The sequence below is a fragment of the Lucilia sericata genome, unplaced genomic scaffold (assembly GCF_015586225.1).
Source record: "Lucilia sericata isolate MDLA Ls3-8-SP2 unplaced genomic scaffold, ASM1558622v1 Contig000077F_arrow, whole genome shotgun sequence".
Classification (NCBI taxonomy): domain Eukaryota; kingdom Metazoa; phylum Arthropoda; class Insecta; order Diptera; family Calliphoridae; genus Lucilia; species Lucilia sericata.
Window position 1 is genome coordinate 612,395 of NW_023994110.1, and position 54,881 is coordinate 667,275.

Below are 54,881 nucleotides of genomic sequence, written 5' to 3' on the forward strand. Positions count from 1 at the left end.
ATTTTTATCAACAATCTGGCAACATTTATTTGCAAACACCATCCACATAAAAAGCAACTCTGGTTTTCGCCGTAATCTTCGTTTACTTTTACACGATTTTCCTATAACAATTTTTTTTAATTTTCCCGTCAGTAGAATATTTTTTGTTATTCGAATGTGTTGGAGCCTGCGAAAAAATTTAGATTTTTTGGGAATATATTTTCTCAATTTTGTTTTTAAAATGCAGTTTTTATTGAGAAAATTCCAACCAAAGCCAATTTAAAATATACAAGCAATTAATGAGCGCTGTAGAAAAAAATATCTATAACAAATTTGCCGTTTAAGAATTACGTCTGCATAAAAAGAATTAAAAAAGTTTCGATAAATGAAATAAAACTGTATGAAAAAAAAACTATGCAAAATTCTTATTTTGTGTTCCAGAAAATGATTTTTTGTTAGACAAAAAACGAAGTTTTTCAAATAAAAAGTATGTATAAGTAAAAGAAAATGTGAAGAAACCAAAAAAAATTCCATTAAAATAAAATGGCAAAATAATTTTGAAAATTTGTGACGTTTTTATTAATTTATAAAAATATTGTTTTTGCAAAATGTGTACGCAATGTATATATAAATGTGTGAGTTATTACATGCATGTATGTATACCTGCACACACAGGCATACATACACCTATTTTTTCTCTTCCCCCACATCTGCTTTTCATCGAATGTTTGTTTTTGTTCTGTAAATGAGCAGTAACAATAACAACATGAACAACTAAAATGTAAAATTACTACAATTGCAATTAAATTGCAGAATCATTTAAAATATAATAAAATTGTTAATATTTTAGCAGAATTTTCTTTTTTTGCGAGACTAAAGTTGAGAAATACTTCTATATTATATGAAAAATTACATTGTTGTTTTGTGTATACTCAAATATCCTAGAAATTTTATCGACACAAGTACCAATAATCACCATCCACCACAAAATTCAGGTGTTGTCTTGGCAGGCTACCATAATTTCACAATTTGTTAAATATTTTCATTTCGTTTTCATTGGATTATAGACTTTTGTTGTAATGATGTTAATTTGTTTAAGTCTTATTTTTTAATAAACATCCATTTAAATTATTGCAGCCTTATAGTGGTAACATGAATTTATAAAACGACTAGAATTCTAATGGTGTTTCGAATATTTGAACTTTTGCAAAAAAATCGAATAGGTATACAGTGTCTCTCATAATTATTCGAATTTGGGTAAACTATAAAAAGAAACCAAATTTAATAATATATTTTGTGTGCAAAATAAATAAATTAATTTGTTATATTGTCTAGATAGTCCTTATGTTTGATATCACGCTTTTTAAAACTTGAAAAATTTGCATTGACTTAAATGAATTGAGCTTTTTTAAAAAAAGTCCGTGAAATTGCCTCACAAAAGTATACGAATTTTTCCTGTATTTCATATTTGATCATATTATACGCAACACAAATTTTAGAATCGAATTGTTTTTATGCGTAATATTGTTTTAAGGGGTTACTATCCACGGTAAGGATATATTTTTGGCCCATTTGGTCCACAATTTTGGGGAATTTGTACCCTCTTTTCATGTAATATCATTAAAATGGCGATTTTTGGCCATAATTTCTCCTTTTTTCCAGAGATAAAACAAAAATTTGATATTGGGACTTAAAAGACCCCTTGGGGTATCTAAAAATAATATTTTTTGTTACAAGAATCTGTATTTAAACGTTCCAAGATAAATTATTCGGATCATTCTTCTGTCGCTAATTCAATATATTGGAACTTAAGTCCATTTTTATAATACTAGGATCAACTATTTTCGGGGAAAGTTTTCTGGTATATATTCTTTTAGATATCAGCTTTTATACATTTTAAGTTTTCAATGTGTTGTGGAAGTGTACAACTCCAAAACATGCCTCGAAGAAGCACCATTCAAAACAGTAAAATCATTATTTTTATATACCAATGTCCTCCATGCTGCATGGCACGATATCATTATGATCACATCAAAAATGTTGATATGTGTTTAAATATTATTTACTATGATCAAATTAAAACCAAAATTTAGGACTTACAGTGTTATTGTAACGGGCAACATAAGCGTGAAAGTTACGAGTAGTAAAAACTGAAATCTACTATATAGGATGACATTTTGTTAAGGCATGTTTTGGGGTTGTATACCGCTATAATATATTGAAAATTTAAAATACATTAGTGCCAATATTTTCCGACAACTTTGTCGGAAAATATCGTCCCTAGAGGTACGAAAAGGGACTTATGATCCAGATAATTCAATTAGAAACTGAAAAACTATACCAAAAATACATCTTGGAACGTTGAAGTACAGATCCTTATAACAAAAAATATTATTTTTAGATACCCTATGGGTTCTATTAAATTCCAATATTAAATCTCTGGAAAAAGGGTGAAAACATACAAATATAGCCAAAAATCGCCATTTTAATGATATTACATGAAAAGAGGGTACAAATCCCCCAAAATTGTGGACCAAATGGGTCAAAAATATATCCATGCGGTTGATAGTAACCCCTTAAAACAATATTAAGCATAAAACCATGCGATTCTAAAATTTGTGTATCGTATAATATGATCAAATATGAAATACAGGAAAAATTCGCATACTTTTGTGAAGTAGTTTCATGGACTTTTTTTAAAAAAAGCACAACTAATTTAAGTAAATGTAAAGTTTTCAAGTTTTAAGGGGCGTGATATCAAAACTAAGGACTATCTAGACAATATAACAAATTAATTTATTTATTTTCCACACAAAATATATTATTAAATTTGGTTTCTTTTCATAGTTTACCTAAATTCGAATACTTATGAGAGACACTGTATATAAAATCTTCCTTACCTAAAGTTAAAAAATCGAGTTCCTAATTGAAGATTGCACAGGCCGACAATTAAAAAACTTTTTAAATAATTCCAGATTCCTAAAATGATAATAAAAAATTGTCACCCTCTAATTTTCCACATTTTGATCTCTTATTTCTCGTGACTGTATACTTGTGTCCCAAATATTTAATTGTGTAATTTTGCAGAAGTTGCGAATATTGACCGTTCGCATCTGGATAAATTTATCGCTATAGGACTACGTTAACTGGTAGCGCCATGGCTCTGAACGGGAAATGATTATTAAACTTTTGCCACTAAATTCATGATGTGGAGCACTTCAAAACATTTTCGGTTCGATTCTGCCTTATTGATTGTTGGGGTCAATGGAAACGAAGGTTTAGTGTTCATTCACTAAAAAAATTTCCAGAATTGGCAGGAACTCTGTGAAGTGTCTACATAGGGGATTGTTTTCAACATTTTCTCCATTTTTCTTAAGTTTTACTATTCTCTTTGAAACCAAACCCATATCAATAAACATGTTTAGTATTTAGTTATTTGGAGCCTTCCCTTGGGCCATACCAAGAGTAAATGTGACCAACACATCCGTAATGGTTCGTTTTTACCACGATACAAGCTTACCTTGCTTAAACTGAAAATTTACTTGCTCCATTGCGAATTTCAAATAGTGAGCCTGTTGCTTAAGTGATACCCGAAATATTCATACTATTTTGATGGGCATTACTACTGGATTGGGGTTTGGTTTCGTGTTAAAAAGTATAAAATCTTTAGAAAAACAGTTTTCATATTGTAAGTAGAACCTTAGATTGCATATTCAGGAAATCTTAGGGTGTAAACCACACTAAACCATCAAAACGCAAGATTATGGTTAGAGCACTGTTTGGGTTGATATAAATAATCATCAAGTCGGAACCGACAGTTGTAATACAGGTCTGAGTTGGGGAACAACTCTCGCGTCATCGTTTTTATTTCTTAAGGACGGTCAGGCCTGTGCTTGTTGCCGAGCTTTCGACAGAGTTACTTCTCACCCTGTACTTATTTAATGCATTACTTCGTATAACTGTTTCTAGTTATACGTTGTCTTCATTAAATTCGTTCTTTCCTTTTACCTCAGAGTGAGGTTATGTTCTTAACTGGTGGAGACCATATAATACTTTTGAAGAGACCATATAATACTTTAAGTTTGGTGCTGCAACTTCCTATATGAAGGTATAGGTCGTTTGATGGGGTTTCTCCGGACAAACGTGTGATAACCTGGAAATATGAGTGCTTAATGCACCGCCAACCTAATTAAAACCGCAAAAAAAATTCGGAACCGAACCGAAAATTTTTAGAATATGCCAATAGAATGTGCCAGTGCCACATAATTGGAATTGTATGAAAATGAAGAACAATTCCATTTTGTGGATCGAATGGAAATGATTACTTGGTTTTCAAATGATATAAATAAGACTTGAGAAATATATATTATAAAGACCCATATTTATAATGACATCAAAAAAAAAAAAAACGTAATTAACTCTTAAACGTAAACATATTTTTTTAATGATGGATGAGATAAATCCAAAATATAAGGAGAGAAAAGTGCTGCTGTTGGAATTAGATTTATATGGAAAACATCTAGTTAAACAGAGACTTTTGTTTTTAAACATATACATTTATTGACGATAAACCAATTGCCTAAAAATCACCTTCTGGCTTTATTTAAAGATCCGTTAACATAATAAAATGGCGCTTTCCTTTTTCAAAGATAAAACGCAAAAAATAAAGTTCGTAAACCCTAGCTACATATGTATGTATATGATAGCCTGTAAAATACTCCTTACATCCGAGCTAAATCTTTAATATGATTTTTGGCATTATTTGTCTTGACTTTTATCTCGATGGAGAAATTAATAATCCATTTATGCGATTTGAATTCTTTGTCGGAAGCGGTCTTGTATGGGATCTATATCTAATAACGGACCGATCGTTAAGAATTAAGTGAAACAATAATATTTATATTAGGCCATTGCGAAAGCCAAATTGGCGAATGCAAATACATAATAAGGGCTTAATGGTAAAAATGTAAGAAAATAAAATGTTTTTATAATGCCATTAACTATTACTTGTTTGCAATCTCTGTTAACAGTCACAACACCAGTAATTGAATCACAATTTCATATTTTAATTGCACCCACTTAAATTACTTAAAATTGAAATTTCTGTGACAACCCACGAACACGATCCAAAAAAAATTAAAAATGTACTAAAAAATATACAATTTTTTCCAACGCTGTCTAAATTTGTTTTTGCCTCTGTTTGCTCTCACAATTCTGTCTTTTGGTTTTTCGCCGTCATTGTGGTTGGTCGTCGGTTGAAAATAGCGTTTTCTGTGCAAGTACGAAATAATTTTTTTTCACCTAAATAAATACAAAAATATATGTGTATATATCAAGAAAAGATTACATGCAACAAATATAATCCAAATTACCAAAAATATATATTTAATAAATGCCAATAAAGCATTCTATATGGCCCACTAAAATAAATTGTCTGTGAAAAAGTAATCAAACGTCTTTGAAATTGTGTAACCACAAGAAGGTCGAATTTACAGAGAACTTTGAAAAAAAAAAATTAAATAAAAAAGTCGTACTAAAATAAAGTTTTACTGTTCCCAACAAAACGAAAAGAGAAATAATTTGAATAGAAAACAATAAATATAAAATATAAAAACAAGTGCAAAAAAATAAAACAAAATAAAAATATTATTTTTGAAGGGTTTTAAAAAGAAAACAAAAAAATAAAAATACAACCTTTTAAACACACAAACATACTAAATTATGTTTTAATTTTCCATGTGTGTTGTCATTTTGTTGTCCCACAGTGTGTGTGTAAACGAGTCTGTATGGGATTTTGAGTGAGTGTTAATACTAGCAATCATTTATTACTCAGGTGATAAAAATCGTGCAAATAAAACAAATAATTAATAATATTTAGTTTTACAAAAATATACTGCTAAACTAAATAAATATAAAATACACGTTTTTGTTTTCATTTTCATATGTTCTCTATTTTAGAAGTCATATAAATAACGAAAATTCTTTCTATTACCAGATCAATGTTTTCTTTTGAAGCAACAAAAAAGTCAAGTGAAAATGTAAACAAAGAAAAATAGAAACAAAGTGTAAATTAAAAGAAAGAATATAATTCTAAAAAAACAACAAAAAAAAACTACGCATATTTTCAAAAAAGTAAAAATAGTAATAACGCGCGCGCAACTTATACACAAAATAAAATACCTATTTTTTACCAACAAAGTTTAAGCAGACTGTCTACATCAAATAAAGAAAAATAAAAACAAGTAAACAACATATTTTTTAATAAAACATCTAGGAAGAATCGCACATTAAAAAATACGAACAAATTAATAACCTTTTAATAATTCGCCTCACTTGTCTCTCCAACTGTTCTTCTATATATTGAATTTTTTTTATCTACCTTAAATAATTGTCATCATCAAGTTTATTTTGTTGATAGATTTGTTAATGTGAATGTGAACTTTAGTGATGTGTAGAGCTCAATAAGAAAAATAAAAACAAAATATAGTGGGAGATAAATATAACAATAACAAAAAACCAATAATAAACACACAACACAAGTAAACAAACAAACAAAACAAAGTCAAACTAAAAGTAACATACAATAAAACACAAAATAAATAAAAACAATTGCATGTTAGGTAATGTTGTTTTTCTCTTAGTGTAATTCATAGTTTTTTTTGTTTTTTTCTCATTTCATTGCATTTTTTACATATGTATGTATGTATGTATATTTAATATGTTTTTATTATTATAGTTTTTTATCTTTTGCCATGCGCATGCTGTTCACATGTGTAATGTTTTTGTTTAAAGTCATTTTTGTAAATACACATGTATTAATGTATGTATGTATGAAGTATAATTTGTATGTATTTAGACTATGTACCAAAAATTATAGTAAATGTTTGATTTTTAGTTTATAAGAAATTACATGTACGTATAGGTATTTACTATAGTTCATATGTCTTATACACGATAAATAAAAAAATACAGTGAACTAATAGAATGAAACAAATTTCGTATAAATTAAATGTTAATTTTTTAACAATTTTTTGTTAGTGTTCGTTTACATGAGATAAATTCTAGTCTGGGAATAAGGGATATGCATACATATTTACATAACATGAAAATATTTCGGGCCAAAAAATGTCATCCAAATACCTCCCTACAGGAAATGGAACTAGTACCAAACTAGTACCAAAATCACCAGTACTAGTTCCCAACTGTAAACTTCCCTATACCATCTTAATGCTCAAATTAACATTGAGTATGTTTGAAAAATTACTAGTACCATTAGTTCTGGACTTATACTAGTACACTTGGATCCAATTGGGTCCTTTATAACCAGTTTATTACTAGTTCTAATGTTCACAAAAAGTCACCGTAATTGGTGATTTTGCTCCTTTGTAACCCTCCTGCTAGGTTCCAAGTAAAAATTACTACAAAATTAGTTTTAATATTTTTTTGTTTATAAAAATTCAATCAAAATAAAAAATTTTGTAAATATGTACATTTATACACATACCTACATACATATGTGTGTATGTACATACATATGAAAGTCATTGCAATTTTAAAATTTAACAGACGTACTTACATGGGCTCTGTATCCAACTATACCTAAACAGTCATTCACTATTAATCCTCTAATTTGAAAGGAAATGTTTGTAAATTTTCTTTATTTTATGCAAAATGTTTGAGAATTATATTTTCATAATTTCAATAATTTATTTTTTCAAACACATGTCAAAAAAAAAAAAATCGGTCTGCAAGTAATCCTCCTTTAACTACTTTTAGTACTAGTATTTTTCCATAAAAACTCTAACCTCTTTTGTACTAGACAATTATCGCTTCATTTCCTGCAGGGCTAACAACCGTTAGAATTTCATGTTTTATATCTAAATCCACTCAAGTCTACTTTCATCCGTTATTAACACATTATACTACTTTTAGTTATAATAAGTACTGGAAATGATAGAAATAGAAAATAATAGAAACGATTCATATTTAGTATTGAGCAGGATTCATAACTTTATATTTTTCGAATTTATTTTTAAACGTTTTAAGTAGGTATAAAAATATTTTTAATTCGTTCGATCCAACAGTTGAATCGGAGTTCCCATCTTGAAAATAATATAATAAAATAATTACTAAAAAAATTAAAAAAGTATTTATAAAATTAATTTTTGCTAAGATTTCGAACCGAAAGGAATGGTCCATCTACAGATAATGATATTCTATAGATTTTTAGCCAAATTTCAAACAATCTTTCAATATTTGGCAATTGAAATTGTTCTATGAATTTTAAAAGTCTGGGTACATGTGTTAACGAACAGATAGCATAATGCCATAATAATATAAATTTATCACAAAATGTTCGCTTAATGTCAACATTTTAAAAATTCAAAGACTCATAGGAAGATTACAGTTACTTCTAATTAAAATAAACGCGTAAAACCCGTTTTAGTATGTAAATATAACGTTATGTTCCCTGTGCAATGTCATAAATCGTTTCTGTTATTTTTTCAGTACCTACCTATATTACATAAATTCCAACTAAATACAAATGATTTAGAAGAAGTAAGAAGGGTTATACATGACCAGATGGTTTTGGAATAAAAGCGCGATCCGAATGATTAAAAAGCGGGATTTGAATGAAAATATGTATATTGGAAAAGCGAGATTTTGAAAATTTTCATTTATTAAATCCGGATTTAATAAAAGTTAATATCAAAACAAGTACAAACATTATACTCGACCAAGACGTACATATGTACATATATCGATATTAATATTAATTTTTAGAAACAAAATATTTTTGTCCAACTTTTTAACCATGAACATACAGTATTGTTCGAAACCTAAGCAACTTTTTTTTGGCATTTTTTCGCTGTGAGTTACAAGAAAATAATAACTGAATTAACTCCATAAATAGCTGTTCGAAACTTAAGCAACTTTTTGATCTTCTTATGAAAATCTTTGGTCCTTTTGAGTTCCAAACACCTTTATGGAATAGATTAGTTACTAGTGTAGTTCGTAATGAATCCCAATCGGATTTTAAGCCATTCGCCAGCTGTAATGTTTTCTAAAACTGCGAGTTTCGACCCAGCGCTTCAGAATGCCGAACAGCATCTCTAACGGGCTTGAGACAGGAGATTTTGATGGATAATCAAAGAATTTGGGTCCCATTATACGATAACTACTCTTAGATAAACTTTGCAAAAGGTTTTGGTTCATTATCATGCTGAAAATCGCAATAAAGTAAGTTGTTTTGTTCAATGTACTTAATCCTTTGGTTCATTTTGTTGGACAAAAATGTCCCAGAAAGTAAAACAATCCAATTTTATTTGTATTTCAACATCAGGACTTACTCTACTCACTAAAAATCTTGCCCACAACCTTAATTGTTTGACCTCCATGCTTTTTTAAGTCTTTAATGTACGATGATGTAACCGCATATGAATCCCGCAGTGACATGGCACCGAGTTTACTTAAAGAAATTCGATTTTTTAAAAAATTTTGTACAATTTTGGGTAGAAAATTGAAATAGATTAATAATAATAATCTATAATAATAATAAAAACAGTTTTATTTATAAACAGGTCCACATTTTCCTTCTTAAATTCAAACAGAGTATGCGAGGCTCAAAGGCTGAAGGAAATATTACAATATACCCTTTTAGTAAAGGCCTAATAATGAATGGAGAGCAAAAATTTAAGGCTGTGGCCACATTTTTTGAAGAGAAGAGTTAGTCCTGATGTTGAAACACAAACAAAGTTGGATTGTTTTTTCTTTTGGGACGTTTTTCGCCAACAAAATGAATCATATGATTGAGTACACCGAACAGAACAACTTACTTTATTGCGATTTTCAGCATGTACCAAAGCCTTTGGCAAAGTTGATCTAAGAGTTGTTATCGGGTAATAGGACCCAAACTCTTTGATTACTCATCAAAATTTCTTGACTCAAGCCCCTTAGAGATGCTGTTCGGCATTCTGAAGCGCTGGGTAGAATCTCGCAGATAAAGGTGTTTGGAACTCAAAAGGACCAAAGATTTTCATAAGATCAATAAGTTGCTTAAGTTTCGAACAGCTATTTATGGAGTCAATTCAGTTATTATTTTCTTGTAACTCACATCGGGTGGAATTTTTATTTATTTATTTATTTATTTAACAATATTCAATAACCTAGCCTATAGGCCATAAGCGGTTACAAATTTCTACTTCACAATAATTCTTCCAATACAAAATACATAATTATATATAAATAAAATTACACCTAATTATTTTAAAAAGATAATATACTATATTATATAGTTGCTTAGGTTTCGAACAATACTGTATATGAGCGGTCAATTGAGGTATAAAATTCGGTAGAGAGATTTTGGCTTGTAAGAAACTTACTTATGTATATCGAATTTCATAGCTAAACTCGCATTTTTAAGCCAGTAATGTGCGTTCAAGTTATTTTCTGAAGTGGGCCTTATGTGGGGGGTAGGATCAATTATGGACCGATTCTCATAAAATTAGGTAGAGAGATTTGTGCTAGTAAGAAACTTACGTATGTCTAATTTCAGCGCTGTACTCTAATTTTTAAGCCAGTAGTGAGCGTTAAATTCATTTTCTGAAGGGGCCTTATATGGTGTGTAGAGTTAATTGTGGACCGATCCTCATAAAATTTGGTAGAGAGATTTTAACTCATAAGAAACTTACTTATATTGAGTTTCTGGGATAGACTCGTATTTTTAAGCGAGTAATAGGCGTTAAAGTCATTTTTTGGAGGGGACAATATATGAGGGGTAGGGTCATTTATGGACCGATCCTCATAAAATGTTATATATTTTCCACTTGTATGGGCGCTATACGAAAATGTGGACCGATATTCCCCATTTTCAATACCAAACAAACCTTACCTATAAGAAATATAGGTATGATAAAAAAATTCTAATGCCAAATTCAAATTTTAAGTAGCAATCCTTCATTTCGATTTATTAAATTTTTTGTTGGCCTGTGTTATTAAAAAATCAGTGTAAATTAAACTTTTTATATAGCATTTTTTATATGTTCCTCGAGAATTCTGCCTAAAATCTAGGAAACATAGTGTATAAGAAAAATTTGATAAAATCACTCTGAAATATTAGTTAAAAAAATCAAAAATCAAAATGGGAGCACAAATAGAACTAAATTTTATCCTGATTGTTAAATAATAGTGTGTTCTGATAGGTCAGATACACAACACGGTCACTTTAAGTGAGAATAAAAGCAATTTTCCAGCTTTATAAGTTAAAAGTCATGGGTCCAAAAAGTCAATGTTCACTTGTCACTTAAAATAATAATTTTTTTAGACCATTAACTTTAAAAATCAACTTTGTTATTTAAAAAGTGGATGCCTACTTTTACCCACATTTCGAAAAATGATTAAAAAAATACTAGAATAAGTATTTTTGGAACTTCTTTGTCTAACTAAAAGTTGTTACTAATTTTTACAAAAATATTTGAAATTTATATTGAAATACAAAAACAATTTCTGATAATTTGTAACAAATTGTTGTTAATGAACAGACATTCTATTTTCTAACAAAATTTCTTAATTTGAAGTTTAATTTTTAAACTTTTAAATAGTAAATCCCAAATTGATTACAATAAAATTAAGGACAATTGATCTGTTAAAAGCGGGATTTGTTATTAAAAAGCGGAATTGAAATCTAACTCGGGATCAACCTTTAAAAAGCGGGATAATCCCGCTTTTGGCGGGATGTCTGGTCACGTTAGTTATACACCATATAAGAGTGAAGATTCAAAAACAGAGAAGCAAGAAAGAAGAACAAAAAAGATATCTTCAACATTGAAAAATATAATTATTTTCGCTTCTTCGGAAGTCTTTAAATATCACTTCCTCAGAAGGTAAAAAAAATTCACTTAGTGCTACCTTTGAATTGGTGATAAATGTTATTCTTTTGGAAGTACTTCGTTTTACTTTTGCTGGGTATTAACATTTCCAGATAATTTTTATTATACAGTATTGTTCGAAACACACATAAGTAACTTTTTCTGGCATTTCATGTTTAAATCCATTTGCTATAGAAAGGACAAAGAAGGCATATAGTCAAGGAATTTAAGGGTGTGGATGGGGAGAAGTTAGTCCTGTTGTTGAAATAAAAATTAAGGTGGGATTAGATTGCTTTCTGGATCAATTATGTCCAACCAAATGATGAATATTGTAGAGTATGTATATTGAATTGTAGATGTTATTTTGATTAGTTTTCCAGCATAACAATGACCCAAAAAGGATTAAAAAATATACCTATACAGTGCCGACAAAAAATATAAACAAGAACATTTTTCTGTGAAAAATCAAATGTCTGTTAAATTATATGTATGTATGTCAGAATTTGACGACATACATACATACATAAATTAAATAAACGTTCGGCTTTAAATTTTATAGAAATATTAAAAAATATGTAAAAGCTGTGATATACGGTTGTCAGATCTTACAACGTTGTCAGTAAAATGTGCAGAAAATGACTAACAATCGTGAGAACTTACAATTTTTCTTTTGAAATGTTGTCAGAAAAAGCTTTACGACAATGTTGCAAGACAAAATTTGTAAGTTGACACTGTTGTTAGACATTTTCTGCACATTTTACTACCAACGTTGTAAGGTCTAACAACCTTAACAACATAGCTTAATACGAGAATCTCAGAATATATTTTAATTTCATCTCAAGACAACAATTTAGATTTGTTAAACCTAAACCTAAAATACAATCATGTGATTGTATAACATTACATCAAAAATTTACTTTACAATATTAAATTTTTATTTTTATCGCATTCTTTCTAGATTTTAAACTTTGATGAACAAACAAAAAATACAACAACAATTTAAACACCAACGAATTAAATCAAATAAAAGGTTGAAGAAAAAAACTGAAAAGAAAAGGTTGCAATAAATAAACATTTTGAAAAAAACGTGAATATGAGTAGTTTTGTTAACGATAATGTAAGCGAAAGCAAAAAACAAGAACAACAAATAACTGAAAATCAAGAAAATAGTGAAGAAACAACTACTGAAACAAAAACATCAACAACAACAGCAGAAAAAAACAATCAATCTGAAAAAGCAACAATAAGTAATAATGATAATAAAGTTAACAACAAATCTAATGAAACAAACGATGAAAATAGAAAAACAATAATACATGAAAATAAAAGTGAAAAAATAAGCGAAGATAGAAAACTAACAAAAACGACAACAACTACAAACAATTTTGATAATAACGATGTTGTTGTTGCTACCGTCGATAAAGATAAACAAAAAGATAAACACGATGATGTTGCTACTGCTCTAGGTAATAATGAGAATTTAAATAAGCAAACAGACGTTAATAAATTGACAACAGCACAAATAAATACAAGCGCAGCAGCAGCATCATCATCGGCTGCCCTATCTGCCGCCACTTGTTGTCTCTCAAATATGCCAGCAGGCGATGTTGAACAACACCAGCAACAACAAGTGGCCACAATTGATAATAAACAAACGACCGCAACATCTAACACGCATAGCAATACGTTACCAACAACAACTGAAATCAGCAATGAAGAAGCTAACTCAATGAAGCAATTGCCCACTGAAGTAGAGAGTAATGTAAAATCATTGTCTACAACATTGCCTGCAACAGCAGCAGAAACAGCAACAGTAACCTCGCCTTTGCCGCCACTACCACCGGCTTTAAACACACCAATCGCTGGCTCCCATTTGCCACATATTTGTAGTGAACCCACATTTGGCGTCCAATTACGTAATAGAAATACAGAGGATCAGCAGCAGAATAAAAGTAATAGCCCAACAAAAGCAAGTGGCAGTGGTAACAGTGCTCGTGATTGGCGCCCAAATACGTCGGCCCTAAACTATAGTAGTGTTATTAAATCGGGCACCGTAAGTGCATCAGCCTCGCCAAATATGGTGCGTAAAACATCGGATTCATCAGTTTTACTACCACGTCGCGTGTCCTTTCCAAAAAGTGACAATGAATTGGTCACTGGATATTTGGAGCCGGCAAATCCTTGGGAACATGGTAAGTTGTTTTTTATCATTGAAAAAAGAAAAAACTTTTTGTTATTGGGTGACCTTTAAGTTATTAGTTTTTTAATTTATAAATTCAAAGTGATCTTAGGCAAAACGCATTTATGGTTTCATTTATTTTGTACTTTTGTATTGTTAAAAAAAATTTAAAGGAGAGCAAAGAAAATTTATCTTTTTCAAAGTTTTTTATTCACGAAGTCTTCATCCGTTTGGGATTTTGAAAATCTTCTAAAATATCTTCTAAATAATCGCTATAATTCGAACTATCTATTTAACATACCTATTAGGGTTACCCCTAGCCACCGACTATCCAGGTGATAAGCTATTTTAACATGTGATTGTCCTAAGAGGATGTCAATCGTCACCCCATAGATTACGAAGAGACAAAAAGCTTTAGCTTTCGCTTACAAAGGGGACACTAAAGTGACGATTATCTTCACCCTTGTTTACAAAGAGTACATCCGTAACAAAAGACGAATTAGAGACAACCAGGTGGTTAGACGTTAGTGGACATCACTAACATTGACTCTCTGTCGAACTGCTGGGATATTATGAAAAAAAAATTTGAGATTCTTAATTTCCGTTCGTTATATTGCAAACATCGTTTAACATTTTTATAAAATGACATGCGTCGGTACATATCCGAGTGGATATGCACCCCTTTAAGAATTTATTTAATATCGTGGATTCCCATATGGATATATTAAGATTTCTTTGAGGCAGTATCCAGGAACTGTACTAAGGAATATGTTTATTATCTGTTTCCTACAGAACTTTACTACTAGGGAATACTCCAAATGCATTTTATGATCAGGAGAACTTTCGTTTTCTCCTGCATTTCTCGACTCCAAGGTAACCGGCAAGACTTTTAATATACATATGTATCCCGCACGTATAAGGTCCTTCTTTACAATCTTATGATTACAGTGCCAAGAGCCTCGCAAAGTTTTCGGGTAATTGAAAGGCCCTATTTTTACTTTAAAGGCTAAGATTTTTACTCACAGTAGGTTTCAAAACTTAAGGAACTTTAAAGTATACCATAAATACTTGATTTTTAATTATAATTCTAGATAATGGCGATTTGAAACTTTCCAAATTCGAACAAATGAGAATTATTTGCTCTAATAACAATATTTGTAGATGTTTTAATGTGTAATAAAGAAACCTTTAGACATGTTGTCTTGCAGTATTGCAAATAAATAATTAAAAAAATATATTGTTACTAATATTCGCTTGTTCGTTACACTAAAATGCGGAAGTTTTTATGTTGTGGTCAAACATGTGTAAGTGTATTTGAGTCGTTTTTTTATATAAAATTTTTCACTTTAATCATTACTATCACTTTCCATATAACACACTTCCTGTGATTTATTTCAATTAAATTGATTTATTTATTGTCATTTATTCAAACTATGTATGCATTTTTTGTGTAATTTTTTTGCAAAAATGTTATTTGTTTGTAAAAATTCAAATACTTGCTGATTTGTGTATGCAATACGTCGTGTGTATGATTATAATAATTTCGTTTATTTCTATGTATGTACAATGTACATATACATACCTATGTACGTACATATATATTTTTTGTTTAACACAAAGATGACGTCTTCTACGACGACATGATGTCTCCTTTGTTCGTGCTATATGAACTTGTGTGTTATTTACCCATAGATTATTTCATTGCATATATACATCCCTAGTTTGCTGTTATATTTCGTTCAGTCTCATTCCGTGTGATGTGTTGTGGGTGTTTCTTGTGTACGACTGTTATTGTCGCTAAAACCCCTTGTTCTTTTGCCAATTTTTATATGTATTTTTTCTGCTATTTATTAATATTTTTGTTGCTTTCTGTTGTTGCCCCAAACAAACACCATTGCTGTATAATATGTTTGTGTGGCTGAAAATGAATCATAAATTTTGTGAAATTTTCAAAATAACGAGAAATGCATATAATATTTTTTAAATTTACACTTTTATGACTAAATAGGTGACATTTTATTAAATATTTATATTTATATTTTATCCTTAAAGTATATTTTTTTAATTATTTAGTCATAACAACAAACAAAAACGTTTGGTATTATCATTGCAAATAAAAAAATTCTTAAATGTCATGTGACCATACACTCAGATCTCATTTTATGTTATTTTACTGGGAATAAATTCAAATATGTATATGAATGCGGTTTTTCGATTTCATTTCTCATAATTTTGGAGTTGAAATTAGGAAAAGATTACTTATTTTTTTAAGGCTCTTGGGTGATGTCCTTTTAAATTCCATTGCTCGTTCTGAAGATATGATCGCCTTGGTTATTGCGGCATCACCACAAACCTGTCTGAAACTACACGTCCTGAAAACAACATCCACCTGTTGTTTTCAAGGTGTGAACCAACCCATAACGGCTTCGGCGGTGTGAACTGAAAAGTATTTTCGTAAGGGTCACGTCTCCGTTCATGTACTGTCCAATTCACTATCCTTGACCGTAACATCCGCATAGACCTTTCTGTCTAATTCTTATTTTGTTATATATATTTATATATATTTTGGTTATCATCATCCACCATCCACGCTATGACGGCATACATGGACTAACAAGTAACATACTACAATGTTCTAAATAGTTTTTAAGGAGCCAGTTCTTTGGTACAGTAGAAAATAATGTAAACAATTTAAATCAACTAAAAATAAAAAACCTTTTTATTGAAATAGAAAAGCATTTCATATAGTATGGATATAGTGAAAAATATGAAATATGTATTGCATTCAGCAGCAGCGGCTGTATGAATCGAAATATCTTGAATTTATCGAAAAATATTTTAAGAACAATTTTAATTAACCAACGAAAATTGTTCCACTAAATTGCTATGAATCTGAAAACAAGCCTTTATATTTGTAGAATAGTTCTAAAAAGATGTTTTGTGAAAGATCCCTAGAATTCTAAGGTTAGCAAATTTGAACAGTGTCAACTAAATAAAGCATCCACAAAGGCAGTTCGGAAGGTGACAATTTCTAATAAAAATCATTCATCTCAACGGCAAAATAGAACGTGAACAGTCTGTAATAATACCTTCAAGAACTAAGGACTGTTTCAGATAAAACTTATACACACCTTTTTAGCCAAAACTTATCCTTGGCCTAACAAATTATACTTTTTTTTGATCACGATAGCTTTAAAACATATGTCAGATGTTATCTTTTCCAAATCATTAATTTTCAACTATTATTTCGGACAGCAGCCCCTAAAGTTAAATACTCTGATTCTTTTGTGTGCAGAGACAATTTGGTAAATAAGCAAAAAAACCGAACCAAAAAAAAAAGAGTTCAAATTTTATAAGAAATACACTTGTTGTGTGATGGATGATAAAAACTTATGTACTGGGAGACTTTTTACAACTTCCTGGTCAAGATTTGAAAGCGGCTGATGATCTAAGTAATGCTTAAGAATAATAATCGGATAAAAAAACAAAAACGAAATTCCCCATGATGTTTCATGTGTGTCAAACTATTGCATCAAGGTTAGAACTATAGTTCTTAAAGGAAATGGCCAAAGCTTTATTATGAGCAAAAAAATACAACAAAGACGTACATTTTGAAAAAATAGGGGAAAATTAAGTGACAAATATTGAAAAACAATTTTATTCTTAAGTTGGGACTATAAAGCCCTTCAAGGAAATTGTATAAGATTTCTTTTAAGCAAAAAAAAAAAAAGGCCCATTTTGAAAAAAAAAAATATATATTAAATATTTTGAAAAAAAAAATATTTTTTTTAATATTTTTTTTTTTCAAAATGGGCCTTTTTTTTTTTTTTTTTGCTTAAAAGAAATCTTATACAATTTCCTTGAAGGGCTTTATAGTCCCAACTTAAGAATAAAATTGTTTAATTAAAAATAATTTTTTTACAAAAAAAAAAAAAAAAAAAAATTAAAATTAAAAAAATTTGGAAGTTAAAAAAATTGGAAAGAATGAAGAAATAGCTGTCTGAACTCCTTTGGATAGTTTTTGCTAGGACCAATAGGTGAAAAGTTTCACTCATTTGAATAAAACCCTGTATGACCAATATGTCCAACTTTAACCCCTTTTTATTCCGGCAGTTCTTACCCGATAGAGCTAAAAATTTGTGTCTACTATCCAATAGTACTATCCTTAGTGCAAATTTCGTCAAAATCGATTTTTTGAGTTGGGTTACTTGACAAGAAATGCCATATGTATATTTTTAATGGTTCAGATAAACAGATTTAAATTACGTTATCTACAATATTTTAATTTTCTATTTGTAAAATTGTATAGTTCTTTAAACCCTAATATCTGCAATTAAAAAATATACTAATATACATATATAAATTAACAATTTTATTTTGATAACCCTTCCAATAATAATTTAGTTAACAATAAAAATAATGTAAAGTTCTTAGAATAAAGGCAAACATTTTACTAAGAAGATGAATAAAAATTCTCTGAAAGAAATTTAAATTTTGAATTGTTCTGACCCTTTTCAAACAAATGAGCGATAGATAGTATATCTACATATATACATACGTATTTTTCAGTTTGTTTATGTTGAATTCAAGTTTTATTTTTCGCTCGCTGTGAATTTATATTTCAATTTGCTTTATTTTGGCCATATCAAATAAAAATGTGATGTCATCGACAGTAATTTCAATGACAAAAAGTGTAAAGAAAACGTAAACACACTTACAAAAAATAAAAACAAAAACACAAACAATACTCAAAAGCATATTAAAATAAAAAAAGAAAACAAGTAAATGTACGAGTTTAAATAAAAATTCGAACAACGTGCAGAATATTTTTTCTTCTTTTCGCTATATGCCACAAGTATATAGATATGTATGTATATATGTATGCCTGTATTTAGCTATATGTATTAGCTATATGTATATGCTATACACTACTTGAAATAAATATAAGTATCAAAATAATACAATTTCTTCTTTGCTTATATACATATATAAATTTAAACAGTTTTTTCTGGAAATCCTTCCATAAAAGATTTTATAATTGCTTCCTTTGCATTTTTGTTCGAGATGGTTCATTGACGCTTAAAGTGGGATATGTATTGGGAAACATTTTCTGTGTTCTTTAATTCTTTTTCTACAAGAATCAGATATATTTCCATGAGCCAAAGTTCTGAACAGTTTTGTGGATGGTACAAAATTGTCATTGTTATGTGAACACAAAATCGGTCCAGAAATATAAAGACAATCTGAGCTGTTTAAAAATAGGTAAATCCCCTTTTTAGACACTCAGTAATAAATATTTCTGTGTTTCAACCCAAATTATTTGATTGACTTCTTTTGACACAACTGCAAATGGCTTGCTAAACAAGAAATATTATCTCGTCCATCAGCCGCATTAACATTTTTACCTGGAAGTTGTACTTAAGCTTAATAATCCATTACGCAACAAAATTTTAGATCAACTCTTTCGCTCGTTTTTTACCGAATTGACCTGGACTTTCTAACTTTATACGACTTCAACACAGCTTTAGCTTTGGATATGCGTACAAAAGAGTCAGGCTATTTAACTTTTCGAACTGTTTCACTAATGGAAGTTATTGGTGCTCTTTTAAACAGATTTTCAACCTCTTTTACCTTCTTAATATCTGCTAGACCTTTTTTCTTCCCGTTCCTGCTTTTCTTTCATTACTTCAGTAGAGAAAATTAACCAAAATACTTATAGGGCAGGACAAAAGCAGTCTAAGGGTTCTGATAGGGATGCTTATGGGGCATTGCTCAGTTAGGGCCTTTGTCAGTAAGTAGGATAGTAATATACCGGAATATTGCAGGTTATGCAAAGTTGAGGATCGAGCATATAATTTGCCACTGTCCTAGGATACAAAATCATTAGCTAGGGAATAGGTTCCATGACGAACTGAGGGATGTTGCAAGTCTTAACCCTCGCAGTCTACTAGGTTTTGTCATGGAAATTAGTATTTTCTTCTACTGTGCTTTATAGGGGCATAGATATTCTCTCTCATATCGTGTAATCCCTTGCGAATAGACCTATCTCCATTCATCTACCCTCTTTACCTTTCTTCTTTCTTTCTTCTTTTCTTATAGTGTTTTGGTTTCTTTGCCTATCTGAGTGGATATACAACTTTTTATGGTGCATAACCCTTCTAAACCTAAACCCTCAGATCTTTTAAAATTTTTATGAAAATCTATATTTTTGAAATAAAAAATTTTCACGTTCTTTATTCTCGGAGTCCATTTTGATCGAAATAACATTTGTAATAGTTGTGAATTGAAGCATAAAACATTCAATATATTTTATTAAGCTAAATTTTAGAGGCACTGGATATTTTGTAAAACACTTCACAGGTCATGATATGGCTAATTATGTACAAGTGGATTTTAATAATTTCTTGGAACTATTCACATGTTTAAAAGTTACTTTATAATTATTTCAATGAGTGTATATGTATACATTCAATAGTATATATTGTACATATAAATATTATACATGCACAGGGACATACATATATGTTTTTGTTTACTTTACCCTACATTATATGTGTTGGCTACTACAAGTTAATATAGTGTGATTGACAAAACAATGGAAAGCTTTTTTTCAATATTCTTTCATATTTCTTAATGGAAAAGTACTAAGAAAAACAATTGATAAAAATATTAAATGATATTGAAATCTAGTTGGAATAAAAAATTAGTTAAAATTACATGTTTTTCTTTAGGTCATTTTATCAATAATTGTAATCAATATTTTGGCAATTGAAATTTAATATTCAAAATAAGAAACATTTCACTTGAGGTAACCTTTCAAATTTCTTTTTTGCTTTTTAGGGTAACATATAAATCGCAAATGCCTACTTCATTTACATATTGCTCTTTTGTTGTTGTCTCCTGTTATCATTATTCGTTATTTAACACTATAATTTTTTTCTATATCAAATTCTTAACTACTAAATGCAAACAAACCAAAAAAAAAAAAACAACAACAAATAGAATAAATAATAATATAAAAAACAAGAAATTAAGAAAATACAAAACAACTCCTCGTCTTTTTACGTCATTTGTTTGCTTTAAATGTTTAAAGTCAAAACAAATAAATTGTGAGTTAAATTTGAAAACTTAATAGTTACTTGATGTATACATAGAATGATAGAAAGATAGTGAGGAGGACAGATAAACAAATCGTGAGAGCTAAACACTCTACATTTACAAGTTAGAATGTGTCTGTATACGCCAGGGGTGGGCATGCAAACCAATTTCGAGCTCTAATTTGAAATCTAAGATAACTTATTAGGTAGGTCTTATTAGTCACTCCCATGATAGCCGGTTCTAAGCACCGGAAAATAAGTCTTTCAAGCCGGCCGTAAATTCCCTTTCAAACATCCCTATGCTGTGGAAACTGGGGATTACTCTGTATTTCGAGTTGAACGAAAAAGCTTTCGAATAGAGTTACAATATTAAACCTCAGGATACTCAAACATTATCGGATATACATATGTATCTACTACTTCAAGTATTGTCAAAAAACTAATCAAAAAGATTTCAATAAAAAATTTAGATACATATTTAAAATTAAACCAGACCTTTTCCCCGCGTTTTTTTGTTCGAAACTATTAAGATTAGGACCAAAATTGAGAAACTGTTTAGGAATTATTATTCTTATTTAGAAAACGTACTTACATATACATACATATGTATCTTACTTAAAATGTATGATCATTCTGCCGCACCTATAATCTGCAGCTCGCTTTCCATTCTCACAGTACAATTCAATTAGGAATTTCTTTAATTCCTTATAGTCCAGTTCTATGCAGAAATATACATATGAAAGCGTTTTCTATTTCGATAAAATTAATTTTATTAATTTTTAATTTTTTGACATTTTTTCAACTGATTCCAAGAAGTTGTTTCGGAACTAGTATGCGTTCCATTGAACTAATGTAGTAGCAATGTATAACTAGTTTCAAAGAAGTAGTTCCTTGAAAACTATTTTGAAGTATTTAAGGACCATATCAACGTTCCGAGGAACGGGTTCCAGAAGTAATGGTGACACCACTAGTTCCAAGGTTGTTGTTTAAGAATCTGAAGTGGTTCCGTTTGCACTCGTTCTAGAACTAGTTGTTTTTAGAACAAGTTCTGAAATTTTTCCTGGGTAGAAGAAAATATTTATTAAATTAATTATAATAAAAAAATAATCATATTTTTTACACACATTTCAAGAAATTTATTCGAGTGCCAAAGCTATCCATTCCTGTTATATACATACATGCGTGTTAAAACTATTAAACAAAATCGACAAATTTATTTAATTATTGAAATTTGTATTTTATGACCGCTACCATTATTACTATTTATTATTTGTTTGCTTGTTTATTTGTTTAAAATAAATATCTAAAATATTTATTCTACTCTTGAAATTTTATATGGTTTCCGAAATAAATTTTAATTTAATTGAATAAGTTTTTATTTCCAAGTTTGTTCAGTTATTAGTTTGATACTTTGATTATGTTTTCAAGTGTCCTTTATTTATTGAGTGTCCTTAACGAAAGTAGTACTTTGTGCTTTTTCTAAAAATATACTGTTATATTTTATTTTTTATCGAAGATAATCTAATGAGCAAATGTATGGTTATGTACAATACATACATACATATCTTTTTATATGAGATTTATGTTATAAATCGGTTGTTATCTATACATACAAATATACTTATATAAAAGAGTCGCGTTATTGACTGATTGATCGTCGCACAGCCTAAACGTTTGAATCTATAATCTAGAGAAGTTCGAATTTTTAGGGGGTAAAAAGGGTTAAAATCAGTAATTCCAGAAACAACAAAAGTGTTACATTTGTCGTTGTTTATTCAAAAAAATATGCGGACGGCTGTCTGTTACTTTTTCGTATTGTATTTTGGTACTATTTTTGGCCTTATGTATTTTTAAACCTCTGAACATAGAACATATCACATTTGAACGGGAGCAATGAGGACGACGCCAACGAATGTCCTACTAATTATAATGAACTGGTTGCCAGCTGACCTGATGGCGATTCAATTGGCCCTAAATTCTGCAATCTTACTAAACGTATGTGGTTCGTGGTCTGGCAATAAAGGCATAGGGCATACACGAATAATAAAACGCTTCGAATACTTGTATCTTTGCGAAACCTCATTTCGACAGACGCTTCCATATCCGAGTTCCTGCTAGGAATTCAGTACCCGAGTCCCACTCAACTATTAGTGTAACAAATGTTTACACTGACGGCTCCAAGAGGAGTGGAAGGGTTGGTGTTGGCTTTTACATTGAAAAATTTTGAATCAGACCCTCTTTTAGGCTACCTAATTATTGTAGTTTTTTACCGGCAGAGACTGGCTGAGTCGTGATATATGTACATAAACGGACAGCAAAGCTGCTATCAGAAATCTAGCGGGTATCTTTACGACATCTAGGTTAACTGAAGAATGCCGGGTATCACTGAATGAAATAGCGAGTCATTGCCAGGAATGGTGGGATGCGAGGGGAATATAAAATCGACGCATTTACTGGTACCTCCCTTACAAACTGTATGTCACTTGTTCAGAATATATGAAACCGCTCAAATCAGATGGTTCAGCGAAACTACCTGTCTCACTTCGAGGTTAAGCTTTCGCAGGAAATAGATAAGAATACTGGTAACAGTCATAACGGGACACTGTGCAATTGGCAATCACGACAGAATAATAGGTCTCGAATATAGAAACTCCTGTAAGATGTAATAATGAGGAGGAAGAGGAAACAATACCTCACCTCTACTGCTACTGCCTGTCATTCAATGGAAACAGATAACATTGTTTCGTCTTTGGTGCTCTATCTGGTTTGGATGAGCTATCTTGGATATGCCTTCAAATTATCTTAAACTTTGTGAATCAAACCGGTTGGTTTAAATCTGGAAGTAGTGAGTGGACTCCTACGACCTATAGTGCATCACAACGGGACCGCAATTGGGTGGACCCATGTGAGCTACTCATGATTGACTGAGTGGCTACCCTTTTTATCTAAACCTAAATACAAAGGGAAAAAGTTATTTTTTGTTTTTGCATGTGCTAGTTAGAAAAAATATGCTTTTAAATGTTTGGTTATGATTAAAGACGTGACAGTAATAATTTAGATAAATAAAAAGTCATAAAAATAATTTTATGTTACAAAACGATATCAAACAGCGTATGTTATTGTATGACCACGTGAATTAGACGAAAAATAATAAAAAAATACTATCAAAATGAGTCTAGTATTAAAAAAATATATAAAGCAAAATATTGTTTTGTCAATTGATACAATGCGAGAACAAATAAATACATAAATACTTAAGTAAACAAAAACAAACCTATTTTTCATTTAAAAGTAAGCGGACCCACAGAAATTTTGACATAAATAAAAAAATATATATATTTGGTATTCAACAGCTTTTATCTGAAGTTGTTATTTGTTTATTTTCAAAATTTATTTGTTTTTAACTTTTTGCTCTTTTTTTTTTTTTTTTGGTTTTTTATTTGTATTTTGTTTAAGGTAATTCCAGGTGCTATACAACGAAATGAAATGTATACATACAGCACGGTACAAAGCACATTAGTCTTTATAGTTCTTCTTGATTTGTTTTCGTTTTATATTTTTTATATAATAATAAACATTGCGGTTACTTATCAAAATATTTAATAATTTGTTTTTTCTTCTTTTTGTCGTTCTTTTTGTTTTCTTTTTTCTTGTACAATATTTTAAGCCAAATTGAAGAAACAATATTTGTATTTGCTGATTATTGTTGAGCGATAATGTCATCAAATATTGAGACAAATTATGTTTGAAATTTATTGTTATTTAAAAATATGAGTTATGTGGTCATAAGAAATCATTGACGTTTGAAAATTGGTCTGATATGTTAGAATTTTAATTTACAATTGCAAATTAGTAATCTTTGGGACATGATTTGACTTCCCATTTAAGTGCACATCCATTCGGAGACCATAAGTACTACTGTGATTCCCTTCATAGAGAGTGAATATCTAAAGATAAAGAAACAAAACACTAGAAGTAAACAAAAAAGAATGAAAATAGGTAGAGATGAGAATTAAATTGAAACAGCTCTAGTTCCTAAAGAAAGGAATGTGAGATAATCATAATCACACTACAAATGTCTAATTCATGGAACCTATTCCCCAAGCGTTTTAACCTGAGATTCTGTGTTCAAGGATGGTAACTTGATTGTCTCTTGTTCCTCTGCATCTTCTCATAACCTGCAATAGTTTTGTTTATTACTCTCCCACTTACTGACAAAGGCCCTAATTGAGTAATGCCCCATTAGCATCCCTATCAGAATCCTTTTACTATCCAATGTCTATCCAGTCCTATAAGTATCTGGGTAGCCCTCACATAATGTGTTGGCCATAAAGACTTTGATATTTTGCAATCCATTCTACTATTCCAGGACGGATTGATGATACCACGGATTCTCTCGAATAATAACCTATAATGGTGACAGAAGGTACGAATCTTATCTATCTAGGTCGTCGCAACCTCATTACCATGCACATTGCAGTAATCAGTTACATAATGTTCTTAAATGCATTTCTACATTCTACAACTGGCGAGAATGTACCATGTGACAATGCTCTGAGAGCAGCTTGACTATCGAGATCGCTAGAAACTCTGCTTGGAAGACACTACATTCGTTAGGTAGTCTGAAGGATGGTTTCATGTCGGTATAAGTGACATGGTATCCATCTTGGACCCGTAAGTGAAAACTGCACTATCAAACAGTCTTTCGAATACAAGCCAATCCTCCCCAGTAGGAAATTCTATCAGAGGTGTAGATATGTCCTTAAAAGTAGATTTACTTTGAATAGAAATCACTTAAGCGTTGTACTCTTTTTGATATTTCCTAAAATAAGCAAATATCGTGAAAAAGTGTAGAATAAATAGGATTTCCAGTACTCAAAATTTTGAGAGGTTTTTTTAATTTTCTGATTAATTCTGACTATTTCTAGCCAAAAGCTGTCAAACTGAAGAATACGGGAATATACTTTTATATCTCTCTGTAAATTGAAATTGTAATCGATAACTTTTAATTTGAATTATTGATTAAATATTATTTTTCAACTTCCGTTTGACCTATTGAATTATTATTATACATATGTATGTATGGGTAAAATAAATGTCAAATAATATGTACTTTAAAATTAAATAAGTAACATGATGCTGTTTAAATATCTTCTATTGACTTAGAAATTTTAATAAAATTGGAAAAGGTTTTCTTTGACGATGAAACTGTCTGAATGGAAAATTTATTAAAATTTATTTGCTTAACAAAGTAGGATATCTACACATTTTACATATTATCTTTCTTTTTTTATCGATTAACTTGATTTTTTTCTTATAAAATAACATTATTAAAATTTCTTCTATTTTCTCTATTTTACAGTTTGTATGGTTAAAAGTATTTCGGAAATTGCTGAATTGTATATAACGTCATGTCAAAAGCACAACACAAAACCATTGCAATCAATATTGGACCATTTAAAGGCAGTGGATCTTACCAAACAATTGAGGCGACAACCACTACTATCACTGAAGTCAATCAAATTGGCGCCAAGTGATTGTGAAGCATTAGAAGAAGTATTAAAAAGGGTAAGTTAAGAACAGAAAAAGTAGAAATAGTATGAAAAAAAGTTTTATATTATAAACTATATATTAAACTGGAAAAAAAGACCAGACAAAAAGTTAGACGCATAGACGTAATCATCATAATATTGTCGTCTTGGAAATGGAATTTTTTTTGTACAACATTTGAAGGATAATCATTTGTTATTGTCGGTGTGTGTGTATGACTATATGTCAACACCCTAAAATATTTTTGTATACAACATGATGATGTAAATACAAAATATAGAGTAATTGATACAAAAACAAAATATAGTCATGACCTAAAAATATAAGAAAATGACAAACTTAAGAACTAAATTTCTTATTTCTTATTACTTCATAACTACTGAGTGTGATTTTCTTTCAATGTTGTCATTAGAAAATGCAAATACAAAAAAAAAAAAAAAAAAAAAAAAAAATAATAATTTGAAATTTGTAGCTTAGAAGGTGATTAGTATGGAAATTATAAAAAACACCTAATTTTTTGTAACTTATAATCTTATTTTGTTTATGGATATTTTTAAAGTGTAAAAATATATAAAGGACAGCAAAAAAGACCAAATTTTTTCTTTTAATTTAATTTTTTGAAAACCTACGGTTTCCACAATTTATTTAAATTTTTTGTAGCTTTTTTATAATTTTATTAACATATTCATTTTAGAAGTGTAAAAATAAATTTCGAGATCCCCTTTAATTTCTTATTGCATACATTTGTACATATTATTTTTTGCACCCGTTAATAAATGGCAAAAAATGTGTCAAATTTAATCAAAATTCAGCACGAGATATGGTTGTTTAAAAAATGTATTCTTTTTAGATTTCTCACTTTTTATTTGAAGATTAGCGATCAACACGTTTAAGTTATGTATTAGAATTTATTTTATTGTGTATACAATTTTTTTGTACTAACAATATTTGCAAATAAACAATTATAAATATCCATTTATAATTTTTTTTCGTACGCTGTCAAAACTTAGATAAGATAATGTGTTTTGGTTATAGCTCGTTAACTATTAATGTACTCATAACATAATTTATATTAATTTAATTCAAAAAGTATTTTGAAGTGAGAAATTTATATCAGTTTTAACTTTAAATAAATTACATATCGATTATTTTCCTTTTTATTACAACAAAGTTTCAAAGCTTTTTACACCAAAGTTTACATGTTTTTTGTGAGAAAGTTTAAACTAGATAACAATAATAACGAGGAAAATTAATCCTATAATTAATTATTAATTATCGAAAGTCCGCCAATTTAATGTTAATTTTCATTTATATTTTCACAACATCCTGCGAAAAGAGAGCTGGTTCTTTTTACCAATCGATTTAGGAAAAAAATAGAATTACATAGGATAGATGACGTCGATTTATGTTTAATAAAGTTTTTAATAGAACTAAGTATTTAGGTACCTTCCCCGATAGCAAACTTACATGGCGGAAAAGTTCTCTGAAGGAAATGAAGAAAGGGTTCAACGTCTACTATAGGTTCAAGAATTCCATCGGAAAGAATTGTAGCCTGCAACCAGATATGGCGAACTTGATTTACACATCGGTTGCTAAGACTATTCTTACTTATAGATGATTTATATGGATGGAATAGTAAAATGGAATGCAAAGTTTAAGGCCTTGTATCCAAGATTTGATTTAACGGCAACCAAGATTATGAGATTTCAATTAGAGTTAGAAAAATACTATACTGGACTACTGCAGATTATGCGAGGAAGTTGAGGAACTTGAACCGATTGAGCAGCAAACAATTTGTCATTGTACTACAAAACAGTGGTTATTGCTGAATGCAATCCATGCAATAGGTTAGGATTTATCAGGAAAATAAGCTAAGTTTTCGATTTTAAACTGTATCGAGAGTTTTGATATCCTCTTATATTTCCATTGCATACACATTTCCTGAAAATGATGACTAAGAACGTATGGAATTTCCTTACTCACTGTCTCTTCTTTGTGTATTTTCAAAAGACAGATTAAATGTCTTTTGATCTGGATAAAGGGTATCACAATGTAAAACAGCCGCCTTCGAATGGAGTTGCTCTTGCATACTCCTTCTGACCCTTAACCAAAAAACCAAATAATCGAGAAGTCAAATACAGAATTAGAAGATTGATTTTTATATAATCACTGATCTTTAAGTAATTCTTAATTCAGTTACTTTTAATATTATTTATAAAAATATCGAATTATACATTAATATATATAATTAATCTGTTTTTAATATCATAATTTCAGGTGCAGTACAAATCAATAGATCTCTCCGATTGTAAATTGGACGAAGCGGCGGCCAGTGCCCTTTTTGATATGATTGAATATTATGAGGCTGCACATGAATTAGACATTTCGTCAAATGCCGCTGGCATGACACATCGAAGTTGGATATCATGCACTTATATGATAAGTCACAGTCAGGAACTGCAGGTGCTAAATGCAGAAGGCAATCCAATATCAAAACTAAGTGCAGATCTTTTAGGAAATGCTTTAAGTACTTCCAATTTGCATACGTTAAAATTAGAACATTGTGGTTTAAAAGGGGCACCGTTGAGCGGTTTGTGTAAGTAATATTGATTAACTTTTTCTTATGAAATTCAGTAATTTATTTAAATATTTTAATAAATTAATGATCTACAGGTTATAAACTTTTCCACAATAAAGTTCTAAAAGAACTTTGGCTGGCACATAACGATTTAGATTGCCATGATGCTGATACAATAGCGGGAATGCTGAAATGTAATCATTATATAGAGCTAATCGATATAAGCAATAATAATATAAGGGACGAGGGTTTGCGTCACATAGTTAAGGCTTTGATTATGCAATCCATTGAGATGGAACGACGAACAACATTTCAACGTACAGCTGCCATAGACGATGATGGTGATGGTGAATGTATGTCGCCAGTTGAATCCTCTCCTCCTGTGGATCTTGCGGACAAAGGTGATAATGCGACATTAGATTGGAATGCCAAAAAGGACCAACAACCAAATGAAACACAGTCATTGAAAGCGACATCAAAAAGCAGTGATTTAGTTAGTGAGAGTAACATGTGTAAGGAAACACCGTCTATCTTGCCATCAATTGAAGAAAAAGTGAAAGGTGTCGCAGTAGAAACGGGGAGTGATGATGTCGTACATGAACAACATAAAGTGAAACCTCCATTAATATCATCTGTTGGATCGACAATCGATGAAAATGATGGCGATGAAGATACTGATGACACAGTACGTTCCAGTACGATTAGAAACCCATTGCAAAGCACCAGTGGCGGTCAATCCATGCTTGATAAACTTTTATCGATGAACAGTGAAAGCAGTAGCGAAGACGGCGCATCCAACTTATCCACAGACACCTTAGCCGCCTGTAATTCTGAAGATGCTAGTTTAATTAGTGATGAAATATTCGATTCTGCTGCTACCACTACAACAAGTACAAGTACAAATACAAAAGCTCCAACAAACACCTTAGGCTTGGAAGTAACATCTCTAAGTGAGGGTACAGTGACGTTGACTAGTGCCATTGTAAATCCAACAAGTACTGCATCCTCAGAAGGTAATAAAGATGGAAAAGAAATAGCGATAGTTTTTCAAAATTCTCCTCGAGAATGTCCGTTTATCGCTGGTAACAATGTCACACTGGATGAGACAAATGTAGTTTTAGTTAATTCTCCCGTCAACTTGAGTAATACAGCAAATATTCAAAATACGCTAGTAATTAATAATAATAACAACAACAATAATAACAATAATTCAACCCCCCAAACAATCAATATGCCATTATCCTCTACACATACATCGTGTTCACCCGCCTTCTCAAATATTGCCAACGATCAAAATGTAGCAAGATCGGGTGTGTTTGAAGTGACTGCAGAGGAGAGCGACTGTCTTGTGAGTGGTGGAAGTGTATCTCGAGTGGCGGTTGGTGATGACGTCGACATGCGTACGGGGGACCACTCAAATGTGATGCAACATCATGCTGCCAGCCGAGCTTTGGATGTTAACAAGAATACAAAACTGGGAGAGGATTTCGATGACACCCACAGTACGGACTCCGCATTCGAAAGTGCCTCGGAAGGTGATATTAGTCGTCATCTGCCGGAAGAATTTACCCGCCTATCTACATCGCTTGAAAGTACACGATTCGATGAAATTGCCAAAGAGTTGGCTATTGAGACAGCCACAATTGCATCGGAATCCAACGAATGCCTTATAGCGGCCGCAGCTCAAGTGACGCCATCATCCACACCTACCCCACCAACTCCACCTTTCACCAATCTTTCAACGCCTTTAACAGAAAGAGAACGTCTGGCAGCCGATTCGCCTATTAATTCTTGCCTTTCTTCTTCGCTGCCCACTGTTACGACAACAACACCTCCCACGGTTCAAGTAGGCTTTGTTACTTTGGAAGAGCCTACGGAACCTCAAGTTACAACTGCGAATGAAGTTCGCGATAAAATACCAAAGGTGACAATTGCTCAGGAAAGCCTTACACAGAAGTACAAATCGAATAGTACAATATGTACTAGCCCCAGTCCCACACCTACACCACCGCCACCATCCACATCCCCGGGCGGAGCAAGCAGTGGTTTACGGCGTACAGAATCCAACTGCGGATTTTTGACCCAGTCTTCTCGCAATCGGTCTCAAAGCACAGATAGTCTGTGCAGCGACAATTCGTTGGATGGCAGTATAGGCAGTGGCGACTTAAATTTTTCATCCTCATCCAACCTTAACGAAAAAATTACTAAAAACGATACACTAACGCGGCAGCAACGGCCTATGGACGCTACGCCAGAGCTTGGCACAAGAACACCAGGCGGCCTAAAGGCACTGGCAGTCTGGAACAACAACTTAACAAAGGAATCTGGCCTCTACATCTCAGACTTACTAGCGGAAACTGTCTCGCTAGAACTGCTCAATATTGGCAAGAATTGTCTGTCAAATGACTTCGTAACTACAATAAAGGAAAGTCTTACAAAAAATACTACATTAACCACTCTGGGCCTACAGAGCGCCCACCTCAGTGCCAAAGGTATAGAGACGCTATCGTCCATTCTAACGTTCGGTGGGAACAGCACCCTGCAACGAATCGACATACGCGACAACAAGTTAGAAGTGGAAAGTCTTACAAAAATAGCCGAAGTTTTAAAATCGAATACCACCGTAACGCAAATTGACATTGACGATGAGCCCAAACGTCTCTCCGTGGGTAGTGAAGCCCATTTAGACTATGCACGCGTCTTAGAAAATGTACGATCGATGTGTTCCCGCAATGAAAAAACACAAGCTCAAATCCAACAGGAAAAATCTGCGGCAAATGTAATGGGCAAGAGACGAGGAGGTTATTACCTTGGATCGCGAAAGATATCATTAACTTGCCAAAGCCGACCGGTTGTGGATACGACGAAAAATGTTGTAGTTTCTGTGTCTAATAGCAAATTAGATATTAAACGCAAAACCGGTACAAGATTGCGCTCCCCAGTACCCAGTCCAACTACAATATCTCCATCGTCGTCACCAAATCGTGCTAGTAGGTTTCAAGTTTTTCGGGTGCCAGAAGCCAGCCCACTAACATCGCCAAATACACAAAAACCGATTGGCAACAGTCTTGTTGCCGCAAAGGCTGTTTCTATGAGTAGCGCAGCTATACCATTATCCTCAGCAACGGAAAGAGGAGGTAATGATCCTATTTATCAAAACATTACATCTACCTCGCTACCAACATCCTGTTCGCTACCATCAATGGCAACAATTTCGTCATCGACGCAATCTATTAAGCGATTGTCGGTTTCACCACGTTCACGTTTCCTAGTGCGTAAAGTATACGAAGATCCTAATCTACCCTTGACCAGTCGCTTTACCCAACCCATAACACCTCCAATTAATCCTCCACCAACGCCCATATCGCGAAATGCTAAAGAGTCATTAACGGGATATTTAGAGACTACGCCACCCACACAATCGCATAAACGTACAGATGAACGGCGGCAGGATTCACTCATTAGTGGTAGTAGTAGTATTACGACAGCAGCACAAGTTACACCCCCAACAACATTTGTTACGCCGCCGCCCACCATAATTACGCCACAGCAAGAGTTCAATACTACCACCGAAACATCTGCAACAATAAATACTACACCTATTTTGAAATTGCATCGGGACACTTCTGCAATGAAAACACCAGCGGAAGCAGAAATATCATCAGGAACAAGAACAACAACCACAATACAACAATGTGAGCAAAGTACAAATAATACAATAACAAATGACAACAACATTACCAATCAGACACAAACTTCAACAACAACACCGGCACCATTATCAACGACTCCAGTAACAGTACCAATAAGTTCCAATAACCTACAGCCTTCACCATCGCTCCTCTCCACATTATCCTCCTCTTCTGACTCATCTACGTCATCTTCATCATCGTCCTCTTCCTCTACTTCTCCTGCTAGTAACACAGATAGCTCAGACTCATCTATATCACCAGTATCATCGGTTCATTCTAATGAAGCATTAAGCAAACAGCAACAACATGACCTAACTGGATCTGGCCAATGCCCAATTGCAGTGTTCAGTGACAATGACATTACGTTAACCAAAAATACTGTTAATGAGGTGTTTGGTCCAGTTGCTGCCGCAGCCGCCGCTGCTGCAGCCAGAGAAAATATTGGCAATATTGTTGAAACGTCAAACGAAAATATAATGCAACCTGCTGCACAGCAACAGGAACCACAACAGCAACAACAACGCGTACGTAAAGTATCCTGGATTTCAAATCCAACAGCAGTTGATAAACTGTTGACATTATTTCACAATCCAACTACCATCTTTCAGCGTAGCTCATCGCCAGAGTCAAAACCACCAGTAGCATCATCGACAACAAATACAGCGGCCACACAATTGAGCCAGTGTAAGTACTATTTTGAGTTTTTGTTTTTAAATTTTGCCACTGTTCTCCAAGATGAGTGACAAAATCTAAATCTAATAGTTTACAATGATTTGTCAAACATTTCATTATAGATTTCTAGAAAGCAGATTATGGTTTTTTTAAATCTCTTTTCTTTTTTCTTATTTTTAGCACCACCAACATATGCAGAAGCTGCAGCAGCCGCGGTTTTAGCTGCACAGCAGCAACAAAAGTCACAAACGAGTCTAGTACCTTTGCGAAAGCAATCCCCACCATCATGGACGAAACTTGGCAATGATATTATAACAGCAGCTGCTACAAACAACGTAGATTTGGCCAATACTGTAGCAACAACAGCAGCAGCAGTTGTAACCGAACAATCAAGATCATTTTTCGATGCCGCAAAACAATTGCGCGACTTTAGCAAACAAGTATTTCGTCAAAATCTATCATTTGGCAATGAACCAGTAACCACAGCGTCTACCAGTAGCACAACAATGACCACAGCCTCAGCACTTAATGTTCAACCGACAGCCAGCGAAAGTAACAGCGGAATGTTGTTAGGGCGGGCCGGCGAGTACTGCGGTTGTGGTTGTGTTGGCACAGCAACTGGATGTTTGTGTGGCACTATGCTAACCACTGAATGTAATGCGGATTGTATACCCACCGATGTTAAGCAGGAGATAAAAGAGAATATATCGCCTGAACATACAATTAACGAAGAAACCTTGCATAAAATGCAAAAATTATATGGCAGCAGTGCTGCTATAACTACCGCAGCAGCAACAATTAATTTTGAGCCAAATGATGATAATAATGAAACAACTATTATTGACTCACCAGCAACTGCAGCAGCAGTAACTCCACCACCGCCTACAACCACAACACAAATACAACATTCAACTGTCGCAGCAACAAGTGGCATTGAAAGTGAATTACCTGCGCACAATACTTAAACAAACAACAGCAACAACAATATGAATACAACATTATTAAATTGTGAATACAATAGTGTTGCATTAAAATGGCACTACTATACGTTTTTTTGTATGTGCTGAAGGTGCAAACTCGTATTCAAACACAAACACACACACACAAATATAAATATAAATACCGTTCGTTCTACCACCCTACACCAACCTAAATCTTACTTTGTTGCCTTGTTGTAAGTTGTTTATTATTAAATTATTAATTTTGTTATATATTTTTTTTTAAACTAATCCCCACACCTATCGCCCCTGCCCCTACACCCTCTTTATTTAATATTTTTTTGTTTGTTTTATAGTTATAATAATTAATTTTTTCGTTATGAATTTGCTACACACAACTATATATATTTTTTTTTGTTAATTTTAAGTTTTTTTTTTTTTTTTATTTTAATATTTTTATTTCTTATTTTTTGTTTTAATCATACTTGTATGTATAAATAAATAATTATTATGGTCTTTATTATCAGAATATGTCGTCTACTACTACCATAACTACCTAGCTAGTTTAGTTTAAGCCACTTTTTATAATAATTATATTGTTTTCATTATAATTTTTTTTTCTTATTCAGTAATTGTGAATTTGTTTCTGTCGTAATCGTATCTAATTAAGTGTGATATTTAGCTAAATAGTTAAACAAAAATCATTAACCAACAAAATATATACATATACAAAAAATAAAAAAACAGTAACAGTGGAATTTGCTAAACTTAGGAATGTAAATTACAAGTCAAGATACATATACCTACAGATGTATGTAGATAGTTAGAGTTATAGACAAAGATTAGACATTATCAGCTGCAGTAAAGTTCAAAATAATGAGGCAATGTTTTTGTTTACTTTTAAGATACAATTTAATGCTTTAACATACTTTGTTAGCGTTTATGAATAGGATGAAGAATGTGCACGTTAATAAGCAGAATTTAACTATTTTTTTTAATAATTATTTGTACTTAAAAAATAATTAATTGTTTCTAATATAGAGAAAATATACAACTATTTATATCTAAACGCTTCAAAAGTACTTATCATACACTTTTTGTATAAAATTTAGATAATGCGTTTCTTTTTACTAATGTTCTAATTTTAATTGAATGAAAACACATTTTGAGTGGTTATTTTGTAACTGGTTTCGAAAACAATTTCATTTTATAGGTTATGCTTTAAGCATTGACTTTCGAAAGTGTTTTCTTTCGAATCGAAACACTCAATACATACCCATTTTTAAAAGATATTTACTTAAACAAGTTTTTCATGTTATTTTGTGCCATTTAAAACAAATTTTTAACCCAGAGATCAAAATGTATTTTTCTAAATGATTATGCTGCGCTAAATCCGAATCTTTATTTTAATGTTTACAGAATGGACTTTCGGATGGCATAACAACATTTTATAAATAAAATTGGACCAAAATGGCGTTTTTTCAAACTTCAGGACGCAATATCTTAAATCTGAGGTCTGATTCAGGTTCAGCGGGGCTTAATCCTTAGATAAATATAACTTGATCTTAGGGTTTCTACTTTTTTCAAAAGTATGTACATTGTGATCAAAAACATTGCCTTGTTTATATATTTTATGTACAAAACAAACATTAGATTGGCTGCTCTAGACAAATAGACGGCTCAAAGCTAAATGTGTGAGAACTCTACACAAACAAACAAAACAGCAAATAAAACAAAGATTAAAACAAAACTGTAATAAAAGCAACATAAGGCTCACTTAACAAATTTAATTACAAATAAAAAAGAATAATTACACAACAATACAATTTAATAGAAATTAAATAATAACTCAAACAATTTAACAACCCATAGTTAAATTATAAACCTAAAACACATGCATACATTAATACATATATACATATGTATGTAAGTACAATATATACTTTTGTTTCCTTTAATTTACTCTCTCTCTCACTCTAATTAAACAATTATCCTTTCAGTCGTAGTTGTAATTTATGCGTGTGAATTGTTTGTTTTATTTTTTTTTACTATTTAAGAAAGAAAAAACAACCAAAACAATTTTCTTCTTAATAGTTTATTTCTGTAAATACCTACAAAAAACAAACATAATATTAAAATATATTTATATAAAATAAAAAAATGATAAAAATAAACAAATACATACAAACAACAAACAAATTATACAAAACAATTAAAAAAAGAAACTACAAAAACCACAACAAACCTATGTTAACTTAAAATAATTTTAATTTCTTTTAAAACAAATTTCTAATTAAGTCTTATTTAACTAACAAACACTAATCTCTATATTGCTTAATATTGTTTAGTTTTAGTTTTATTTTTTTTGTAACATTTATTAGCCAAACAGATAGAAATGAAAGAAATTGTGTATAAATTATATAAATGTAAATATTGGTAATTGAAAAGTTATCCAGCTGGATAGACGAAAAGTTGTTAATAAGTACTTCGTTTACATTAATTTAAATACATAATTGAGCTAATGATTTGTACGAAATGAAACTGTTTTTTATAGAAACTTAAAGATTATATGTACAATTGTATGATATTCTTTCCATCTCTTTAAAACAAACTGTGTATAAACAGAAGGAAGGTTGTGCAGGATTGTCTTTTAATTATATTTTCCTTTAAACAAATTTTTTACAACACAGTTTCCTATAACATTTTACATTTTATTTTATTTGAAATATGTGTTTCACTACTAAAACTGTTTAAATTGGCTTGATGGTTTAAATTAAATTCTGTTATACCCGTAATTTCAACAAATACATATCTATCAGTCCCTAGGTACTGAGTTGAAATACATGCCAACTTACATCAGAGCTAAAGATACCTAATATATATTTTATATAATAGATACATATCTATTTGTTGAGATTACTGACATTAATTATCTAGAAAATTGAGAAATTGAAACTTGAATTGAAAATCTTTCAAAAAAAAAAAAAGAATCCTTTTGTCGAATTATGTTTTAACATGACACAGGCCAGTAAACTTTTAACCCAGCCATCAGTGTACATATAATATTCTAAAAGATTAAGGTGCACTGAATCCAAATTTTAAATCACATTAAGTTTGCAAGATATAAGAACTGGAATTTTGAAAATAATCCATTCTTCGTAATATTCAAGGCAGCGTGAAGTCACCAGGCTATATTTGTCTGTTATATCCTGTTGTTGTAACAGTTCGACTATTTTCCTGGGAACAAACTTTAGATTGGTACAGCTCTCGCTAAGTTGACAATCTTTGTCGTATCGTTCCGGAGTGAAAATTCATGTTTCGTACGAATGTGTGAAATATATCCATATCTCTCCTATTAGCTGAGATATCGTACGTTGAAGTTTTATTATGTATTTACAGTTTCTTCTTCAAACGTAAGGTTAACATATTTCATAGAAAAAACAAGATATCATAGAGATAAAACCTTCATATTGAAGACAATAGTTAGGACTTTCCGAAAACAAAACAAATTTTAAAAATAAAGAGTACTTCACGCTGTTATAACGTCTCGATTATTCGAAAAAGGTCGTTTTGAACAATTAGCCTAAGATATCTCGAAAATAAGTTCAGATTCGGATTCAGCGCACTTTAAAAGATTAAAAAAGTTGCTCAGTCCCTGGGTTTCGATATTTTATATCTTGTTGAACGGTCATTTTGAACAATTAGCCTGAGATATCTCGAAAATAAGTTCATATTCAGATTCAGCGCAGTTCAAACTATTAGAAAAGTTACTCTAGTCCCTGGGTTTCTTTTATATCTTTTTTTTATATCTTCTTGTCCTGTGTTATTGTCCAATAGAATGTTCGTGGTGGGTTACAAAGCTTAGCATAAAGTAAAGTTCTCTATTGGGCAAAATTTTTAATAAAACAAGCCAGATTTTTACTTTTGTTTTGAATAACGCTTTATTTTATTTAAACAAAAAGGAATGGAAAGGTATATTTCGACAATAATTGCACAAAGTTCGAGTTTGTCCAAGTCCAAAATATTAATCTACATCCCATCACATTTCATATCTATTAACTGCTTATTGATGAAAGAAGAAATATCTGGGACAGTTAAAGTAAAATGTTAAACCATATATTTACCATACTTCCTACGAAGGCCGTTAATTAAGAAACAAAGGACAGTCACACATACAAAAGCTTTAACAATTGAAAGTTGTCTATTTACTTTCGATCGGAATGTATTATTATGCCAGGCATGATAAAATCATTATACAAATTATTCAAAATCCAAATTTCTTCAATTTCTCAAACTGAAAAAAGGACAAAAATTAAGCCAATTGTTTATAATTTTATTAAATGAAACTAAAACTAAAAACAATATAATAATATTTCATAAATGTAATAATTTTGAAGTAGTAAATATAATAGACATACAAATTATACACAAAAATATTTGTCATGCAAGTTTACAAGAATTACAAGAAAATTTCAGAATTTTTCAAATAAGAGTTTTAGAAAACTTTAAATGAAAACGAAAACAAAACAGTTTATGGTATCAATGTACCAAATTATCAACCCAGACACTCCTCCAACAAACCCCCCCCAACCCCCGATTGATCTCAATGTTATGTGATAATGTCGCAACGCTTAAAGTAGTTGCGTCGCTTACTACTAAAGCAGTTCTATTTTTTTAATAGTTTTTTTTTGTTTTGTTTAAATAGTTAGTCAAACTACGGTAAATAAAGCAAATAAAGTGTGTTGTTGTTATTATTATAATTTATTTTTGTTTACAATTTTAATTATTATTTAAATTAATTAAATAAATATAATTTTATAGGCCCCCTCCATTGATTCCCTCAATAATTTTTATTGCTGTACACAAACAACAACTACTGTGAAAAGTTTTCTTTTGTTTTTTTTTATTTAAATAAAAATTCTGTTATAATTTTATTTTAATTCTTGTAAACAAAAGTATGGAAATGTTTTAAACACTTAACTATCCCCCTCTTAAATACACTAACACAACTTTAATTGCAAATAATACAAAATAATTAGTAAAAACTTAAAATAAAATAAAAATTGTATATCCACTGACAGTCACAATACACACACACATAAAACTACATACATAATAAGTAGATGATAAATAATTAAATAAAAAAAACGTAAATATTTAAGAAAACTTAATAAAAGAAAGTAAAAATACCTAAATAAAACAAGTTGAACATACTATTAAATATTATTATTATTATTTAAATAGAATTGTATCTAGAAAAAAAATAGTAAAGCAACAACAAACATAACAATAACAACAATATGATTATGTTTAACTTAACTATTATACTTACATAAAAAAAAACAAAAATAAATCATAAACTATGTAAATTCAACTAAAAATAAAATCAACAAAAACAACTACAATTTAATGTGATTGTAAAACAACAAAAACTAAACAAAAAATAAATCAAAATTCATTCTAAATCATATAAAAATATATAAACAAAAACAAAAAACTATTAAAACAATCGTTTGTTTTAATTTGTTCTTTTTTTACTTAAATGAACTTTAAGCACTGATTTATACACACATCTAAAATTATTCTACTTTTTATTGTACTTTAAAAACGAAATTGTTTTTGTATTAAAATTATTATTCTAATTTTTTATTATTACTTTATTAACCAACTACAACACTTACATATACATATATATATTTTTTTTGTTTTTGGCATTAACACTTAAAAAAAATTATATTTTACATCTATGAAACTTATTTGATAAATTGATTTTAAATCTGAATGAATGAATAAATAAATCGTTAACAATTATTAAGTTTAACATTAAAGCATAAATATAAAACAAATCTTCTTTTATTTACTTCCAATTTAAAATAGTGGGTGGGTTTTAGTGAACTGTTGTATCAATGGTTAGGTTAGGCTAAAGAGACAGTCAGCCAAAAGAAAGCTGATTCACATGGGTCCATCAATAGGACTCGACTTACGACCACGACTGTCATTCCCCGACCGGAATGACCCGAATTAAACGGCCAAGGACTATTAACCCCAGCCATAACAACAATACGACCATGTAGACAAATTAATGAGTCGATTACGTATGGCAACCGAATTTCTGTTGATGCCAACTAATAAAGCACAACAATGGCTTCAGTCTGGAAATGGCTCAAGTCAAGCAAAAACATTAAACATTCATCTATCTATATAAATAAATAAATCAATTGTCGTTCGTTGGTAATTGCATCAGTTGAGAACGGCTAGACCGATTTGGACAATTTTTTTACTGAAATGTTCGTCATAGTCCAACTTAGGTTTTTACGGAAAGAAAAATTGACAACGCCCACTTTTACGCACACTTTTTTCGATTTATCTAAAATCGGAAAACGGCTGCACCGATTTGGCTAAATTTTTTATTTAAATGGTCGTAGTAATCTAATTTAAGTTCTTACTGAAAGATAAATTTACCACGCCCACTTTTTTCGATTTATCTAAAATCGGAAAACGGCTGCACCGATTTGGCTAATTTTTTTAAAACATGTTCGTAGTAATCAAATTTAAAGTTTTACTGAAAGAATAATTGACCACGCCCACTTTTACGCTCACTTTTTTCGATTTATCTAAAATCACAAATCGAACATAAACATTTTTTCTAATTTGGACAGGACAACGTCTGTCGGGTCAGCTAGTTATTTATAAAGTTTCCAAGTTATTACTTAATTTCATTTTAGCAACCGATGAGGCAACCGAGATACATAATCCACCCATAAGTTACCATGGCGGGAGTCATTACAAATCAACCTGTTGCCCATATAAAAGAATAAATCTTATGAATATCGAGCGAGCTGTTAAATGATTAAGAAAAAGGAAATTGTTCAACCACTATTCGCATCCGCGTTCGTGAAAGCCCCATTATGTAAGATGACCTGCCATTGTCGTGGAAAGGCCAATTCAACCGCAAGATACAACTTCATGTTCGAACTTTGGGCTTTCTCGTTGAGAGATGTCCGACATTCATGAACAAGCCTGGTTGTCGTATAAACGGAGAGAGATTTAATTCCAGGTTTGCTGCCAGTACAACTTCGGATATTTCCCCCTATATGCTATAGTACCTCATTCAGTTTACCACGTTACATTGATTATGCAGTTTCAAAAAAAATTTTCTTTCTAAAACCAGGGATATAGAAACTTCCTTTTACCCCTCTCATAGATTGGCAACCGTCCGTATAGAAAGCGAGTGAGTCATTCCCGATAAGGAGTTGTCTCACTCGTTGTCCTTACATTACATCATTTGTCAGGGAGAAGAAATAGAGAGCTTGGCCAAAATCAGCAAAATCCGTTCATAAACAACGGAGATATAAGCAAAAATCCGAGACAACCTCTGAAAATTGCATAAAAAATAAACAACACTGCTTATTCATTGCCTTTGTATTTTGTTTTTGTTTTTTTGAGTACAAAGAATAAATGTTTCGTATGTTTGGATGGCTGTGTGTTTCATTGCTTTGTGTATATTGTGTTTGTTTTCTTGGTGTATTGAATTTCGTATGTTCCCAGTTGGAAAAATGATCGTAGACGACATTGTCTTCGACGATTCATGCAAGACATTTTCGAATTTGTCCCCTATCGCTGAAGTTGGCTAAACGACAATGTGTAAGAAATCTTCGTTAACGACAAGATTAGCGACAAAGACCTGTTCGTAGTCGTCTTTTAAATCCTATTAAAGACGAGATGAGCGACTGTGTCTTTAATATATTCTTCTATAAACGATGTCAAAGACATGAAGTAAGACAACGCCTTCAAAATAGTCCTGTATCAAACAGAAATAATGAAAAGATGGGCGACAAGGTCTAGAATATTGTCATGTAACTTACTCTGTTGACGACTATATGATCGATAAATTCTTAAGCGTTGTCTTCTGGGCTTTTTTTATGAAGACACCATAGAAGACAATGTCTTTAAAATCGTCATCTATATAAGCTATTGAGAGAATAAACTCGTATATACTTCTCTCTATTAATTATATTACTGACAGTTTAAGATAATATGTCTTCAACGATGTCTTTTAAATAACTCTATTGACGACAGTATGAGCGACTAATCTTAAATATTTTCTTCTAACAAATACACACGATGATGATATGAGCGACAATGTCTTGGATGTTGTCTTATATTGGACTATACTGACGGCAAGATGAGCGACATTGTCTTGCAAGTTGTTCCCTATTTAATTCTATTTGATGAGAGTCAATGTTTCTATGCAGTGTGATTGTAAAAAAAAAAAATGTAAAATAACTGCCATTTGAAAAAAGGGCAAAATAGAAAAGTAAAAACTCATTTGAGTGTTAACAGTTGCATAAGTTAGAGTGTTTTAAAGTGTTTAAAAGTGAAATTAAAAGTGTTATCAAAATATATTTAATTAAATAATAAATACGGAAATGTATTTAAAGCTTTATATGGTGAGTATTTTTAAGACATATTACTTGGCAATAAAAAAACATATCTATAACTTTTAAAAATTCATATTTTTTAAACAGAATCCGCAAAAAAAGAGGGATATACCTACGAGGAATTTATAAAAGATTTAAGAGGTATCTTTCGTAGAATCAAGAATACTTACAATAAGGAAAAAGCGAAAGAAAATTCAAATTCAAATAATTCTCAATAACCCTTTTTATAATAATTAATATGTTTTTAAAAATGTATTCAAATGAAATAAATATTGTTTTTGAATTAAATGTGATATTTTAAAATATTTTTATTCAACTTAAAACATTTTCTTTTAAAAAATAAAGTGAACGACAAAGCTTAGGACATTGTCACTCATGTAATTGTTGACGCCAAAGTGAATGATACTATCATCAATATAGTCGTTAATTACAAAGCTGAGGACATTTTCGCCCATATAATCGTTGACGACAAAGTGGACGATATTGTCGCTTATTTAGTCGTTAACGACAAAGCCCATATAATCGTTGACGACAAAGTGGATGATCTTGTCGCCCATAGAATCGTTCACGACAAAGTGGATGATATTGTGGCTTATAGAGTCGTTGATGATAAAATGGTGGAATTAATCTATATTTTTGGGTGAAGGACAAACTGAGCGACATTGTCTCTCATCTAGTCGTCCACGATTTTCGCGACACTTGTTCGAAAATGTCGTTGACGATTTGTTCCGGCTGTCCTACATTTGTCTTCCAGGACTTTACATTGTCGTGTACCCATCGTTGAGGATGTCTTAAAGACAAGCCCAACTGGGTTTGGATACCCAACGACTCTATAAGCCACAATATCATCCACTTTGTCGTGAACGATTATATGGGCGACAAGATCATCCACTTTGTCGTCAACGATTATATGGGCTTTGTCGTTAACGACTAAATAAGCGACAATATCGTCCACTTTGTCGTCAACGATTATATGGGCGAAAATGTCCTCAGCTTTGTAATTAACGACTATATTGATGATAGTATCATTCACTTTGGCGTCAACAATTACATGAGTGACAATGTCCTAAGCTTTGTCGTTCACTTTATTTTTTAAAAGAAAATGTTTTAAGTTGAATAAAAATATTTTAAAATATCACATTTAATTCAAAAACAATATTTATTTCATTTGAATACATTTTTAAAAACATATTAATTGTTATAAAAAGGGTTATTGAGAATTATTTGAATTTGAATTTTCTTTCGCTTTTTCCTTATTGTAAGTATTCTTGATTCTACGAAAGATACCTCTTAAATCTTTTATAAATTCCTCGTAGGTATATCCCTCTTTTTTTGCGGATTCTGTTTAAAAAATATGAATTTTTAAAAGTTATAGATATGTTTTTTTATTGCCAAGTAATATGTCTTAAAAATACTCACCATATAAAGCTTTGAATACATTTCCGTATTTATTATTTAATTAAATATATTTTGATAACACTTTTAATTTCACTTTTAAACACTTTAAAACACTCTAACTTATGCAACTGTTCGCACTCAAATGAGTTTTTACTTTTCTATTTTGCCCTTTTTTCAAATGGCAGTTATTTTACCGTTATTTTACATTTTTTTTTTTTACAATCACACTGCATAGAAACATTGACTCTCATCAAATAGAATTAAATAGGGAACAACTTGCAAGACAATGTCGCTCATCTTGCCGTCAGTATAGTCCAATATAAGACAACATCCAAGACATTGTCGCTCATATCATCATCGTGTGTATTTGTTAGAAGAAAATATTTAAGATTAGTCGCTAATACTGTCGTCAATAGAGTTATTTAAAAGACATCGTTGAAGACATATTATCTTAAACTGTCAGTAATATAATTAATAGAGAGAAGTATATACGAGTTTATTCTCTCAATAGATTATATAGATGACGATTTTAAAGACATTGTCTTCTATGGTGTCTTCATAAAAAAAGCCCAGAAGACAACGCTTAAGAATTTATCGATCATATAGTCGTCAACAGAGTAAGTTACATGACAATATTCTAGACCTTGTCGCCCATCTTTTCATTATTTCTGTTTGATACAGGACTATTTTGAAGGCGTTGTCTTACTTCATGTCTTTGACATCGTTTATAGAAGAATATATTAAAGACACAGTCGCTCATCTCGTCTTTAATAGGATTTAAAAGACGACTACGAACAGGTCTTTGTCGCTAATCTTGTCGTTAACGAAGATTTCTTACACATTGTCGTTTAGCCAACTTCAGCGATAGGGGACAAATTCGAAAATGTTTTGCAAGAATCGTCGAAGACAATGTCGTCTACGATCATTTTTCCAACAGATATATCTGTTGGTTTCATTGCGTTGTGTATTTTGTTTTTGTTTTTTTCTGTATTTCGTTTCGTATGTTTGGATGTATGTTGGTTTTACTGCCTTGTGTATTTTGTTGTTTGTGTGTTTATTTCGTTTGGCGTTGTTGTTGTTCATTATGTTTTGCTATTGCTATAATAATGATATAGTCGGGAAAATGAATTTTTAAATACACTATGGTGAAGGGTATATAAGATTCGGCAAAGCCGAATATAGCACTCTTACTTGTTATGTTCTCGCTTGGACTTTTAGAAGCCATGACATTTTAGGGCCAATCTTTAGGTGAAAGATTAGCGATTAAATTAAAATTAAACCTTGAAAGTTGTTTTTGAGTACTCAATTAGTTAATTTTGCTTGTAAGTTTAAGCGTCCAATGGAGGTGGTTTAATCTTAAGCATGCATTCTTGTGTGAAACTTTGTCGTGTTAAGACGTACTTATTTTGTGTTCTGATTTGCACTTTAACTTGTGATCTGTGGATTTTATTGTGAACAGTTGACTTTTACCGTTTATTGGTGGCTACTTTTTTTGAGGAAAATTTTTGGCTTTATATTTTGTAAAAACGTGTTTTTTGTTTTGAAACTTGCTATTTTGTGAAAACGTGTTTTTTTTTTTGTTTTGTAACTGGACTGTGTTGTACTTATTAATTTCATCATCTTTTATCTTTGAATTTTCATTCACCTTCATCTTTAAATTTTTTGGCGAACCTTGCTTGGGTGTAAGAGGATGGCGTCGTCCGGGTCTCCTGCCCTCCGGAGGAAGGTGAAGACAATGTGGGGAAAAGGAAGAAAACTATTGAGACGATGAAGATTGCGTCATGGCCAACTCAGACGTGGACGGAAATGTAGCTTGAGCGGGTTCAAGCAACTCGGACAATAGTGGGACTAGGGAACAGTTTTCGATTGTTGAGAGACTTTATCGTTATGACCAGAGCCACAAAGGTCCATACATTGTTTATTTGGACGCTTACGATGACAAGGGTATGAGAAAATACTTAAATGCGATCTCGGTATGTAATATAATATTGGAACTGCAAATATCTGAGGTGTTGGAAGTATCCAAAATTGGATTTGGCAGATGCAAAATCTCGTTTAAAAAATGCTGGAATTAAGGCAAAGGTCCTGACTCCGAAGATTTTTGCCCATTTTGTGTCCAAAACTGACATAATTTTTTACCAACACAAATAAAACTATGGTATTCTATGGTAGTATGTGTTTGAGCACCACTGGTCTAAATTGTAAGGGAAATCATACTCCCACGTTTAAAAACTGTACTGCTAGGACAAAGGCCTACGCCCTTAAGAAGCTTATGACAACCGAAAATTTAACCATAAAGGAGGCCAGAATCAGACTGGCTAGCGTATTTTCTAATAGACTCGAAATTTTGGAAGATGCGGAAGATTTTCCTCCCCTAAGATCATCAAGCAAAGCAAATAATAGCTACGAGAATCATGGCGAAGCGGTTAGAAAAATACACAAAATACTTCCCTATGCAAAAGTGACTAAGGACAATTCTAATAGGATGAGGGAAAATGATAATTCTCGTAAATTGGCACTTGAACATCAAAGGATTCTAAAAGAACATGAAATACATTTACCATACAGTCGCAATAGAAATTTTAATCAACATGAACACGTGATAAATCAGACAACTGTAATAAGGCAATGGATATTCTAACGCAGGTTTACAAAGATACATCAAACATCATTTCGGATTGGGCGAATGGTAAATTCGACATGGAACAATCGAGGAAAATCTTAATGCGAATTCGTTTCTTCAAAAATAAATCTTTAATTGACTTTAAAAACTTCAAGGAAGCCGAAGAAAATCTTAACAATTACATTCACAATAGAAAAAAGTAGCGTTTAACAATCTCCTGGATGATTTAACTAAACCAGCATCTATTAAGGAAATGTGGACGAAACTCGCCAAAATCAAAAAATATGAGCAGCCCAAAAGATCCAACAACTCATGGAACGAACAACATAACAAGGAATTTCTAGTTGTAAAATCCAATAATACTCCTACATCTAATCCTTTAACCGTAACGATCCCTAAATTATACCACAAAGTTTTTGAAGACTACGTTTCATCCCGTAACCCGGAATCGGCCAAAGGTTTTGATGGTATCTCCTATAAAATCCTAATTAAAATTGGGTTTGTCGGCAAAAGGAAAATATTTGATAACATCATCAAACACTGGTGTGCCCAGTTCCGAAAAGAAACAAAGATTCGTGTATTATTTCTAACCTATTTGTCTTCTATCAGTTTTATCTAAATGCCTAGAGGCCATGCTAAAAGTCCACATTGAAAATCACATGAACACGAATAACCTGATTCCAGATCGTTCTTATGCTTTTCGCAAACACAGATCAACAGCTCAATGTGTCAACGACATTATCAATTCAGTTTGCATACAGTGGCCGCTTGTTTAGACATCGAAAAAGCGTATGACAACACAAATGTCGCAAAATTATTTAACATGATGATAGCTGCCGACTTTAATTTTCATTTAACTTTTTGGATTAGGAAGTTCCTAGAGAACAGAATCTTAATGCTTGGTAAACAATCAGTGTCAACGAACAATGGCTTGGCCCAAAGCAGTGCTTTATCTCCAATTGTTTTTAATTTTTATACGGCCGGACTGCATAATCTTGTTAACGAAAACACCCTATTATTTCAGTTTGCCGATGATTTCTTCATTGTATGTATGGACAAAGATTTCACGATGGCAAGGGACAATCTCTTTAGAAACTTGAATGAACTTTGAACTATGATTCCAGAAGTCAAAACTATCAAGTTTTTAGGTAGAACAATAGCCAATAACAATTCACCTACGAAGCATATCAAATCGACAATGGACAGTATCGAAAAAAATCTGTGGCTTTTATAGAATCTTGAACCATAGAAATCATGGTGTAGCTCCTTATAGAGCCAAATATACACATCTTTTATAAGACCCAGAGTTGAATATGCAATTTCTACTTTTGTCAACATGGGTAAGAACGCATCAAATCTGATCACAAAACATGTTAATAACTTTTTAAGACAAGGTCTTAGTCTTCTAAGATGCACAACGAACTACATTCTTTACCATATGACGGTTGAACTACCTGTCAAATTCCGTACCACCCTAATAACAGCTAAAGAAATTATCAAGGCCATTATCTTTAAACTGCCAATTTACCACATTTTATCAGAATTGGCCGGTGTCAACACGGGAATCGCTAAAATTTTCAGTCAGTACGAATTAATTTTCCTAGACCTGGGAGAACTTTCTGTTTTCGAGGACGATTTCCACCACATTATTTTAACACAGACTTCTACAAAAGTATCTATTCAAGTAAAAAAGAAGCAAATGAGGATGTTACTCGTAATTTATTCTATGAAAAACTGGAACTGGTTCACTCAAATAACTACGACATATTCTACACTGATGGTTGAGTTGCGGCCAATTTTACTGGATTCGCTTTTCATCATAAGAACTCCAAAATTACGAAATCGAGCAGGAAAATTTACTTGCAGGAAAATTTCCTCTATGTCCTCTGAACTCGTAGCGATAGAACTTGCCGTGGATTTCGCCATCTCAAATAAAATTAGGAAACCTGTGATTTTTTCGGATTCGAAACCTAGTTTACTTGCATTAAGGAACAAAATCCAGGACAACTACTTGGTTTGTAAAATCCTCAATAAAAATATCAAATTTCGATAAAATTTCTTTTATTCATATACCTAGTCATATGAACATAAGGGTAATGAAATTGCTGACTCTGTCGCTAAAAATGCGTTAAGGTATGGTTCCCTAATCCATATCAGATGGACCTACAAAGACGCCATTACTACGTTTGATTCAATCCTAAAAGGTGAATGGAGTATTGAATACAATAGAATAAAAGCTAGCAAAGGTATCAATTACGCAAGACTGTTCCCTACGACCTTAAAGACGTACTGGTTTCACGGTCTCGACTTGGACATAACTTACATTAAGGCCACCGACTTGAGAATGGCTGACCGCATCTTGAGCGGTCACACTTATTGTGGTAGTTTTTTGAACAAAATGGGTGTTACCAACTCTGATCTATGTAATCACTGTAACGTGGTGGAGGATTCATCACACATTGTCTTCAAATGTGATAAATTTTCGGATATAAGAAGAACCTTCTCAACTTTGACCAATTTCTTATCGATTATAGATTTCCTTCTGGAGGAGAAGTTAGAGCGAATCTTCCAGATAATCGAATTCCTGAATAAAATTAAAATTTTATTATAGATCTTTATATTTTGTAACAATTATTAAACATGTTTTTACAACAGGCCAAATAAATCTTAACTGGAACACAGTTAAGTAACTTCAAAGTCAAACAAATAAACAATCTTAAGCATGAAATGCAAAAGTGTAAACAACTGATGCAAAAAAATTAATACAATTTTTATAAAGACAACAAGTAAGAGTGTTATATTCGGCTATGCCGAATCTTATATACCCACCATCAAACCTCGTTTGACTCGAATGAAACTTACTTATGTTGAATTTCATCTATATATTCGTATTATTAGGCCAGTTATAAGCGTTAAAGGAATTTTCTGAAGGGGACCTTATATGGGGGGTAGGGTCAATCATGGACCGATCAACATAAAATTTTTTAGATAGATTTTGACTCGTATGAAACTTACTTATGACGAATTTCATCTATATACTAGAATTTTTAAGCCAGTAATGAGCGTTAAAGTCATTTTCTGAAGGGGACCTTATATGGGGGGTAGGGTCAATTATGGACCGATCCTCATAAAATTTTGCACAGTGATTTTGGATCACAAGAAACTTACTTATGTCGAATTTCATCGCTATATTCGTATTTTTAAACAAGTTATGGCTGTTAAAGCTGCTTTTCGAGGGCCACTTGTATGGGGGCTATCCGAAAACGTGGACCGATATTGCCCATTTTCAATACCAAACAAACCTTACCTATAAGAAATATTTATGTGAAATTTCAACCCTCTAGCTCTTTCCATTCGGACTCTATCGTGCTTTCAACAGACAGACAGACAGACAGACAGACGGACGGACAGACGGACAGACATGGCTATAATATATATACTTTTGTGGGTCTATGACCAATATTTCGATGTGTTACAAACGGAATGACAAAATCAATATACCCCCCATCTTTTTTGATGGTGGGTATAAAAATTAATATGTATCCTTTTTAACTGCCTTATCTGAATAGAGTTCATATCCAGGGATTTGTGGTTGAACCAAGGTTTCCCAAGAAGACCTGGGAATATTTTCCTGAATTCTCGGCCTTTTATAGGACTCAGATCGACATATTCCGTTTCCCACTCATAGCGTAGTCTCTTCTCGATTTCCCTTGTAGTTTCGTTTTTTGGCCATTTTACCTGCAATGTCAGGCCATCTTGAGTGACCTTTTTGGCCTCATCATCATCGCGTTCGTTCTCTAATATTCCCTAACAGCGTTCTTTAAGGCCAGAATACCACTTTTGCTGTCAGTACGAATTGCTAATTTCCCAATGTTGTTCTATCTTGCAAATTTTACGGCTTTTTCCATTACGTGCAATTCCACCGACATCGATGACAATATTTTTGATAATTTAAATCTTCTTATGGTGTAAGATCTTGGGTGAAAGAAGGCTCCACCTGCTTGGTTCTGCATTATTGAACCATCAGTATATACCAGCTTCAACTTCCTGCTTATGACGTCGTTCTTTTTACTCAGAAATATTTGATTCACCTCCCGAGGGTTCAGGTCCGCCTTGATAAAAGTTTTCAAATGTTCGCACTTTCGGGGATTTTAGTGTAGATATATGTATGTACTTGTTCTACATCCAAGAGTATATTCTTGAATTTATTAAACATCTTGTAGTAACTCGTATTTAAAGTTTTTTTTCCCCAAATTGGGAAGCAATTTTGTCAATGGAATAGCTTCACCCGATCATTCTCTGCCGCTAATTGAATTCTGAATGTTGGGGGCAATTCGGCCGCTAGATGGCACAAGACATGTACCTGGGTGGATTTTATAAGACCAAGGGCTCTTCTAACGTGGAAATTCGATTGAGTCTGAAATTTATTCAGGGCCAGATGAAACAGCATATTCCAACTGAGATGGTGCATAAGCTCTATAAAATTTGATTGCCTTTGCCGGATTTACGCCATAAAGGCAACCACTCGCAGTATTCAAAAAACTGCGAGTCCGGTTTATCTTCGATATTGCTTCTATTATATCTAACGCCTCATCCCAAGTTTAATCAATCCACAATAAGTCTTAATTTCCGCATTGTGAAGATGAAGTGTACTGTCCTGGAGATATGATGTTAGCCATTGTATCAATGATGATGTCCACTAAAAGAGGAGCAAATAGGTACTACCCACAGATGGAGTAGTAGAGAATATGATTATGGGATGAAATATCAGTCAAAAATAATAATAAAACAAGTTAGAGTGCTATATTCGGCTGAGCCGAATCTTAAATACCCTCCACCAGCAACTTTTGTATTAATACATTTCTAATTAATAAAATATTTGTAGAAATAAGTTTTCTCATGTCTTAAATAGAAAAATCCCAAGATTTAAACAGCTTAAATCTACTACAATTCCAAGACTTATTGAACGTTAGAAACGCCACTTTCATTTAAATTTTTATAGCGCCCTAAGATATGCTTTAGCGATATCTCGTATTTGCATGTATGCATGTGTGTGAAAGATTTAAGGATTTTAAAAATACATACATATATATAATTTTGTTCTACACAAATTGATAATGCAAAGAGTTAAATACGGTTAAAGCGCTTTTAGGGGCAGGACCTAGTATGAGAGATATGACCAAATATAGACCGATCGTGAAAATTTTTTGAAATAGCATTAAGTGCTTTTTGCATTACAAAATAGTATTTATGAACAAAAATAGTATTTATTTATATCATTATTTGGTAATGAGTTATGTGCCTTTAAGTGTTTTTCTGAAAGGGACATTGTATGAGAGCTATGATCAATTATGGATCGATAGGAAAACAATTTCACAGTAATATTTCTCTGTATATGAGCAATATTTCTGCCAAACTTTATATGGATGTCTTAATTTAGTAATGAGTTATGTGCGTTTAAGTGATTTTCGGGAGGGGACCTTGTATGGGAGCTATGACCAGTTATGGACCGATCGGAAAAAAAATTATCTGTAATATTTCTGTACATATGAGTAATATTTGTATCATATGGGTATCTTAATTAAGTATTGAGTTATGCGCGTTTAAGTGATTTTCGGGAGGGGACCTTTTTGGGAGCTATGACCAATTATGGACCGATGGAAAAAAAATTTCACTGTAATATTTCTGTGCATATGAGTAATACTTGTGCCAAATTTTATATTGATATCTTAATTTAGTAATGAGTTATGCTCGTTTAAGTGATTTTCGGGAGGGGACCTTGTATGGGAGCTATGACCAATTATGGACCGATCGGAAAAAAATTTCACAGTAATATTTCTGTGCATATGAGTAATACTTGTACCAAATTTTATATGGATATCTTAATTTAGTAATGTGTTATGCGCGTTTAAGTGATTTTCGAGAGGGACCTTGTATGGGAGCTATGACCAATTATGGACCGATCGGAAAAAATTTTCACAGTAACATTTCTATGTACATGGGCAATACTTATACCAAATTTTATATGGATATCTTAATTTCGTAATGAGTTATGCGCGTTTAAGTGATTTTCGGGAGGGGACCTTGTATGGGAGCTATGACTAATTATGAAACGATCGGAAAAAAATTTCACAATAATATTTCTATGCATATGGGCAATACTTATACCAAATTTTATATGGATATCTTAATTTAGTACTGAGTTATGCGCGTTTAAGTGATTTTCGGGAGGGGACATTGTATGGGAGCTATGACCAATTATGGACCGATCGGAAAATACTTTCACAGTAATATTTCTATGCATATGGGTAATACTTATACCAAATTTTATATGGATATCTTAATTTAGTAATGAGTTATGCGCGTTTAAGTGATTTTCGGGAGGGGACCTTGTATGGGAGCTATGTCCAATTATGGACCGATCCATAAAATTTTTCCTCTGAAAGAATTCTAATGACATAAGATTGCGATTTGTAAAATTTTGTGAAGATATCGACATTGTTGCGGAAGTTATTAACAAAAAACCCATTTTTCGGGAATATGTACTTTTGTATGGGAGGTATATGAAATTGTGGACCGATTCTGGCAATTTTCAGCGGGGATCAAGATCTTATGCAGAAACGAATGTATGGTGATTTCCATGGAATTATCTTGCATAGTTTTCGAGAAAATTACATCAGAATGTGTAAAAAATGCTTATTTTTTTCCGAGGTTGTTTTAAATTTTGATTCATAACTTTTCCCGGTGTGAACCGATTTTGCCCATTTGCAATACCAAACAACTTAGGAAAATGAAGAACATTTTGGGTAAATTTGGTTAACCTCTATTGCTTCGTTTTATCGTGAGCGTGTTTTACACAGACAGACGGACAGACGGACATAGCTAAATCGACTCAGAATTTGATAAGGACCCAGAATATATATACTTTGTTGGGTCTCAGATGAATATTTCTTGGTGTTACACACGGAATGACAAAGTTATATATACCCTCTATCACCACTGATGGTGGTGGAGGGTATAAAAATAAAATTTCACATATGTATGTATAAAAAAGCACAAGTTACGCATCGGGCGTTCTTACACCAAAAAATGGATTATAATATTTAATAAGTTCGTTATTTGGAAAAAACATTTTAAAGATAGCCCCAGTAGTTTTAATGTTATTTTAAAACCTGTAAAGAGAAGAGAGTAGGGACGTCACAATGACATAATGATATGCCAAGGGTACAAATAAATAATAAATTTCATGAGATAATTTTGAACGCCGTATTTTGAGTGTTTTCCTCTATGGCAGAATGTACAAATAGAAAGGGCATGAGAGTGATTGAGACATTTCCTCAGTGTGCATTTGGTTGTATAGTATATAAAATAAATGTATGTGGTTAACAGGTAATAATGTTACATTCTGATAATAATTATTCGAGATCACGTTTTTTATTGTTGTTATTTAAATTCTACATCGAAAAAAAAAGAAAAACAATAACAAAATATGTGCGTAATTTAATTGTCGATGAAGACTCTTCATCATGTTTGTTTGGACCGTGCGTATGCATCCGAATGAATGGTCGGTCATGTATTATAGTTTGAAGTTTTTAATCCCACTTATAAATAAATACTTGTACATTTGATACTTAATTGTACATTGTCGATTAAACGTACGTGAATGAATATTCCAAAAAATGCCAATGTACAACAACAGTACACTCAAAAAAATAATGTTATTATAAAAAGGAATTTGAATGAAAAGTGTAGAAACGATTTTAAATATTTTATTATGATTTATACAACGATTTTTTTTATTGTGGACAAATTATCACCTCGTTTTAAGAAACCAAAATGGACTCATAACAAAACCGAGGGCTTCTTA

The 54,881-nt window shown here is 31.6% G+C and overlaps 1 protein-coding gene across 7 annotated transcripts; it reads left to right on the plus strand.

Annotated features, from left to right (window-relative positions):
- The first annotated feature begins 5,180 nt into the window (after positions 1-5,180).
- Positions 5,181-37,539, plus strand: LOC119616510 (serine-rich adhesin for platelets). 7 transcript variants are annotated; one of them, XR_005232554.1, is made up of 7 exons: positions 5,181-6,221; positions 12,805-14,038; positions 26,485-26,690; positions 28,950-29,268; positions 29,346-33,626; positions 33,795-34,788; positions 35,972-37,539. XR_005232554.1 is itself a non-coding variant. In XM_037972904.1 (7 exons), the coding sequence occupies exons 2-7, from the start codon at positions 12,940-12,942 to the stop codon at positions 34,577-34,579; spliced, it is 6,606 nt and encodes a 2,201-aa protein (XP_037828832.1). In that variant the 5' UTR covers positions 5,181-6,221; positions 12,805-12,939; the 3' UTR covers positions 34,580-37,539. The 7 variants fall into 7 exon arrangements, 6 of the variants coding, with proteins under 6 accessions (XP_037828832.1, XP_037828828.1, XP_037828829.1 ...); XM_037972904.1 differs by having other exon boundaries at positions 29,346-33,466; positions 33,551-33,626; positions 33,795-37,539; XM_037972900.1 differs by having other exon boundaries at positions 5,181-5,812; positions 5,975-6,221; positions 33,795-37,539.
- Positions 37,540-54,881: the final 17,342 nt, after the last annotated feature.

Excerpts from the sequence above, each read along its gene's own strand:
- LOC119616510 (XM_037972899.1), top strand. The coding sequence starts at position 12,940 with ATGAGTAGTTTTGTTAACGATAATGTAAGCGAAAGCAAAAAACAAGAA. Across the intron at positions 26,691-28,949 it reads TAGAAGAAGTATTAAAAAGG|GTGCAGTACAAATCAATAGA; the intron begins GTAAGTTAAGAA and ends TCATAATTTCAG. Across the intron at positions 29,269-29,345 it reads GGCACCGTTGAGCGGTTTGT|GTTATAAACTTTTCCACAAT; the intron begins GTAAGTAATATT and ends AATGATCTACAG.